We start from the raw sequence: 72,089 nt of genomic DNA on the forward strand, positions 1-72,089 counted from the left end.
TACTAAAACATTAAAAATCATATTTCAACATTCCTTTCTATCATGTGGTGTTGGTATCTTTCAACTTTTGTCACTTACCAATGTTGCATGCTTGCATCTCACTAATACAACACTGCTATTAATTAGTTGTTTTCATTATTTACAAATTATAATAATATTCAATCAATTCAATAACATTTGTTTACATGAGAATTAAAAAATAAGAATTCTTTTCAATTAAAAAAATAGATTTTAACAATTAGATATTAACAAAAGAAAAAAAAAACTAATAATATAATAACTAAAATTTGATGAAATATAATATTCCAGATAAACTTTATTTAAAAAGATAAAATTATTATTAATTTTATAATTTAAAAAATTACAAGATAAAAATTAATTATATAATAATTAAAATTTGATAAAATATATTATTGAGATAAGATTTCTAAAGAAAAGATTACTAGTTTTATAATCTAGAAGTAAGTTAAGAGATAAAAATTAATTGTATAATAATAATTTAATTATAATATTTAATTTTAAATTAGATTTTTTTACAGATGAAAGAATCTAGCTTAATTGGTTGATCATGTGAGGATTATTAATCCCTTAATATCATCTTTAATTCCTACGGATAAAAAAATCAACATTTTTATTAAATAAAAATTAATTTTTTTATAATAAATAAATAATAATCTATTATTTTTTTGAATTGGAAAAAAAAATCTTGGCCACCTCCGGATATAGTAAGTCAGTACCTGGAGTCAAGTTTTGAAAAACACACCAACTTTATTTTTTTTTATCTTTTTTTCTTTTTATCTAATTTCTAATTCAAATTTTAAATAATAATTAAAAATTCCCTTCGTGTTCTCTGCGTCGTACTAACACCAGCTAACCGTTACCTCTCCCCGCTCGTTAGCGCGCTATCTCAACGCAAACCCCTGATACACCCAATTTCCCGACACAACAACAAATTCGAAATACGCTGAGAAGCGCACTTTAACCCAAAATGACACCCACCCAGCGCACATTAGTATTCACCCGTGCTTCGCACACCGGCTGCGTCTATGATCTTTCTCTTCTCTCTCACCGCGACCTTTCTTATCCTTCGCACCCTTTCTTTAGGGCTAAGGCTTCTTCTCCTCTCTCCCTAACCTCTTCTTATTCTTCTTCGCTCTTTCGGAAAATTAGGGTTTCTTCGTTCGCTGTTATTTTCAAATTAGCGCATGGATCGCAAATCCAAACGCAACCACTCGTTCTCCTACTCCACTCTCTTCAACCTCGAGGTTCGTGGCGTTCGATTTCCCCAATTTTTGTTTTCGGCGATTGTCGTGGTTTCACCATTGTTGTGTGGATTGGAGATTCAACATGTCTTTTTATTTTTTTTATTGATCGGCTATTTGCATTTAAAAAAGAATGCATGTATTTTGATTTTCATTGAATTTAATATTCTGATTGCGTTTTTTTATTTTTTTGTAGCCTTTGAAGAACTTTAAACTTCCACGTGAAGATGATGATGATTTTGATTATTATGGGAATAATAGTCAGGAAGATGAGAGCAGAGATAGCCAAGGTAGGCATTAATTAATTAATTAACTTTTCTGTTTCTGGTGTTTCTGTTGCATGCATTTGGATTTTGATGCTTGTGAAATACTGAAATATGGTATTACTATTGTGAAGTTTACTGTTTGGATTTTGGATGGCGTTTTTATTTCGGCAGAATAAAGTGCTTTAACGTATCTTTGTGATGTTTCTGTAAGCAGGTGAAAGGGAAAATTACTGTAATGGAAATGTGCACGCAAGGGAGCAGAATTCGTCGAGTAAGAGGGTGTGGTCTGAGAACAGTGATACTGATGATGAGAATAAGGGAAGATATTATGGGACACACATGACACAGGAACGATATCAATCAATGCTTGGAGACCATGTTCAGAAATACAAAAGGAGGCGTAAGGATGCCATGTCTAACACTGATCAAAATCAGGTTGTTGTTCCTCTTGTCAAAAGTAACAATGGCTTAAAAATTCAAAAGTCAGGGAATGATTGTAGGGGAGCATCACATGCTGAAGAAAGGGCATCGGAATGGCTTCAGGATCAGAAACAAGGAAACTTCAGTCGTGCAGATTTCAAGCAGCAATATGGCACTGATAGGTTTGCCTTCCTTTTCTGTTGCATTGATAGTGTTGGAGGTTTCCAATGAAATGGTTAGTCATTTTTTAAGTTAGAAATGACCATAACTTTTGTGAACTTCTTGCAGGATTATGTATGAACCTGCTGTTTTGGACATTGGGAATGGTATCTCTTATGAGATTCCTCCAATTTACGATAAGTTGGCCCCGATGCTGAACCTTCCAAACTTCCTGGATATCCATGTCGATGAATTTTACTTAAAGAGTACCTTGGATTTGGGGTCCTTGGCTGCAATGAGGGCTGCTGATAAAAGGTTTGGGACTAGAAACCAAGCAGGAATGGGGGAACCCCTATCCCAATATGAATCACTTCAGGCAAGAATAAAGGCCATGCCAGCTTCTAATTCACCTCATAAATTCAGCTTGAAAGTGTCTGATGTTGGATTGAATTTATCCATTCCGGAGGGTGCTGCTGGAACCATAAAGCGATCTATTTTATCTGAGGGTGGTGTATTGCAGGTTTATTATGTTAAGGTTTTGGAAAAGGGTGACACATATGAGGTATGCATCAGTTTGGATATTATGATGACAGACTTCTGGTTTTTATCTTTCTTTTCCCCTTTTTCTTTTTATTCTGCTGTGACTTACGACGTTTCAGATAATTGAGCGAAGCCTACCGAAGAAGCAAAAGGTAAGGAAAGATTCTGCTTTGATAGAGAAGGAAGAAATGGATAGAATTGGGAAGATTTGGATAAACATTGTAAGAAGAGACATAGCAAAGCATCATAGGAATTTCACTAATTTTCATCGAAAGCAACTCATTGATGCCAAGAGGTTCTCAGACTACTGTCAAAGAGAGGCATGCGCTATCTCCCCTCCCACATTTTGCCTCTGTTTTATCTCATTACTTTTTGGTTTTTAGCTGTCTAGTCCAAGGTTTTTGATATTGCATTTTCTGTGTCAACTTTTATGAATCCATTTTTTTTCAGGTTAAAATGAAAGTTAGTAGATCACTCAAATGGATTAAGGGTGCTAACATTCGCACCCGGAAACTAGCTAGAGACATGTTGCTGCTCTGGAAACGAGTAGATAAAGAGATGGTACTTTTTAATTCCTTTATGAAGTTTCTTGATTTTGTTGATTTGATTATGTATGCATGTCTTGTTAATGCTGTGTATGTAATGGATCTTAATGATCATCTTAATATTGTAAACTCTTGTGTCAATGAGATAATTGAATTTTTTTTTTCCTTTTCTTTTTTGATAAGCCAAAGAATTTTGTAATGGATCCCAATTTAGTGCATTACAACAACAACAACAAAGCCTTATCCCACTAGATGAAGTCGGTTACATGGATTACATGATGCCATTTGGCATGGTTAAAAACCAAAGTTTCAGCGATATTATTGAGTCTAAGGTCTCCCTTGATGATTTCCTCCAATGTCCTCTTCGATCTCCCTCTTCTCCTTTTTTCCAACTAAAAATCATGTTATCCACTCTTCTTACTGACACCTCTTGTGGCCTTCTTTGTACATACCCAAACCACCTTAAGTGATTTTCTGCAATCTTTTCCTCAATGGGTGCTACACCAATCTTTTCTCGTATAATGTCATTCCGTATTCTATCTTTTCTTGTATGGCCACACATCCATCTTAACATTCTCATTTTTGCTACCCTCGACTTTTCTCTCATGTTGTCCCTTTAAAGCCCAACATTCACTACCATATAATATAGCTGGGCATATAGCTGTACAATAAAGCTTTCCTTTGAGCTTGGTAGGCACTTTACGATCACAAATAAACCCTGATGCTTTTCTCCATTTAAGCCATCCCAATTGTATCCTATGTGTCCCAATTTAGTGCATTATCATCATAAAATACCAACTCATTTTCAGTCCCATTATCATCATCATCCATCTCTCCCACTAACCAGCACATGTCAATATCCTTGAGAGAAATTGGATGAATTCCATCTCTAGCATTATCTCTTTGTTTGAGTTGTTGGTTGTATTTGACAAACACCAAATCATGCAAATTTTTATGCTCAGTCCTATATCTTTTTGAGAATGAATCTGCAACATAGCATAAATTTAAATTGCTCAAATACACTCCAATTTCTTTCACATCTTGATGTTCTACAGGTCAGGCTAAAAAATCTTTATATCCAGCCTCTGAAAATTTGGAGCTTTGACCTTGTACATTCGCTACCAATAAGCTACAAAACCAAGAGCATGACTTAGAATTGTAACATTAAAACTTTAAAAAACTTCAATTAGTAGAAGTTGTTGTGTTCTTAGTTTCTTACTAGGAGAAGCAATTTTAGTTTGTTTAATTGCAAAATCACAACTGAAGATACCAACACTAGTCTTGTAAAGATGCAACCTAGTTAGAATCTTCTGTAGCACATCAGGTTGTGAAACCAACCTCCTAATGCAATCATACAATCCATTGTTGACCTCAAAATCAAACTCCAAATCCATGTCGTCATAGAAGAATTTTGGGATTAAGAAGTGGCCAGCCACATGCAATGGCATATGAAGCTGACAATTTGTTAGGATAAGTAGGAATAAGTTAATTATCTTTTATTTATCCTAGGAAAAATAGAAATAAGTTAGCTATCTTTTTATTTATCTTTATCTAGAAAAATAGGAATAAGTTCGTTACCCTTTTATCTTTGTCTATCTTTATCTTTTTTATTATTTATCTTATCCTTAGGAAAAAAAGCTAAATTAGAGGGATCTTATGGGCCAGGCCCATCATATCTATACATAGGGGAATAGGAGGATACTAAGGTACAGGGGAGGCATTCAAATTAGTAAACCTTGTGGTGATAGAGATGTGACTCTTGTGGCCTTCTTAGAAAATGCCCAAACCACCGTAACCAGTTTTCTATCATCTTCTCCTGAATGGGTGCTACACCAATCTTTTCTTGTATATAGTCATTTTTGTATTCTATCCTTTCTTATATGACCACACATCCATCTTGACATTCTCATTTTTGCTACTCTCACTTTTCTCTCATGTTGTCCCATTAAAGCCCAACATTCACTACCATATAGTATAGTTGTACTATACGATAAAACTTGCCTTTAGTTTAGAAGGTACTTTGTGATCACAAATAACTCCCAATGCCTTTCTCCATAGCCATCCCGCTTGTATCCTATGTGTGACATCCTCATTAATTTCTCCCTTGTATGATTGATCTCAAATATTTGAACTTAGAAACCTGTTTAGACTGGAACCAAAAGACACAATTTGTCTAGACTAGGGTGACCTAACTGTTGATGCTCAAGAGTTTTGGAGGCAACAAAGACACATGTAACCGATGGTGAAAGTTGATATAATCCTTGAGACTCATGTCATGCTTCAATCGTCGACTAGTACATGATCCTGGACTAGAACAGAGTAATCAAGGGTGTAGGCGAGCTTGCTAAAGTACATAATATAAGTGAAGGTTAGGAAGAGTACGTCTTTGCCCAATTTAAGTGGTGCCGGTGGAGGGAGGGGACTTGTGCCACATTAACAGGATTGGACTATTGTCTAGCCTTGGTGCAGCATTCCGCCTGAAGATTCCCATAGTGGTTGCATTAAGTGTAGCATTTAGCAAGTACCACAACATTGATCATCACAATCCCCATTTTGTTCACCATGATAAGAAGAGCGGGAGACAAGAATGGAGGTAGGAGGGGCAGAAGCGTGGCCGAAAGCCTGTGGAGTGGAGAGATGCAACAGTTCACTTTCCATGTAATATGATGGAACATGAGAGCATGGTAAAATTTGATTATGAACGAAATCAAGTTCAGGCAGGAGACCGGCAAGTGCAAGAACCATAAAACTCTTGCGTTGTTGTTCAACATCAGTTGCTGCATCACTAGTAAACATGGGGTTTCAAAATCAGCAATTAAATGATCAAGCTTACCAAGATAGGTCTACACATCCAAGTTTTCCAACCTTAACCGAAATCAGGTAGAAAATCATATTGTAGAGATGACGAACATCAATTTACTATAGTTGCCTGTCACAGTTTCACACCAGTACAATGGTAAAGGTCACAGAAGCACCAAAATCTACGGATAATGCTTTGGAGGCCACGTGGAATCAACTAAAAAATGGTTGTAGAGGGTTGTTGGAGAGAGGAGAAGACGGCGGTGCAGATCGACTAGGCACGCCGGAGAAAGGAGTCATGGTGGTGGGGGAAATGAGATGCACAGTGGTTGCAGGTCATGGCACCAGTAAATGGGAACAACATGTAGCAGAGTGGAGTGGAAAAAAAAGAAACCTAAACTCTTGATACCATATATAGAAAGGATATATCAAATGTTGTGTGTTGTATGTCTATTCATGCTCTTTTGTAATTACGTATTAGGGTATAATAATATCAATCATGGTTACAAAGAATCCATCTAAATCCATAATTAGTAGTAATGGATATTTCCATATTTACATGTAATAAATGTGCTTTTCTAACACTAATTTTTACAAGCTTTTAAGTTTAGGTGGCTTTTGACACTCAAATGAGAAGAATTGGGCTGTTTATTAGATATATTTCACTCTGTTATATCTGGCAGAAAATGGGTGGTTTTATTTTTTTGGTAGACCTGCATGTTTGATAATCTGTAGTTCTGTACATAGAATTGTATTTTGAATGTGAAAATCTTCACAATATGTCAATTCACTTTTGCTTTTCATTAAAACTTCTTTCAGGCCGAAGTCAGGAAAAGAGAGGAGAAAGAAGCTGCTGAAGCTTTGAGGCGTGAACAAGAGCTTCGAGAAGCTAAGAGGCAGCAGCAAAGGCTTAATTTTCTCATACAACAAACTGAGCTGTACAGCCACTTTATGCAGAACAAGTCAAGTGTACACTCTTCAGATGCTTTACCCTCGGTAGATGAAAACACAAATGATCAAGATGTACTGTTTGACTCTTCAGACGCTGGGCATAATGAGGAGGAAGATCCGGAAGAGGCTGAATTAAAGAAGGAAGCTTTGAAGGCTGCTCAAGAAGCAGTCTCTAAACAGAGAATGTTGACTAATGCTTTTGACAGTGCATGCTTGAGGTTCCGCCAGGTGGATGAAGCCGATTCACTTACACGGCAATTAGCAGGAGGAAGTAACATTGATTTGCAAACCCCGTGAGCTTTCGCTCTCTTTATTGTTTTTATATATGGATGTATGCATGCACACTACATGGACATATATATAACTGTGTATTTGTATGTTTCCGTGTTTTTGTTGTTATATTGCACAGATCAACCATGCCAGTGGTATCCACAGTTCAGACACCAGAATTATTTAAAGGTTGTCTAAAAGAATATCAGCTGAAAGGTCTTCAGTGGCTAGTTAATTGTTATGAGCAGGTTGTTGAGCAATCCCAAATAACTTGCTCATGATATTTTTAGTTTTCTGTTTTATTTTTGTTTCTGTTTTGGGTTGTTGTTAATTTGAATGCTTTTGGTTGCTTTCAGGGTTTAAATGGCATACTTGCTGATGAGATGGGACTTGGAAAGACCATACAGGCTATGGCATTTTTAGCCCATTTGGCTGAGGTCTCTATTCAAACTAGTGTTTTTGTGCATGTTTGTGACTTTATTTTAACTGGCATGTCTCATGCAGGAGAAAAACATATGGGGACCTTTTCTGGTTGTTGCACCTGCTTCTGTATTGAATAATTGGAATGAGGAACTTGAACGCTTCTGCCCTGAGATTAAAAGACTTCCATATTGGGGAGGACTTTCAGAGCGAGCAGTGCTTAGGAAAAGTATTAACCCAAAGGATCTTTATCGTAGGTAATGCTAATTTCTGAAGCATTTTCTGGTCTTTAAAAGAATGGTAGCAGCAATGCTAATAGTTTTGTTCATAGGGTACAAAGCAATATGAAATTGTTCCTTAACAGAAGGGACTCATTTTGCCTGATTTGAAATAATGATCTATCCTCACTTTTCAATCATCATTAAGCAAAACTTTGGGATTTTAGGAAAGTAAAAAAAATGCTCAACAAAAGGCAGAATCCCCTTCCTAGATTAGTATAGATCTTTAGTGAGTATTAATGCATTATTCATCCTCAGAGTATCTTGATTAGAACCTTAGAAGTTCTGAGATAGTGAATCATGCATTATTTTGGTCTTTGTGTGTCATATGTTAATTTCATTTTCTATTTTCATCCTTCTGATTACTGTGGTTACTGCTTTCTTGTTTACCAGGGAGGCTAAATTCCACATTCTTATCACAAGCTATCAGCTATTAGTAACTGATGAGAAGTATTTTCGCCGTGTGAAATGGCAGTACATGGTTTTAGATGAAGCCCAGGCAATCAAAAGTTCAAACAGGTTTTGAAATAATCTCTGTTTTTGGAATGCACAAGTGAATGTCACAAGTTATTTATTGATCACTATTTTCAACCAATGTTTTTCATATAAGAAAACTGAATAATTATTTGTGTGGTGCATTTTTTCTTAGGCTTAAATTGTGTATACCTTTTAAATGTATGGTTATTTTAATGGTTTAATTCATATCATCATCAGTGTTATGATCAGTTTACCTTTTGAAATTCTTTTTATCTAACAGTATAAGGTGGAAGACACTTCTCAGCTTTAATTGTCGGAATCGCCTACTGCTGACTGGTACACCTGTTCAGAATAATATGGCAGAGTTGTGGGCTCTTCTGCACTTTATCATGCCAACTTTATTTGACAGCCATGAGCAGTTTAATGAGTGGTTCTCGAAAGGGTATTTATTGAATTGCATTCCTCACTGTGTATTGGATACTATAGCCATTTAACTAAAGTCTTACAGTCTTTTATGATTAATCTCATGCCAGAATTGAGAACCATGCAGAACATGGGGGTACGTTGAATGAGCACCAGCTTAATAGATTGGTAAGTTTGGCTTTCCTGTGTGGTATTCACAGAAACTAGTAATCATGTGGTTAAAATATATTACTATATTATGATGGGCAATGGGGTACGAAGAGCCTCCTCCCCCATACCTTCGCATAGCGAAGAGCCTCTGGGCAATGGGGTACGAAGTTAAGTTAAATTATGATGATTTTTTTTAAAAAAATATTATTATATTTGATTAACTAATCAGAAACTTCATAGTATATATAACTACACCTTTGCTAGCCTTTGTGAATGTGGAGGAATTGAATTGTGTCTTGCAATTGGGAAACTGTTATTGGTGGTATTTATGTTTGTGAAGAGTATTAAGCACATGCTGAATGTGCTTGGGTAGTATTGGTGTTTGCCTAGTTGTAATATACTGTACTGACATTGAAGTAGGTTTCCAAATCATTCCTCATTCTCATAATGTTGTTCTTGTCTTTGTTAATTCTTAACATTTGTTATTTCCATGATACATGTCCCGGGGATGTGATGATTAAAGCCATAACGTGTGTCAACCTGTGACCCTTATTTTATTAATGCCCATTTTAGCTTGTTTTTGAAGACTTATAATTTTTTTCCTTTTAGTACTTTTGACTTATCTTTTGTTTACTCTTCTAACAGCATTCAATACTAAAACCTTTCATGCTGCGACGTGTTAAAAAGGATGTAATTTCTGAGCTGACTAATAAAACTGAGGTTATGGTGCATTGCAAGTTGAGTTCTCGGCAGCAAGCTTTCTATCAAGCTATTAAGAACAAGATATCTCTTGCTGGGTTGTTTGATAGTAATCGTGGGCAGCTCAATGACAAGAAAGTTATGAGTTTAATGAATATCGTTATTCAACTAAGGAAGGTAGGTTGATAATAGTCCATTTTATCCATTACTATTCTTTTTTTAGCGGATTATTGATTTCAGTAGAAAGATGTCCCACACCCCACCCCCCCAAAAAAGTTTCCTATACTAAAATTGCTACTGAAATATGGTAGGTTTGCAACCATCCAGAGTTGTTTGAAAGGAACGAAGGGAGCACGTACTTTTACTTTGGAGAAATTCCAAATTCCCTTCCACCTCCTCCATTCGGGGAGTTAGAGAATATATACTATCCTGGTGGGCATAACCCGATATCATATGAGGTGCCTTCTCAAACCTTATCTACTATATCAAAAATCAAAACATTCAATTTCATAATTTTCTCTTCCTTCTTCCCTCTTTCTCATTCTTATTAACTAGTATTGTCATGATATCATTAATATGGAAGCAAAAGTAAAATATGTGTTTCCTAAGGCTTGGGTTTTACAAAATCACTCACGATGTTGCAAAGGATTGTGTAAACTCAATTCCAACTTATTTGCATCAATTCCTTTATAAGTAAGTCTTATCCAATCAAAAACACATGTAATCTAGGGACTGTTTGTATTATATAATTGTTGGAAAAAGCCACCTAAATTGTGGTCACCCCTAGATAGAGGGGGTGTGTTGAAAGTCCCACATGGTGGGTAGCCATGGGGACATGTTGAAGTGCAACATCGTCTAAAGATAGTGCCGAGATAAACTATATAAGTGGGGAGCAATCCTTACCTTACAAGCCAGTTTTGTAGGATTGAGTTAAGCCCAAACCCACTTTTTGACATGGTATCAAAGTCTATCCTTGATGGGTCCCTTTGTATGTCACACTCTAAGCAGGTAGCCTTGAGCGTGAGGGGGGATGTTAGAAAAAGCCACCTAAATTGTGGTCACCTCTAGATAGAGGGTGTGTTGAAAGTCCTACATGGCGGGTAGTTGTGGGCAAAAGGGGATGTGTCGAAGTCCCACATTGACTAAAGATAGTGTCAAGATAAATTATATAAGTGGGGAGTAATTCTCACCTTACAAGCCGATTTTTTAGGGTTAAGTTAGGCCCAAACCTACTTTTTGACAATAATATTTGGCTATTGTACTGTAGTTTATCTTTGAAGTCAAAGCAAATTCATTCCATCATCGATTTTTTTTTATTAAAGCAAAGTCAATTTCATTTAGTAGTCAGTACCTTGTTGCAATCTTGCTACATGCTGGTATATGTGGTTATTTGGTATCTAGTGTTTAAGGCTTGCATTATAGTTTTAGAATTATATTATATAGCATAAGCCTGAATTAGTTATTGATGGGAATTGAGTGTCGTGTCAGTTATGACAGTTATGTGTATAAACAGTTATTTTCTACACATAACTGTCATAACTGCCTCTAACTCTCAATTCCCATCAGTTATTTTATCATCATAGGCAAAAGGCAGCTGTCATGAAACTTGTGGAAGAATTTTCTGAAAAGTGAGTTGTACACAATGCAATTACATTTTGCAAGATATTAAGAGTCAATTGTACCTTGTTGCCACCTTCCATGTCTTTCCATATTTTTCCCTTTTCGTCCATTTTATGAGAAGGAAAAATATTTCAAGAGATTCAGATCAGGCGCTTAGTGGATAATAAAGAGGACACTCTGATGTTTAATTGGGGTATTATTCAGTAAAATGTACAGTGGTTGGGTTAAGATTATGAAGAATAAAGGACAGAGATCTGAGAGTCAATGAATATTCTGTCACACTAGATTCTAATAATCTTTATTTAGCAAAACAAAATTATTTTTTCCTTTGTTTTGTATATCCTACTCCGTTAGGTTAGTACTCCTTTTCTTTTCTGATTGTTTGTTACTCCTCTTCCCATTTTTTAATTTTTACAGATACCAAAACTTGTCTATAAAGAGATTATACAAAGTTCGGCTGTTGGTCATGGTATCTGCAGGGAATCTTTTCAGAAATATTTTAATATTTTTAGACCTGAAAATGTTCATCGATCTATCTTCTCAGAAGATATTATTGTTAAAAGTGGAAACTTTGGTTTTACCCATCTGATGGATTTGTCTCCCCAAGAGGTGGCATTTATGGCCACTGGTTCTTTTATGGAGCGACTGTTATTTTCAATGATGAGATGGGAACGGAAGTTCCTTGATGAAGTTTTAGACTTTCTTATAGAGACCACAATCGGTGATCCTGAATGTTACCTTGAGAAAGGTAAAGTGAGAGCTGTTTCACGAATGTTATTGTTGCCATCAAGATATGAGACCAAGTTTCTTCAGAAAAAGTTTGCAACTGGACCCACCAATGCTCCTTTTGAGGCCTTGATGGTCTCACATCAGGATAGGCTTTCATCAAATGCAAGGCTTCTTCACTCAGCATACACATATATCCCACCAACTAGAGCTCCCCCAGTATGTGATGCTACTTTGTTATCTAGTCTTGTGTTACATCCTCCAAAACATATGCCTTTATTTTTCCAAAATAATAATTAATTGTCTGCCACTTTTATTCGTATAGATTTGTGCTCACTGCTCAGACAGAAACTTCTCCTATAAAATGATTGAAGAATTACATGATCCTTGGGTTAAGAGGTTGTTTGTGGGATTTGCGCGTACATCTGAATGTAATGGGCCTAGAAAGCCTGATAATCCTTCTCATTTAATTGAAGAGATCGATTCTGAATTACCCATTTCACAGCCTGCACTTCAGTTCACGTATGGTATTTTTGGCTCTTCACCGCCTGTGCGGAATTTTGATCCAGCAAAGTTGCTCACTGTAAGTGTTTTTCCTCCTTTTGTCATGTCTTACTGTATTGAGTGCATTGACATAGAAGTTATTACAATGAACTGATTACTTTCTGTTTAATATAGGACTCTAAGAAGCTTCAAACACTGGATATATTATTGAAGCGCTTACGAGCAGAAAATCATCGTGTTCTCTTATTTGCTCAGATGACTAAGATGCTGAATATTTTGGAGGTATTGTTGAACTTATGACAATGTTGAGCCTTTTGATATTGGTTTTTATGAAAAATATATCTGGCTTTATATCCAAGTGTGTCTTAAGAGGTGAGATGTGAATAAATAAAGGTTTAAAACCATTGTTATTACGAGAGCCCCTTGCCATGTAAGTTCATTTCCCTTCAATGTAATGGTTACATATGATTGGCTTGGAACCTGGAAATTGCCATTTTTCTTTTTCTTTTCTTCTTCTTTTTTTTTTTTGCATTGAAGCAGCTAAAAAAGTTGAATGTATTTTTTATTATAGTTTATTTTTTAAAATTTGGGCAGAGGTTGCTTGGGTAATGCTAGTGATATCAAAGTGGAAATAGTCCTGCTATGCTTAAGTTCTATTTACACAAGTTGCATGGTTCTTGTTCTCATGTTATTGTGTAGCTTTCAACTTTGGTGGGTTTGTTTGTTTCACATTTGATACTTGGTTTAATCTTTCTTGCAGGACTATATGAACTATAGAAAATATAGATATTTTAGACTTGATGGGTCATCCACTATTCAGGATCGCAGAGACATGGTTAGAGACTTCCAGCACAGGTAATGTCTTTGTTGTCATGCTTTAATGTGTCTACTTTGGTGAGACTACTGAAGATGACTTGTTTCTTTATATCTTTGTTTCAGGAGTGATATTTTTGTGTTCTTACTGAGTACAAGAGCTGGTGGATTGGGTATCAACTTGACAGCTGCTGACACAGTCATATTTTACGAGAGTGATTGGAATCCAACATTGGATCTACAGGCGATGGATAGAGCTCATCGTTTGGGTCAGACAAAAGATGTTAGTTCATCTCTCTCTCGGGGGGGGGGGCGATTTTAACATATGATAAACAAAATTAATTTTATTAATATTTATCTAAAATTTAGTTTAACAAAAAGTAAAGATTATTTACTTGTTTTTTATTACAAGCTTGTTTTGAAATTTGTGGCATAAGAGTAGGATGAGATAGATCAAAATTTTGACTTCTTTTTTCTTAGAGAATGGCGAAAGAGTTTTTTGAGCTGTCATACTTTGATTGCTGTACAAAAATTAATTTATTATAATTAAAATTAATTTATGTACCAAATTTTAAATATTGTAAATCCTTAGTAACAATATAAAATTATTCACTAAAACAAACTAAAAGCAATTTAAATTAGAATAATTGCCTATCTCATTCATTATACAAAGATTATAAACATATTTAAGTATAAAATCTATAATCAGTGTAATGTATATTTTATTCTTAACAAAAATTTTGTAACAAAAAAAAATCTTAACATTGCCTAAAAGTCTTAACGTAAATAAAAGTATCTATAAAACTATTTAAAAGCAATCCAGAATTAAAACTCTCCTTTCTACTGAAACCTAAAAGACATAAAACTATGTATTAATAAAGCCTTTGGGGGTGAAGAAGATGAGAATTTAGGAGGGCCAAGAGAAAGAAGGGGTGGCAATAATATGATACTAATGCATATAATGAGCACATTCTGGGCTTTTGGGGGGGCAACTGCCCCCCTTGGAATCAACCTAGTTCCGTCTCTGAATGTCACTTCTCAAACAAATGGTTTATATAGAACTTCCTTCCTTGGATATAGCTCTGTGGTTCCTCCTTGCTTTTGGTTTACTTAAATCTCACACATTTTGCTTTCTTTGGATTTAGTTCTGAATTTCTAACTGCTTAGCTTATTGTTTTATTTCAAAACTAATTTTATATGTACTTTAAAACTTGTAGGTTACTGTTTACCGTCTTATATGTAAAGAGACAGTTGAAGAGAAGATTCTTCATAGAGCAAGTCAGAAAAGTACTGTACAGAACCTTGTCATGACTGGTGGTTCTGTTGGTGGTGATCTTTTAGCTCCCGAGGATGTTGTATCTTTGCTTCTTGATGATGTTCAATTGCAACAGAAGTTAAAGGAAATTCCTCTCCAGGTTAATTGTGAATCTGGTGTCCCAATATTCAAATTTCCAATATGTTGAATTTCCTTCTGGTCAACAGTGTGAAACATTCCAGAATCCACAAACAATGTGAGAATTTTTCCAATTATATTTGATCTGACTTTTCCTTTCAGGTAAAGAGTAAGCAAAAGAAAAAACCTAACAAGGCTATACGGATAAATGAGGAAGGTGATGCATCTTTGGAGGATCTAACAAACTGTCTAGACCAGGGAACTGCAAATCATGATACTTCCATGGATCCGGAGGGACCAAAGTCCAGTAATAAAAAGGTATCATTATACTTCTTATAAAGTATTGGAGCTGAGTGCTTAAATCTCATCTGAACTGATTAACTTGATAAGAAAGTTTTAAATTTTGTAGCAGAAGTTGTCTAGTTTCTTGTATATAATGGAGGATCTTTTGCATGAGGAATTGTCATCTGGCTGAAGATACATTTCTACATGTCGTTTAATTTTAAAGTTCATCTGCATCTTTGCTTGTAGAAAATAAGAAAAATATATTTGTAAAAGTGCAGTCAGCTACTACTCCATTAATTAATGAATTTAATGAATCAAAACAGATGCAGTTCAAAAAAAAAATGAATCAAAACAGATAAGTTAGATAAAGAAATAAAGAAAAGGTTTTGAAAAATTTAAGGGGAAGTTCTGGTTTTGTCAACTGTACAGAACATTGCAGATTTTGGATCTTATGATTGAGTCGAGTCTCAAATTTTCAAAAGAACAAGCAAGTGAAATTAAGTTTTGTGAAAAGACAATTCAATCTCTCTTTATTCCCAAAAGAATAAGGAAAAGAATAAAAATATCAATATTGCATAGAACATCCCATTTAAAAATAGGAAAATTTCTTAAACTTCGTTATTCTGAATCCCGGATATATTAAAAATTATTTTGGGTCTCTGTCGTCAGTTAAGTGATGCCATAGTACCATCCCAACAGCTAATATATGTTGGAAGAGCCATTGAGGATAGTGTCACATTATCACTTAACTGGCGGTAAAGACCCAGAACAAAACTTTTAATATATCAGACTCAGAACATTGGAAAAATTTATCAGGATTCAAAACAAAAATCGGACATATATCAGGGACCTCAAATATATTTATGTCTTTGAAGTTTTAGGTGTAACATTCTTCATGGAGGTTAATGTTTCTCAGTTTGGTTAACAGTAATATTTATTTGCAGACAAAAACAGCTTCTGACAAGCAAAAACCGAGCCCAAAGTGTTCTCAGAAGAAGATGAAAGGCAGTATGTCTAATAGATAACGAATAAGATGATGCCTGTCTAGATACTGATTAGTGATCCAGAAACGTAGACCAAAGAGGTCAAGAGAAGAATATAAATGAAAAGTTTGAAAACTCCACATTCCAGAGCGGACCCATTTTCCACCTCCACGTGATTTCAGTCTGGAGGTTCTAAAGCAGAAACCATTCAACACGCCTTAAGATGTGGTGGTGACTTCTCACAATAGAATAATTTACTAAATACTTGGCCGTAAGTATTCTATCAAACTTGTAAATTGACATTTATGGAGAGATTGCTAGGTTAGCTCTCTTATTGATCATCCAGCTTATAGTTTTTCTTGTCTTTTTGGATCCATTATTACTGAAATCAAGGGCAAAGCTAAGGTAAGAAACTGTATAGGCCCAGGTTGTATATGTTGGTTATGGGTCCATCCCTCTTCATTAGGGGGCTTTTGTTTAGATTGGGTTATCTTCGATAATGCTAATCGTTAAGGTTCTGTTACCAATATTTATAGTAATTGATGATATCTGGTGGCGCTACATGCTCATGCTCACTTTTCATGTTAGAACACGGTGGAGTTGTATAGGGTGCAAAGTAGGTGAACTTGATGTTCGCCATTGCCACTCTTGCTATGTTCATTGCATCATAATTAGCAACGCGTAAAACACTACCATGCAGTTAGATAACTTCAGATTTAGGTATAGATCTTGCTTATTTCACCTCAATTGACGGAAAATGAGCAATTCAAAAGTTGAATGTTGGCAGAATTAAAAGTGGCACGTTGACTGGCTAACAGGACATAACCTCTTTAATTTAAGGTTTTAAATCATTTTGCAATATAATTTTCACATAACAAAAACTAATGTTTAATTTACACCTCACTTTTTTTTCCCGTAGATCTTACGATAACTAGTCTCTATAGTATAATTTTTTTATTACAAAAATTTTCTTAATGTAAAAATTTGTACCTCAACTTTTCGCAGATCTTGCATAAACTAGTTTCCACAATATTAAAATTTATCTTAGGCTTATATTACGGAAATTAGTTTTCATAGGAGGCTTTTTCGTTGAAATGGTTTAAAAAATAAATTGTCAGGTGATGCGATGAGTAAAAATAAATCTTAGACTTATAGCAACTCCTATTTCTTTCTTTGGTGACAAGGAGGGGGCCTATGGCTCAAACAAACAGATACTTAGGTAAAGGGTGAGCTGTATGTAAAGGGATTTGAATCCTGCATCTCCCAACCAACCATCATGTACTTTCCATTTTGTGGACAAAAATGGTCCTGTCACCCGGAATTCTCAGAATGGCCATTTGTCCATTTTGAAAGGTAATTTTTATCTTAGCTATTCCAACAGTTTTGGAGGACTTATTTTTATTTTTACCTTCCAGAATAGTTTTGGAATATTTATTTCCGAATGATCATATTCTATTATGGGTTTAGTTTTATGATTATGAGTGAGATTCCCATTTTCTTTTAAACATGGAGCGTACGGTTTAGTTTTTTCTTGGAAACTCAAATGTTACAATCAAAATAGCACTTAAAATAGATAAGCTAGCGGTATTACGGTTCTGCATATATCACATACGCATGCTACAGCGTTATGATCAAGATATATGTGCTTTTCTTTATAAATTATATAGATTAGACAACAAGAATCTAATTATTTAATTGTTAAGGCAATCAAACGTTACTTTATAAGGAGAAACTTTTTCAACATATTTTTTTAATTTTACCCGAATTAGTATGGTTAAGAAATTCAATCAAATAATTTGTGGGCATAAGAGAAGCAAAAAGCAACAGGGTTAACAATAGTAATCAAAATGAAAAGTCTGCCCTAGTTAAGGATAATGAATTGATATTTTGAAGGGTTCTGATGCTAGTTATACATATACGAAAGCATAAATTAACAATTCACTCATCAATAGACAATTTCAAGGCTCCAAGTGGAAAAAAAAGGTAGTGTGCTCTTGGACATGTTACATGAGGTTTCACTTTCAATATTTAGTGATGTTTGTAGTTAACCCATATCCAAATGGAAATAGAGGATCATAATGTTTATCACCAACATTCATTGGGAGCTGGTCAACTGTCTTGAACCATGTTCTTGCCAGCTTGCCAGTGAACTCATAGTCGCCGTAGAGAACGTCGGCGACACCTTGACCTTCGGTGCCAGGAAGCCATGCAGCTACAAGTGCATCGATTTTGGGTAGATATGGCTTAATCACAACTGGGCGGCCAGTGACAAGAACAACTACGCATCGAATAGCCCCACACACATTGGTGATGGTACTTGGACCAGGATCAGCCATAGTCAGATTCAAACTGTCACCAAATGTTTCGGCATAAGTGTGTTCTCCCACAACAACAATGGCATAGTCAAATTTGTATGACTTGACAAAGTTCTTATCAGGATTTTCATTGAAGACAACTTCAGTGGCAGGATCAACGGTTTGTTTCACAGCATCAAGGATGGTTGTACCTGTTTGCAAAATGAAATTTCTATCACATGTTCTATAACTATCCCACATAAAGAAACTATGATTAAATATCCCAAGTGGCTACCTGGTATGAATGTTTTTCATGTCAGTCCATGTAGGATTAAGACTCCAAAGCAGAGATTTTAACAAGACTTAAATATTTTTTAATCCTTAATAAATATCAGATTTTTGTGTTTGCTTTCTAATAAAAACTTTTGTTTTGGGTTGAGTCCCTCATAAAACAATACTTATGTTTTTGGTCCATGATATTTTGTTTTAGTTTCTGATAAATTAACAAATTTTGTGTTTGTTCCCTAATAAATTAACGAATTTTATTTTAGTTCTGACTAATAACAAATGGAAAAAAATTTATCAGGGAGCGAAAAATTATTAAACAAATGAAAAAATCAGATATGTATTAGGGATTATAAACATATTTAAGCCTTTTAATAATAATTGCAAACTAAGATTTTTAATATGTAAATGACTTCATGAAATTACGAATTGATCAAAGACTTGGAAGTAACCGATGAAATTATAGGATTTTGAGTAGAGAGAATAAAGAAATGAAAGAATAATACTAGGCATGCAGAGGTTAAATAATTTGGAATTGATACTGATTTGATGTGATAGAAAATACAAATATATGTAATGTCACAACCACCCCAAGAGAGAATTAAACTACAGATTTTGGCTTTGCAGAGTATTTTTGCAGACACCAACAAAAACTTATTGACTTACCTGAAGTGAGATCATTGCCACCAAGCCCCTGCCAGGTAATTGTCCATCCTCCACATTGATAACCCAAATTGTTAGCATGACTTCCTGCTACCAGTATTTTTGTGGACTTTTTGGGAAGAGGAAGCAGTGGTTTCTTGTAAGATTTACCATTCTTTAGCAACACTAGGGATTTCCGTACAGCTTCCCTTGCTATTTCTCTATGTTCCTGTTTCATACATGAATGATATAATATTATCAAGAAACAAAGTCTTTCCATTCGAAAGAAATGCAGAAAATATCCACCATGTGTTCAAATGATATCCTCAAGAAAATGTACCTTGCTACCCAGTTGGTTTGCGAGGCTTGGATCAGCATATGGATTTTCAAATAGGCCCATGACAAATTTTACTCTTAAGATTCTTGCCACGGCATCATCAATCCTGCTGATTGGGATAATATTATTCTTTACTTGACGGGTTAGTTCATCAATGAACTCAGTGTAGTTGAAGGGAACCATAATCTGTTAAATAATGAAATAACAAAATTCTCAGGCTGAAAAAAAAACATTTTATATAACTTTCTTTTACTCCTTCAAAGTTAATGAAACTTACCATATCAATTCCAGCACTGACACCAGCTTGAACAGAGTATGAATAGTTAGCATGAGGAGGAGAGGTAATCCGGTCAATACCCTGCCAATCAGATATGACAAAACCCTGAAAGATAGGGAAAAAAGCACATCACATGAAGCATCTCCGCTCATCTTTATTTTCTATTTCGTTTTGACTTGTTAATATTTAAATTATAGAGTTGATTAGACAATTTTTTACCTTGAAATGCAATTTGTTCTTGAGGTAACCAGTGATAAGTTTTTTGTTTGCATGCATTTTCATCCCATTCCAGCTAGAGTACGAGATCATCACTGTTGAAACACCCTTGATGATAGAGTCATAGTATGCCGGCATGTGAATGCTAAGCAGTCCATTGTAACTGATCAGAGTGTTGTTCTCATTGATTCCCTTGTTTGTGCCACCATCTCCTAAGTAGTGCTTGGCACAAGCTGCAACCTTGTTCCTGGGTTAAAGTAATTAAAAAGAAAAGATTTTTTTTTAGTTCAGGTCTCTACAATTTATATAATAAAATAGTCTGAGGAATGCTAAGATTGTGTCCCCAGACTGATGGGAACAGAAAAGCATGAGTTTTAACATACAATATCTAAATTCATAGACAAAATGATTGATAACAACTAATAAAACTTAGATATACTACCTTTATATGCATTGAGAGTATTTATGAAAACGTATAAATTGAATATAATGCTGTCACCGAAAGCATAAAAAATAAAGTTCTGAACGAAATGCATTTTGTAATAATAAAATAGGCTGTAAGGCCCTTGATAGAAGAACATCAATAATCCGAATCATCCAACACAAGTGCTTTATGAAGGACAATCAATTTATATATTCATAGTATCCTCAATAAAAATTTATTAGTATTTAGTTACTGACAAAAATCTTACTTTCCAGCAACAAAGGGAACTCCCTTAATGGAATTGCCAGGGATATCTCCTTGCAAACCAGGTATAATTTCAGTCATAGTTTTAACAATCTTAGGGTCCTCGCTGTAGCTTTCATAGCAACGTCCCCATCTTGGATCTCTGCAGACCTGTGGATGAATCAATTAACAACATGTTAGCATACATGGTCAATGTTATATGTGACTTGAACAACAACCCAATATTTAAATATTGCTTACTTACCGCAATGCATGGAGCAAAGACATACGGAATTCCAGTAGCTCTAACTTCAAGGGCAGTTGCTTCTCCAATCTTCTTTATGAGCACAGGATCCCTATTAAACAGTAGATTTCATTACAACTAAAGATCAAAATAGCATTCATTTTAGAGATCACAATAGCACAAACTCTAAGGAAATGCTTTTCATTGTTGATCTGGGGTTTAGCAAAAATGCTTACATGTTCAAATCTAGCTTCCAACAGTTGGAAAAACCAAATCATTCCAATCAAAGTTATCAAATGAGATTTCATGACTACTCTTTCAATTCTAGCATATACATAAACTTGCCTGGTAACTCCTAGCCCAACATTGTGAGGAAAAACGGTAGCATTGTAGACATTGTTGTGTCCATGAACTGCATCTATCCCATAAATCATTGGAATCCCAAGGCGAGTAGACAATGCTGCCTTTTGCATCTGATTCACCATTTGCTGCCAGGTCGCAGCAGATGCCTTTGTTGCCGGAACACTCCCTCCCCCACTGAGCACACTCCCTGCCCATCAATGATAAGATGCACATCCACAATGTCACCTCATTACATTTACAATAAAATTAACAAAATAAATGAAAATTTATTAAGTAGTACTAACTAAGCACTTGATTTAGTCATTTTCAGTGCATACCAATGAAGTACTTGTTCATCACATCAGGAGTAGCAACACTCCTTTCAATCTGTGTCATCTGGCCTATCTTTTCTTCGAGAGACATTCGCTTCAACAAGTCACTGATTCTGACATTCAGTGGCGCCTTAGGGTCTTTATACTTCAAATATTCTGCCTCTGAAGATGAAACCAGACAGAACAGTAGCAGAACACCCATAAAGGGTATTGAATATCTCCCCATTTTGATGCTTCAGCACTAAAAACCTATATGCAATCTGCATAATGAAATAATGGATCAGAAAACTGAAAAATAACCAAACCCCATTTCAACTCCAGAATGCAGAATGAAACAGTAGCAGAATGATTTTAAAGAAAGAAACAGACACACATACACATAAGAACTTAAATCTTCTCAAATTAACAATACCATGTGAGCCACTTTACCATAACATGAATCAAGCAAGAGCAAAACAAACATGCCCTTTTGAAAATCAATGACAATGCAGTGTACAGCTGCCAAAGAAGCTTAATAAGCTCAAGAAAGAAAGAAAGAAAGTTGTTTACCTCAGAGAAAGGGCACAATGAAGAACAAGTTAAGGCACCAGACACTTAAAAATCTAAAATTGAGTGGACTGAGTACGCAACGTGGGAGCTGCTAAATATAAGTGAGAGAGAGAATAAAGAGGAACAATTTATCAAAACAGGGACAGAGAGAGAGAAAAAAGCAGCCACTGGTCCCACCCACCATTGTTTTTTTTTTTTTTTTTAGATGGCATCTTGTTGGGCGCAACTATTTTTTTTTAATTAGCATATTTAGTCGCTGAATTTTATATTTGCTCGACAATTTAGTGTTTATATTTTTTCAATGATGAATTTAATCCACAAATTAGAGGTGTTTATAGGTAGGGGTTATTTCCTAATCCCGATTGGCCCAAATCAACTCAAATAATTTGAGTTGAGTATTATGCGTATTTAGGTCGAATAGAAACTAATCCATTCAAATCAATTGACTTTTAGGTTAGGTCGTGAATTTTGTTTTATAGACTCGTTGACTCATTAAGCCAACTCATGAACGCATTGTTTAATATTAAGTTATTATTATTATTATTATTTATATAAAATACAATATATATATATATATATATATATATAAATTAAAAAATCGAGTTATTTAGTATTTTTGTGCAATGTAAAGTTTTAAAAAATGATGTTAAGTTAAAAGATATTTATGTCTTAAAACGAATCAAGATTTTTAATTATTTTGATTTGATGTACAAGTGTTAAAAGTTGTGTCTAATGTGTTATAAGATTATGTTGCGAGTCTATGTATGAAGAATCAAACGATAGCAAGCTTAAGTCATCATTTGATACAACACATTTAAGAATTGACATTTTTGTCTTCATTTAATATTTTGTGCTTGAGATTCACATTGCAAAGACATTCTCCTAGGATCTATGGAAATTCTATAAAGAATAAATGAAGATCAAGATGTGAAAGTATCAAGCTCCATCAAAAGGCACACTATGTAGTTTAAACCTATCCTGACTTTGGAGGAAGTGGCTTTCTACTGAAATGTTCAACACGAAAGCCAACCATACTAGTCTCTTTGCATAAAGAAAGGACATGCATTTAATGCAAACATTAAATGTTCAATCGACCATTATTACTTGATGAAGAATAAATGAAGAATTATGTGTTGTGAGATAATGGACACTTGATGAAAGCTATAAATACCAAAAGCTTTGAAGAACAACATGACAAACCTTGGGTGAAAATATACTCTTTATTCTTTCTAGAAAAAGCTTTTGGTATATTCTTGTAAAATTTAAAAGCTCTCATAACACTTTGAATATATTAAGAGAAAAGATCAAGTGTTGATTGTAAATTCATCTTTAAGACAATCACAAAATTAGTTCGTGTGCAAACTCAAACAATATTAGACACAAGTTTTTTTATTTGTATAGAGTCAACAATGACTTGATAAGACAAAGAATATTAGGTGTTACAAGCATGAGGTAGAACTTGATTTGATTTGTAAAACCAGAAGTGATTGTGACATGATATTTTTAACTTGTGAGAAGTTAGTGGAACTTGGTGGTTTGTCAAAAACTTGACATAATCTCAGTTGTACAGACAAATCAATATAATTCTCCGCGTTTGATTTTTACTTGATCTCTTTCTACTTTACCTGGTCTAGGGCTTTAATTTATTTTTAGTTGTTTGAAAATATGTTTTGCTTTTTTGAAATTGTTTTTCATCATCTGACTGATTGTGATTTCAAAAATCCGTTATCTATTTTGGGAAAATGTTTTCTACCAGAAATTTTTTTGCTAATTACTAAAAAGCTTTAAAAATTTATAAAATCACAATTTAACATCCCTTCTTGTGATATTTGCTTTTACAAATTAGGATAAGATGATTTAACAAAATATTGAAAGTTTAAAATGAATGTTGCAACTTGCAACTAAAATTAATGAAATTGAGGGAATGGCATACACATTTTGAGTAATATTATGGCATAGATTTGGGTAGGGATGCACTCTCCCATGTTTTACCATACTAGTTCTTTGTTGAAATCAATTGTATTTTAATAAAAATTTAACCCGTACGAATAATATCAAATTTAAAAAAAAAACAAATAAATTTAAATGTTGTGACCTATTGACTCATCCCAAACAAACTCATTTGTGATAGATTGGTTTGAGTTAGTAGTACAAAAAATTCTAAAAAAAATGACCTAACCCAACCAACACAAAAATATGTGAGATTTGGTCAAATTTGACTTCACTCATGAACACCCCATACTATAAATATACAAATATTATGATAAATTATTCTAATTATTAATCATATTGATAATTTGATCCTTAAAGTATGATACTCAGTATTAGAGTAATCCTAAAATTGTATTTCTTATTGACAATTTAGTCAATAACATACATAAATTATAATAAATAATTATACTATTTTTTTTACAATATTTATATATTTATGCACTAAATCAATCATTTAAAAATATAGAACTAAATTGTCACCAAATATATAGTTGATCGACTAAATAGGCTATTTATTTTTTTTTTATTTGTTATATTTACTTTCTTATATTTTTTTAAACGCTGCTTATTAATATTTATTTATTTTTATTTAATTCATTTGCTTACTTTACTAATGCGTGTTGGTTCAAGCAAGAGGGATTGCATGTGCTAGGGCTAAAATTTCTGAAATTTGTCTGTTTGTTAATTTAATTAAAAGCTTTATTTTATATTATTTACCCAAGGGAAAAAATAATTTCTACGTGCATCTTTGTTTCTTTTTCCCTCTCTCCTTCTGAAAATTATAAGGATTATTTTTCTTATCTAACGCATTATAATATGTTAATAAGGTAAATAACTTTTATCTTTTCAAGGAAGCTTTTGTTTTCATTTGTTTAACAAAAAAAGTGTAGTGCACAATATGTGATGGTTGGATTGATAACTCAGACGTTATTTTTCAAGTTTCCTTGTCAAATTCGTTTGCCAATTTTGACCAAAATAACTTAAAGTATTATTTTTATTTAACATTAAATTTGAATGTAATGTGATATCAATATCAATACGTCCCAGCGTCCAAGAAAAAGAATAATCAATACGTCCCCATCTCTGTACAAAAAAAAAAAAAAAAAACATGGCATATCTTCTTCTATCATTTTCATTCCATTAAATGCTCTCTTCACTGTAGCATTAGATACTATACTGTACAGATTAATCTTTCTATCAACATATTTGTATGCCTACGTTTTTTTTTTTTTCCATCCCATCAGGACAATGATACATTTTTTTTAATTATTCTCCTTTAAGACTTCCGTTAAAAGCAACTTTATCAAATTACACTGCATATTAATATTCCCAAACAACTTTCTTCTTTTTAAGTCATCTAATAACTTTAATAAAAGAGATAATTACGATGATGAGGTTATGACAAAAAACAAACTTTCAGTTCACTTCACCTTCTTTTTGGATTTTAATTTATATGCAATCGAAAGTAAAGACAAAAACGTTGAAAGTTTGAACTCCTCTACCACCGGCGCCATATATTCAAAGCTTGTTTTTTGGCCGAAGTCGAAAATCTAACAATCATAATTATTAAGGAACTACTGTATAATACAGATCAATTTTAAGAAATTTGGCCAAGCACATTCTTAACATATCTGAAACTTTATTTATTTAATTTTTTTAACATAATATTAATATCAACTAATTTCATTGAAAGTTATAACTAATTTTCTTTAGAGATTTTGAACCGACTTAATGCCTTTTGCATTGAAAAAACGCACCACAAATCTTCCAAAAGATTTTTTTTTTAGAAATTTCAAAGAATTTACTTGTACATATATATTAATTTCATTGAAAGTTATAATTAATTTTCTTTAGAAACTTTGAACCGGCAGATTATGAATATTTTTTTTAATATGGTTTATTTTATATTTAATACTCCAAGAATCAATTAAAATTCTGAATCAATTAAGTAATAAAAGCCCCATATCTAAAACTCTTGTTGCTTGAACCGACTCGCATCATCAATCAATTAAACAAATAAATTGAGGGCGTTGCGTTTGTCAACGTACACCTGTTAGATTTTTAGAAAAAGTAGTCAACAATTTATAGCTCCAATTATTTCCGGATATCCGGGGGATCGAAGACTCTAATTAAGAGGATTGCCTATCTATAAAAATAAAAATTAATAAGATTTAAATATGATTTTAGTACTTTTGAGAATTTTTTTTTTTGAGTTTCTCAAATATAAATTTGCATTATTTAGTTTTCAAATTCGTAAAATACATTTTTTTAGCTCTTATCTCATGAGATAAAAAATTAGCACAAATTATTCATTCAAACCCTAAAAAACAAGTTAGATGTGACTAAAAAATATTTCATAAAGAAGTGAAAAATAAGTTAGAAGGGACTTAAAAAAATATTTCATAAATTTGAGGGGAAAAAATAAAAATTTTAATTTGGGACTAAAAAATTAAGCTTTAAATTTGAGAAATTAAAAACATAATTAAGTCAATTAATAATTATTGTCATAAATGAAGTGAAAAATTAGATCCAATGATTCAAGTATACAAAATTAGAAAGATAACAAAATTCATTTTAATATATTTATATGTAGTTTTTAAAAGTAAAGAGATGCAACATTTGCACTCCCTGATTTAAGTATTGATCTACCATTGTTTGTAGGGATTTGTTGTTTGATAACATATTGAGCTATGAAAAATATTCAATAAGAAACATAACCAAATTTATCATTTGATTTACGTCAAACAATACATGGAGTAAGTTAAAAGTAAGATGTGTAGACAAATCAACTCATCATTCAACTATAGGATTCCCATGTTTAGAAGATCAAAGCTCAATACTTAAATCAGGCAGTGCAAATGTTGCATCTCTTTACTTTTAAAAACTACATATAAATATATTAAAATAAATTTTGTTATCTTTCTAATTTTGTGTACTTGAATCATTGAATCTAATTTTGTCATCTTATAAACATTCCGTTGAAATATGACTTTCAAATTATGTTTTAAATGAGAGGATGTTATCAAAGGTAATGGTACGTCATACACACAGAAAAAAAAATGTATCACATATTTATCAAAAGAGTACATTGATAAGTTATAACTATGATTATTTTAAAATATACTAATCAAGATATAACCAAATGATTATATTTTGACACCCAAAAATTTAAAACACTCATTTATGAATTTTTTTATTCTTTTTATCTTACTTCCTATCATATTATATCATCAATCAAATTAATCAATTATTTTTTCTCTTCTTTTCTCTTAATTAAGAGATACAAAATTCAAGAATATTTAACAAATATTTTTTAATATAACTTGTTAACATACTTCTTTAAAAAAAAAGTATACATCAACAAATCTCATAAATAAATAAATATTAATAAGCAACGTGAAAACAAATAAAGATAATACTACTAATAAAAAAAATTGTTCTGTTCTACAAGGTGCCATCATGGATAAAATATATCCGTTAATATATTTGCAGAGATCGCTTTCTGTTTGTTCCATGTTTCTTTCGGATCAGAATCTAATCGTTAAAGGTAACACGTAGGGCTGCTTTTCTGGAAAGAAAAAGGGTTTGTATATACCCGATTAACAATTGTATTCGTATTTTAATTTAATTTAAATAGTTACAAGCATGTGGCCAACGTGCCTTCAACCTTTTGGTTTGGAAATAGTCAAATTGTGGCGGCCGTTGGGCCTCGGGTTGGATGCATTCAATTTGAATTGACCAGACAGAATTATTGATTTAAAAAATAATTCCAAGAAAAGCTATTTGGTTTCAACAATACATCCACACGCGGTTAAGATACTGTTGGATTCACATATAAAAAATATTTATTTATTTCGTGTTTAAATGTTTCTTTTTACTAGCATATGTTACTAACAAAATTAATCTTTCACCCAATTAATTATAAAACACTAATTATTATCTCTAATTCAAGAAAAAAAATGCATTATTATGAAATTACATGTTAAGTTTTTATTTTTTTTAAGTTAATGTTGTTTTTTTACCTGTAATATTTCTAGATTTTGATTTTGGTATCTGATTTTTAATACAATGATTGATTTTAGTTCCTAGTAGTATATTTGTTCGTAGTAGCCAAACTTTAGTTATTGTATAAGGGGAAAAATGTTAGTTTTAAAGATTAAATTTTGATTATTTTTAACAAATACAATCACGAAAAACTGTTGATTTAAAACTCGAAGATTAAAAACAAAATTTAAATTTGTTTTAAAACTAATTTTTCATCAATGGAAACTAAAATTATAAAGAAGTATTTCTCTTTTCTTTTATCTCTGTTTGATGCCGTGAAAATGGAGTGGAAAGGAAATTTTTTTTTCCAAATATTAGTATGAATCTCAACTTTAACTATATTATCTTTTTTAGACAATATCCCGTATAATAACTAGTTTAAATATTTTTTAATTTTACTCTACCAAACATATCATTAGATTGATAGACTAACTAATAAAAGATAGGTTAATTAAATTTTTAATTCTTAAACTTTTTTAAAATTCAATTTTTAGTTTATAAATTTTTGTTTTACTGATTAAAAATTTTCAACTTTTTTCTATTAAAGTTTTTATTCTCAAAAATTTTGTTTGACTGGTTAAAGTCTTTAAATTTTTATAAATTTTAATTTTTAGTTTTTAAATAAAAATTTGAACCCATTATTTTTATTCATTTAATGAGATTTCAAAGATTAAAAATTGAATTTTTTTAAAATTTAGGAACAAAAACTAATGAAAAAAGTTAAAGAATATTAGCCAATTAAACAAATTTTAGAAATTAAAAATTTTAATGAAAAATTAAAAGACCTCGACAAATAAAAAAAATTTAAAACTATAAATTGAATTTCAAAAAAGTTTTATGAAATAAAAATTTAGTTAATTCATATAGTATCTAAACCACATGTTTTTTTTTTTGTAGAAGAACCACATGTTTCTTACTAAGTACTAACCGCGTAAAGATCACAGCCAGTATGGGGGTACCAAGCTTCTAGCTTTGTCGGGTGTGCCATGTGCAACCTCGTAAATCTGATAAAAGTACAGTGTCTTAAATATTGTTCATTTAAGTGAACAGATTAGAGTTGTTTGGCATATTTTTCTTTCTCCATATTCCAATACTAAATCTTATTTAAAGTATAGGAATTTTACTTAGATCAAACTAATATATAGGAGTTTTACTTAAATCAAACTAATATAGGAATTTTACAAATGGTTTAAAATTGTTACGTTGAATTTATAATTTTACTATAAAATGAAATGTTTTTATGGGATTAAAATTTCTTATAATATGTTTTAAATTACAGGAATCTCAATCGTCCACTTATTGTTTAATGTGAGCATTGACTAGATAGAGTGACAATTCATTTATAGGACGGTTGAGAATGGCACAATATAATCATATAAATTAACAATTTTAATATTATATATTGCAAAATTTTAACCTTGCGCCCTAAGAGAATAGTACGACGGACTCTAGGTCCAAAATTAAGTAGTCCAAAGATTATATTAGATGACATTAGTATATTAGGATATTATGATATTTATCATTTTAATGTTTATTTACTTTAATTTTTCTTAAACTAGGATGAATATATATGTAGAGTTGTAGTAGTTCATTAGATTTATTATTTAATGTATTGTTTGGAAGTCTTATTTTACGTATATTTTAGGAATATAAGTAGCAAATGATTTTTCTTCCTAAATAGAGTACTAGTTAAATAATAAAAATGATGTTTTTATTAGAAAATGTAATGATACACTCTTACGTAATTTTCAATACAAGTTTAACATTATTTTTTTATTTATTAATTTCTTAACCAATATTCTTAAAATATCAGTTAGCAAAAGATCCATCTTATTTCTCCCCTAGCAAAAGATCCATCTTATTTCTTCCTAGTAAATATAAATGCATTAATGATTAATTTAAGATACTCCAATATTAAGCTACCATAAAATAAATTTACGTAATTAAGTCTTTCAATACAACCGTACCTATGTATGTAATATTTAATTACGGGAACTGATAGAGAGACAATTATGGAAAGTGCAGCTCTTTCTAGCTGTTGTACTTAATTAACCATGAAAGAAAATATAAATAACTGCCCTATAACATCGGATAAATTTTACTTGAAGAGTAATACGATCGACAAGCAAGAGATATATAAGCTTGGAAGGGAGAAGGGAAAGGAAGAGATCTGTCGGTTTGAATTTTTTCTTTCATTAATATTTCTAATAAAACTAATAAACTAACAAGAAAAAAAATCAAACCTGTAACCAAAGAGGCTGTGTGAACAGATTGAAATACGGTAGGGTGTGAACATACTAATCATGTTCCAACAGTTTGATAAAAAATTAGAAACATGATGACATGTTAAGTTCAAACACTCTCACGACTTATCAACAAATTGCTCAAAAGAAGAACCACTTTACAAAAGAAAAGAACAATAGTAGTAATCTTAACACTTTCACCAACTTTCTTACTTTAATTAGACGGAGAGAAAAGTTTAGTACCCAGTTGGGAGTCCAACATTTTATTGGAGTACAAGTGAGACACATTAAGTAGTAGAAGTAAAAAAATTAAGTAATATATAAATATAAAAAAAGACACGTAAACCAAAGTAAAAGTAGTTTAATAGGAACAAAAAGGCATCCATCCTTTTATCTAGTTCAGTTATGAATGCCTTGTGCTTATTTATTTTCTTATATATATTATGGATTTTTAATTAACACTGACAATTCTCTATTTTTAAGGGCTTTCAATATATTACAATGGTACACTATTAAAAAAAAGATTTTCTACATCGCTTAATTAACATAGGTTATTGTCAAAATCGATGTTAACAAAAGCGCGGTGGTATTTTTGTAAATAAATGGAGTTACTTAACATCGGTTTTAAAAAAATCGATGTTAACTACTTCATGTTAACATCGGTTATTTATTTAAATAACCGATGTTAAGATGAATGTGTTAACATCGGTTTTGTCAAAACCGATGTTAACTTCATAGAGTTAACATCGGTTTTTTTCAAAACCGATGTTAAGGAGTTGATCTTAATATCGGTTTTTAAAAAAATCGATGTTACCTAGTTGATGTTAACATCGGTTTTCTAAAAACCGATGTTAACTATATTAAGTTAACATCGGGTATCCTTAAAAAACCGATGTTGTTATGTTTATAAGTTAAAACGTTGAAGAAATTTCACAACCTGCGCGCTCGAAAACCCTGCACTTGTTCTTCTCTTTCTCCTCTCGCCTGAAATCTGTTGGAAACCACTTGCTCGACACCCACATTGTCCCACATTGTTTTCAATACTGCCGGAAACCGCTCGCTCGAATCCACAAAACCCCCTATCGAAGAAAACCCTACACTGCTCTTGGAACAGTGGCTCCAAGAAAACCCTACATACACTCCTCCGCTAGGTACTAGGGTGCTGAAACAGTTGGTGTTAGTCACTTTTCCGCGAGGTACTAGGGTGCTGAAACACTCGTGGGTGCTCAAAGCTCAAAGCTTTCTCCGCGAGGTACTAGGGTACTAGCTAGCTGCCTATAATTTGGCTTTCTGTTGCAAATAGCTGTGTATGTATTGGCAAGGTTCAGTTCCCATTTCAACTTACCTAACTTGAAACTTTTTGTTTATATTGGCCTTATTTTGTGCTACAATTATAGGATACAACTACTGATAAATTAATTGGTACAAGGAAAACTTCAAGTGTGCGCGGATTCTAATAGTTCCCACTACCCCTCACTGTTTCGGTTCGAGGTAAGTTTGGTCATTTTGTGATTTTTAGTTTAGTATAGCATACATGTTAAATGTTGTCTCTGCTTTGTCAGTGTTTGGGTATGATATATAAGTGTCTTTGTTGTCTCTCTTAAGTTCCCTTTTATGAAATTGATGTTGTCAATACACCTTACTTGTATTGGGTAAGCTATGATAGTGAAATTTATATATAACAGAGTTAAAAAATTATATTTTGAAACTATGGAAACTATGGATATCCTAATTGGACTCCTTGTGGTTGCTATTGAATGATTTGCAATCTCTGGCAATATGAATATTTGTCATCTCCTATCTGCCACCTTAATTATTGACCCATTTGTCATCTCCTGCAATAACCAAACATTGTACTATCAGTATTTGTCAATCAGTTTCTCGAGTTGACAATATATCAAACGTGCTTAGGAAGAGTGAAGTAACATTGTCTTCTTAAAGGATTCTTTTCTTATGGTAACTGCTTCTCTCTATTGAGTAGAATGTATGAACTTCTTAAAGGCCAAAGTTTTGGAGACGTTATTTACTAGATTAAATTACACTCACACTCCTTGAGGTTTAGTCAAAATTCTGTGAATACCCCTCATTTTTCTACTCTTACACTATCCGTCTTAATTGTTTGAAAAAAAACATTACACTTAACCCCCCCTAATTGTATTAAAAACATTATGTTGCATACCCTTGTAAGAGATGTGGTTGTAAATATTAAAAAACATGAGTTGCTTGATGGGTGCAATATCAAGAAATCATAAGGAGTGTTGGAATAATTTACTTTTCTACTATAAAAAGAAGATACTAGGGGGAAAATCTAGATTGAATTAATTTATTAGGATGTTAAATGCTACAACTAAAATATGATGTTTAAGTTTTCATCAATAAAAAGATAAATAATAAAAAAAACCAGTATCTTAATGTACCTTGTAAGCTGAACCAGGATAGAAAAAGTCCTCAGCACCAAAGGACATGTCAAGATTTCTCCTGCCACCAATGATCTCTAAAAGAAGCATTCCATAGTTGTAAACGTCAGCTTTTACAATTATAGGGTGATTACTAACCCATTGTGGTGCCAAATAACCTTTAGCGCCTCTGACCATTGTCACCACATGAGAGTGCTCCCTTCTTATCAATTTGGCCAGCCCAAAATTAGATACTTTGGGACAAAAGTTTTCGTCTACCAATATATTTTGCAGTTTGATGTCACAATGTATTATCCGATCCCTACACTGCTCATGAAAGTATGCAATCCCTTGTGCAATAGCTATGGCTATATTTGAACGAGTTGTCCAATCTAACAATCTATCTCGACCTTGATATGAAGGGAAGATCCATTTATCCAAGGATCCATTTTTCATGAACTCATAAACGAGAAGCCTGCAAAACAATATTTGTCAAAGCCAATTAAAACCATTAAAAATTATGTATGTCTTATTAATCCTTAAACAGTCTTATGGGGAGCTAAAAGTAAATTGAAGCCTTCTTGATGACTAAATGATAGTTCCTAGTCAGCAAAACAATGAGAACTTTCCATCTCCCTTTTAAAAGTTCTTTTTTTGTGAACACTGCAAATACAGTAATAAACTCAGCAAAACAATGAGAACTACCATGATGAGAACAGTAGGAATAATCACAGGCTTCTCCTTTGCACTTCCCATTCCATCAGAGGAGCTATTAGACCCTTCTGCTTGGCCTTCTGAAGTCCATGACCCATTTGCTCTGACCTTTACAAACAAAGTTGAGCTAGTATCCTGAAAACCACCAAAACTAAAGCTCCTCAACACCCAACAAAATGACCTCTCCTCATTTAGCCCAAAAACAAAAGCCACACAATCACAATCTGACAAGCAAGCATCCCCACATTTTAACACATTAGAAATATCACTGTATTAGCTATTATTGAAAATTCAGAAAAATAGTAGTTGGTTTGCTGCACCGCTGAAATCCTAAACTATGGTGTCAGGTTTTCATGCTTGCCATTGCAATTTCCGACAAGAGATGAATTATCATAGCACTGGCCATACCTTGTACTTCCCTAGAAAACTATGCCGTTGCCCAGTTATCATCATGTCCACATCTCGGTCCAGCGTGATTTTCACTAGTCGATTTAAAAGATAAGATGGAACTGAAGCAGCAGCAGCAATAAAGGCTGATCTTGTCTCCTTCCCCCCAAATCCACCACCAACTCGTTTTGTTTTGCAAACTACCTTTGACATGGGAAGGCCAAGAACATAAGAAACATATTTCTGGTGCTTCTGAGGAGCCTGCAACAACACAATGTTATTTTCACAATATAGTTATTTCCTTCAAGCCATAAATTTAGGCCAATACAAGCCAAACACTAACACTCACACACATGGGTTGTTTGTTTCATTTTTTTTAAGATTCTAGTTTGGGGAGTGGTTGTTATAGCCGCTACTTTTTCATCTTGTTCAATACTTCTTTCAAGCTAAGCATGCCTTATGTTTAGCTTGTTCTCTAATAGTATTAAATTTAGCTTCTTCTTAAAAAAAAAACTAACTCACACACACACATAACTTCTGTTAGGATCCAATTACAAAGTATGGGACTTGAGTCCCACATTGGAAGTATAGGAATCTAATGTGGGGTTTATAAGGCCATACATAGGCTCTCCAACCACAACAACTAGCTTTTGTGGTCTGATTCTCCCAAGGTTCTCCTAAGGTTTATAAGGAATTATTTGTAGGATACCTTGAACCAAGATGAAGCCTCAGCTAAGCCTTCCTTCCGTGATAATGCGTTATAGGACATGTGGGGCTTTTTATTTGTAGGATACCTACCTACCAATAATAATCTGTATGGGGTTGGTGGCTTGTCATGAAAATTTTGTGTCTTGCAAATACTTGTATCATACAATTAGTAATCTAAGATCCTTCTAATCTTTTGTTTCCCAGGAACTCTATAGCTAGAAGATACATTTGATTGGGTTTTAGTGGTCAGCTGATCGAGGTACGAGGTTTATTTGCTACTCATCAGTCGCTTTGCTGGACTTGCTAGACGTAATCTTGCATATACTGAGGTGAAGTACGACTTGATCGAGGTACGAGGTGATGAAGATACATTTCCTTGATATTTTTGTATGCTTTGCTGTGCTGATGATTTTGTTGGTGAGAATTGCAATTGTGATGTCATGCTATCTTGAAACAAAAGCTGACAATTAAAAGGATATTGATTAGTATGAATAATAGGGAAGTTAGGCCTTAATTATCATGCTATTTTGATAAAGAGCTCATAAAATCTCCGAACCTTGTTCATATATTCGTCCGAATTGTGAGTGTTCTAGTGAAAATGAAGAAATCCCCTACTAAAGGATATCGATAAGCAATTCACAAAGTAAACAAGGCTGATAGTGTATGTTGTTTCTTAAATATGTAGTGTATATTTTATATTTTGTAGTTGCTTTTTGAAGGATAATTCATTGGTCACCTATGTAGTGTGTATCTGGATTCAATTCATGGTTACATGTCTTTCAATTTACTTGCATCCAAATATACTAATATTATAGGAGCCGTACACCCGAGTGGGTGTTGACCTTGGTCAATACTTTGCTACATGAGTTGGTTATGCCATTTTGGACTCAGGTGTTCTATACTACAAATTGAACCTTAACTCTAGTTTAGAACAGTTTCAATTTCAATAATGATGGAAAGGGGGGAAAAGATATTTGAGTTTGGGGTTTTATGCACCATACCTTTCATCCTCTTTCTTTTAGACAACTTTGTTTTTAGTTTTTACTAATAGGAAGAAAAGGAAAAAGATAATAAAAGCTAAAGCAACTAAATATTTAGTGGGATTATTCAAAAAAAATTATGAGATCGAATCTATCAAATAAATGATGAAATTTAATAGTATTTCAATGGCAAGACAATTGAGATATATAAGTCTAAGTTAGAAAATTAAATTAAAATAAATAAATTATCAAATTAAAACTTAAAATCATTAACTTTTCTCTTGGCAATTAAAATATGAAGTTCTTGGATGAACTCTTGTCGCGTTTTCTTGGCCAATTATCAAGCTCCTCACTACTACTAACTCTTCTTGAAAGCATCTTCTCTTTGGTGTAAACCTCCAGCTCTGGCTCTAATTTTGATTCTTTGAGTTCTCTTTGAGCTATTTTTCTTTCCATCAGTATTTCCTTCTCGCTAGCCTTGAGAGCTTCAATCCATGCCTCAGCTGCTGCTACTTTTTTATCAACAATTTCTTCTACTGAAGCTGCATGATTTGTTAGATACTCATACTCAAATTTTGAGATAGTGATCATGGAACTATGCTGTGCTGTTAAAGCTGTTTCTCTCATGGTACTCTCAGTAAGAGTTTTCAGCTTCTCTAGGACTAGAGCTTAAGATGCTTTGGCTACTTCTAGCTCTTGCATGACGCCTTGCAATCTTTCCTCGGTCATGTCTATATCAAACTCAACTTTTTGAATTTCTTCCTTGGTGGCTGCAACCTCCTGTCTTACATCCTCATTTTCCTTTTTTGCTTCTTCTGTTTCTGTCTTCAGCTTTTCAAGAGTATGAGACAGACTCATGACTATGGATCTGGCCTTTTTCTCAGCAGCAGACACAACTTCTAATTTAGACTTTGCTCTCAAAATCTTGAAATTGAGATTTTGAACTATTGAGTCTACTTTCCCTTCCTTCTTCTTCAACCTATCTGTCTCAGCAGTGACATGCTTCAACTCAGTTCTTATGACATCCAAAGAGGCCATAAACTGCAAACCTTCTTCTCTAACCAAAGCTAATTCTATCCTAGCTGCCTCCAATTCTTCAGTTATAGTTTGTAACACTATAGAGTCTTCTGATTCCTCCCCTTTTTTGAATCTTCCTTCCAATTGCTTTGCACTCCCATCTCCTTGAACCCTTTTATCCATTTCCTTAACTGACTTTAACTCATCCTGCAAGAAATCAACATATGATATTGTCATAGCCAATTTCATTTCAAGCTCCTTTGACTCATCAATCTCTTCAATGGCCTCCTTCAACTTTCTCCTCGTGCTTTCCAATTTGAATGAAAATTCATTTGCTTCCTGTTTTCTCTGGGTCTCAATATCTGTCAGTTCTTTCGAAGCCTCAATCCGGGTAATGGATGGTGCGTCCATCATAGTTGTTCATGTATGGGATACTGATGTGCCATTATTTTCTCCTATTTCTTAATCCTTTTTGCACCATTTTAAGTACTGATTAATCTTAATTGTCAAATTAATTAGGCAGTTTTATTATTTGGGCCCATTCAGCTAATTTGATGTTTTTAATCTAATTTCAAGAATTAATGAAGCATTGGGCTTGAATCTAGAATTGGGTTTGGACTTGAAGAGGGCAGACTATTTTATTCTACAAAATTTTATCTTATCTAGACTTTATCTTATCTAGATATTATTTAGATTTGATCTCATCTAGATATTATTTCATCTAGATCTTATCTTATGTTACCTTATCTAGATTTGATTTTATTTTATTTATGGTCTTGGATTTACAACAGATTTGTAAGCTTTGGGGCTGGAAAACTATATAACAGCACCAAGGTTCTAGTTTAGGTCTCTCTTCTCTTTCTCCTTTTTTCGTTTTTGGCAATTCCAGTTCTGAGTTTTAGTTTTATCAATAAAATTTCATTCTTCAATCTATAATTTCATTCTCTATTGATTAATGGAAGGCTAAGTCCCCAACATTGTTTTTTCTTGAGGATCAAGCACAGTTCTCTTTGAGGTTCTATTATTACTGTTAAATTCTGTTCAGTTTTTCCTCTTCACTAATTACTCTGAATTCGTTGCTATTAATTCATGCATGCTTAGTGCTTGATTAATTGTCTCTACGCTTAATTTACGTTCATGCTTAATGATTGTTTATGAGTAATTGGTGTATGTGTTGCTTAGTCACATAATGAATGCCTTATGTTAAATTTCGCTTAGTAATTTAATTTAGGGTTGGATTAAGTGGTTAAACTGATAAAGGATAAATTCTCGCAACCTAGGATAAGAGACTTGCTTGTGAATCAAGGGAAAACAACGTATTTTAATTCTGATATTTTTTAATTCAATTTTACTCGCTGTTTAATTTACAAAAGCGAACAACCCCCCCCTAATTCGTTACTATTTTCCTACTATCTGTCATGAACATTTGGTGTATCATTGCTCGTTGGGAAACGACCTAGGATCACTTCCTAATTACTACATTTTAATGTTTATTTGATTCGGGTACGATCTCGATCAGATACCTTTCTGGCCAAACTGCACTAACCTAACCTTGCAGAGCTTGAACTGCCATTTACACAACATACAAAGAATATATGCTAAACCATAGCCATTAAGTAGGAAAAATTGTAACTCCAAAATGAAATAAAATAAAAAACTATAAAAGTCCTGAAATTGACATTTTAAAGGTTCATTAGCATCAACACATTTGCTAGCCTTTATATAAGATAACTAAACACATCAAAGGTACACATTTTACCAGAGTTCAGACAGGAACTGTTTCTACAACTAATTTGGTTAGGTCAATTCAAGCTCACATTTTACCATAGTCTATTCACAAGCCAGTGGAGAATGTTAGAAATAAGGGTTAACATTTACAGTGTTTGTAATTCTGAGGACAAGACTACATATATCAGATTCAGAATTGGTCAAGCTCAATAAACAATAAGAACTTTAGCATATTATTTCCCCCTGATAATGTAACATATTTTGGTTGCATAACATGAAACAGACTGTTATTCTAAAAATTGAGAAGCTGCAAACATACCCATGAAACTAGAAGGGTAATTCTTGTCAGTCCTAACTTTGCCATCGACAAGAACATGTCGCTGCATCAGAATAGCAATGAGTTGACGGTATGTCAGAGCATACTTCAGCCGGTTTCGCAGAATTTAAAATCCCAAAACTGTATCTCCCTCTAATCTGAATCTCCGTCTTGTAAAACTGAACTGTGCATTCTTCCTTCACTGGTAAAATATGCTTTTTTATCCTCCTACACCACCTGTATAAGCAGCTCCTATTTAGTGCTTCACTACGAAAATCCACCTCCAAAGTTGTCTATGTGTGTGTGTGTCTCTTAAATTAACACTACTGCCACACACAAACTGCAACCATTCTAATTTTGTGACCAATATACCCAATTAATGACCAATACACACACAGAAACACACACACACACACACAGAGAAACACACACACGGACAAAGACACACACACACATAGACATAGACACACACACACACACACACACACACACACACACTCTCTCTCTCTCTCTCTAGCAATTATGTTGCTAGTCCTACTTCTGTTGATCCCACAACAGATTCAAATTCCAACTCTAGTTCTCCTATCAATGCTGATTCTAGTCCTACTATTGAGCCTGCAACTCCTATCTTTGAAGCTGGATGTACTTCTGTGCAAGCTAATTCTCCTCAGTCATTAGATTAGTCTCCTTCTGAAATTTTTCCTCAGTTAATTGTCACCGTATGCACATCAAATTAAAGTGTGGAATCCATTTACCTATGCTTAATCTAACTCTGTTACTTGCTCACTGTACAATGATGCCTTCTTAAATGGTTTTCTGCTACATGAGGTTTCTAGCAACGAGGAATAACCAAAGATGCTGCAGCAACGACTTCACCGAAGTCCCTATATTCTTCTTCACAAAGGCATCCAAATTGGCTTTCATAAGACAAACAATTGGCAGCTTCCATTTATGAATTTGGACATTATCATTTGATACCACTTCAATTGAAGGCATAACTAAATTCTGATATTTTTCTAACAGTAGTCACATGGGGACTTTCCTTTGTTGAAAACAGCCATTGGTTTCTTGTAAACCAGATGGTTCACAGAAATTGACAGATACGAGCCACTTCAATCTGTAAACACCTATCAAACTAGACCGAAAAGTCCATATCTTTCAGAGTTTAGATTAAAGGAAAAACTGGATAACAGATTCTAAAGAAATGGACATTACCTCTTCCTGAAGTAGGGGAGGGAGATCTTCTGTTGCTAGAAGGCTCAAAGCTTCAACACACAGCTTTTCTTCTAATGTAGGACTAGTGTCATACCCTGTTGGATCCTAACATTGGATCTTGGTTAGCATGTTGCTTTTGCTTGTATTATTATAACTTTATAACGATATTTACATCTTGGTTAGCATCTTGCTTTTGCTTGTATTTTTATGACTAGTCTCACAACTGTTGATGTCGATATTTGTATGTTGTTGTACGTCATCAATGTAATTTGCTATATGATATGAACCCTCATGGCACAAGGGCTGACTTAGGATCGTCTAGGATTAAACCTTGATGGAAAATGCGGAAATTGATTAAGGAAATGATGGAAAATAAGGTGGTTAATTTCGTGGGTCTTAATAAGGTGGTTATTGGCATAAAATGGATGAATGGGATGGTAAAATGTAGGTTAAGTGGTGGCTGGACAGAAATATAGAAATGGCAATAACTGAAGCTACATGGCTCCAAATGAGGTGATTCCAAAACGAGGTGAAAGGTCTCGTTTTGAAATTCAATTTAGGCTCAAGAATCACTTAATTTGAGTGCGTAAAATGGGAGTTATGGCCACGAGATAATTCTGGGCAGAGGTGAATTTTCTGGAATTGTGGTTTGAAAGAACAAGGGTGAAGATGAAAGGAAGGAAAGAATCACTCTTTCCAGCGAGGGCAACACACAAAGGTTGTGAAAGTCCTTTGATACAGCCAGGGTGTTCTTGAATCACTCAAGAATTTAGGAGAATCACTCTCACTAAGATAAAAGAGATAAGCTCTAATTTTCTGAATAAAACTCAACTTGTGTTTATTGATAAAATGGTTCAGCTTATATAGAAGCTTTACAACAGATTTTAGTAATGACCCACTAACTTAGAATTAAAATAACTTAATGCCATTAATCTAGGGAATTAAAAAAACTTAATGGCTGAGTGTAACTGAAATTGTGGCAACCAAAAGTCACCCCCAACAGCCAACAAGTCAGCCACCATTTGGTCTCCCAAAAGGCTGATGCCTAGGTTGCCAATTGGGCCCTTATTACAACTTGAACTAAACCTACTAAAGCCCTTTTAGTTGATTAACCCAAAACATACTTTTGGTCAGTCAACTTTACAAGGATTGGGCCATTATTTAGACAAACTAAACACTCTAAAATTGAGACAAAGTGGTGCCATTTAGTCCTCATCCATTTGGGCCATGATACAACTCACAACCTTGGACTTTTCTCCTTGAAACTTGGGCTTGTATTCAAATAGTATGGACAGCACTTGTTGAAGAGCTTCCTTGGCTTTCCTTGCTCTAGCCCTTGTCATAGGCCCTCCAAGTCCTTCAAGTGGATCCTTGCCCTTGCTCTTGGTCATGTCCTCATCATTCTCTCCCTCTTGAGAAGGATTTGTCCTCAAATCGGATTCTCCATCTGCATCAAAAAGAGATAAATCAGAGACATTGAAGGTGGAACTAACATTATACTCACCGGGCAGCTCAACTTTGTAAGCATTGTCATTGATTCTTTCAAGCACTTGAAATGGTCCATCTCCCCTTGGTTGAAGTTTTGATTTCCTTTGTTTCGGAAACCTTTCTTTTCTCATGTGCACCCAAACCCAATCTCCGGGTTCAAAGACAACCTTCTTTCTCCCTTTGTTGGCTTGTTTAGCATAGCTTTTATTTTTCCTCTCAATTTGATCTTTGACTCTCTCATGAAGCTTCTTCACATAGTCCGCCTTTGCTTGACCTTCTTTATGCTTAAAAACAGAAACATTAGGCATAGGCAAAAGATCAAGAGGAGTTAGTGGGTTAAAACCATAAACAACTTCAAAATCATCAAAAGTGTTAGTGGTCAAAATCTGATTTTTGCAAAACAAGATATATAGTGACTGTTTAGCACGATACAACCTCTTGACCTCACTTTTTGTGGCTAAATAGCTCTCCCTCACTTCAAGTGTTTCACTCTTCTTTTGTTCACTTTTTTTCCTCTCAAGTGTTTCCCTCTTTTTCTCACTCTCAAGTGTTTTGCTCACTTTTTCTTTTTCTTTTTTTCTCTTGAAGAAGTTTTTCTCTCATTTTCTTTTGATCCTCACACACTTCTTGTGGACTCAATGGCTTGAGCACAATCTTTTTGTCTTGGTGCATGAAAGAGATCTTGTTGGTGTAACCGTCATGATTGGCTCTTTTATCAAATTGCCATGGTCTCCCCAAAAGTAAGTGACTGGCCTCCATAGGAACAACATCACAAAGTACCTTATCATTGTATTTCCCAATGGAAACGTCCACTTCCACTTGCTGCCTCACTTGCACCTCCCCATCCTTACTAAGCCATTGAAGTTTGTATGGCCTAGGATGTGGTTTAGTAGCTAAATTTAGCTTTGACACTAATCTAGCACTAGCCACATTGGTGCAACTACCTCCATCAATGATCACCATGCACACCTTGCCATTGATTAAACATCTAGTGTGAAAGATGTTTTCTCTTTGGCTCTCCTCCTCATGCTTCAATTGACCACCAAGTAACCGCCTAATCATCAACAAATCTCCCTCCAGAGTCTCCTCTTCCTCTACGTACTCACTCTTCTCTTCCTCTTCAACATCAGATTCACTTATATATTCTCCATCTCTAAGAACCATGGACCTTTTGTTAGGGCACTCATAAGCATAGTGTCCTAGGCCTTGGCACTTGAAACACTTCACATCTCTACTCCTTTTAGAGGGTTCCTCTTGGTACTTTGAGCGAGTTTTTGATGGGATAGGTGTGGAACTACTAGAAGTAGCAGCCCCATCTTTCTTACCTTTGTCTTTCCAACTAGAAGAACCAAAGTTGGTAAAACTCCTCTTAGCCACTCCCTTCCTTTTTAATTGTTGCTCCACTTGGATTGCTTTGTGAAGCAAATCATCCATTTCAAAAAACTCCTGCAGCTCAACAATATCACGGATATCATTAGTCAAACCATTAAGAAATCGATCCATAGTTACCTCCTCATCTTCTTCAATATTTGCTTGAATCATGAGCACATCCATTTCCTTGAAATACTCCTCAACCCCCTTGTTGCCTTGGGTTAGTTTTTGGAGCTTGAATTTCAAGTCCCTTGAGTAACTAGCCGGCACATACCGCTTCCTCATGATCTTTTTCATCTCCGTCCATGTATCAACCATTGGCTCTTCATTTCTTGCTCTCTCCTTTTGTAGCTTGTTCCACCACACAAGAGCATAGTCGGAAAACTCCGTGGCGGCAAGCTTCACCTTCTGGTCCTCCTCATAGTTGTTGCATGAGAAAACATGGTCTATTTTCATCTCCCACTCCAAGTAGGCCTCCGGATCATTCTTTCCTTTAAATGGAGGAATGTTGAGTTTAATACCATCAATTCGGTTTTGTCTAGGAACACCATCATTCCCTCTTCTCCTCCTTTCTTCTTCATTATGATCTCTATTCTCCATTTGATCCAACCTCTCATGGAGCGCATCATCTCGTTGTTTCATTAACCTCTCCAAATGTTGCATCAAAGCTTGCATTTGGAATTGCGAAAGCCCCACTCCATCATTAGGATTAGTACCTGACATCTCAAACAAACAAATCAAACGTAACAAGACAATTATAGTTGCTGTTTGAATACCTCACCCACTCAAGTGTATCACACAATTATGGCTTTTCTCTAATGAAACACTCTTGCCTTTTACCACTCTAATTCCCCTTGAGTTCTTAGGCAATTCAAGAGATTATGGCCACAACAAAGAACAATTCACCAATATGTGTAAGGTAAGGCTAGAGAGACAAGGAAAAGGTTAACCAAGAAAAAGGCTAACAATGTTTTTAGGCACAAATGAAGGAAATAAAATTCAGAATTTAGGAATTCTAGTAACAATCCTTCATGCAACCAATATATTACCTTAAAGAGATTTTTTTTTTAAAGTTCTTCAAGCATGAACCATTCAGCCCAATTTTTTTTTTTTTAATTTTGCTTATACGAAATTCTGCTTTTTTTTTTTTTTTTATAACAAAGAGATCAAAAGGCTTAACTTTTGCAATGGTTCAGCCTAAAAAAAAATATATGAATAAGAAGGTAATATAAATGGCAAAGAGAATAAAGAAGGATGTTACCCAATATTTCCAGCAAAGGAAGTGTTGATCCTAGAACCGGAGCTCTGATTACCAAATGATATGAACCCTCATGGCACAAGGGCTGACTTAGGATCGTCTAAGATTAAACCTTGATGGAAAATGCGGAAATTGATTAAGGAAAGGATAGAAAATAAGGTGGTTAATTTCGTGGGTCTTAATAAGGTGGTTATTGGCATAAAATGGATGAATGGGATGGTAAAATGTAGGTTAAGTGGTGGCTGGACAGAAATATAGAAATGGAAATAACTGAAGCTACAGGGCTCCAAATGAGGTGATTCCAAAACGAGGTGAAAGGTCTCGTTTTGAAATTCAATTTAGGCTCAAGAATCACTTAATTTGAGTGCGTAAAATGGGAGTTATGGCCACGAGATAATTCTGGGCAGAGGTGAATTTTCTGGAATTGTGGTTTGAAAGAACAAGGGTGAAGATGAAAGGAAGGAAAGAATCACTCTTTCTAGCGAGGGCAACACACAAAGGTTGTGAAAGTCCTTTGATACAGCCAGGGTGTTCTTGAATCACTCAAGAATTTAGGAGAATCACTCTCACTAAGATAAAAGAGATAAGCTCTAATTTTCTGAATAAAACTCAACTTGTGTTTATTGATAAAATGGTTCAGCTTATATAGAAGCTTTACAGCAGATTTTAGTAATGACCCACTAACTTAGAATTAAAATAACTTAATGCCATTAATCTAGGGAATTAAAAAAACTTAATGGCTGAGTGTAACTGAAATTGTGGCAACCAAAAGTCACCCCCAACAGCCAACAAGTCAGCCACCATTTGGTCTCCCAAAAGGCTGATGCCTAGGTTGCCAATTGGGCCCTTATTACAACTTGAACTAAACCTACTAAAGCCCTTTTAGTTGATTAACCCAAAACATATTTTTGGTCAGTCAACTTTACAAGGATTGGGCCATTATTTAGACAAACTAAACACTCTAAAATTGAGACAAAGTGGTGCCATTTAGTCCTCATCCATTTGGGCCATGATACAACTCATAACCTTGGACTTTTCTCCTTGAAACTTGGGCTTGTATTCAAATAGTATGGACAACACTTGTTGAAGAGCTTCCTTGGCTTTCCTTGCTCTAGCCCTTGTCATAGGCCCTCCAAGTCCTTCAAGTGGATCCTTGCCCTTGCTCTTGGTCATGTCCTCATCACTATATAAACAACTGTTGTTCATGCTGAGTGAACCTTAGATTCCCATTTGAGATTGCATGCAATGATTCTTGCGGACAGTTTGCATTAGTCATTGTATTTAGTCTTGAATTGTCCATTTGGACAGTTTGAGGAGACTAGTATTTTTATGTTAGATTCATTCGTTAAGGTTATTATTATTTTGATTAATTTGATCAAATTTTGGTACAATTCATTTCACGTTGTTCTCTGAGTGCATACTTGATTATCGGGAAATTAATTTCACCGATGTCATTGTTGGATCAAATGGCCTCAGAATAATTAAGAAGGGGGGGGGTTGAATTAATTATTCCTAAACCTTTACTAATTAAAAATTTACTCTTCTAAGGCTTTTACTATGTTGTTAAGTAAATGAAGAATAGAAAAGAAACTTAACCAAAAGTAAAAGCGGAAATTAAAGTGCACAGCGGAAATTAAAAGAGTAGGGAAGAAGGAGGCAAACACACAAGAGTTTTTATACTGGTTCAGCAACAACCCGTGCCTACATCCAGTCTCAAGCGACCTGCGGTCCTTGAGATTTCTTTTCAACCTTGTAAAAATCCTTTTACAAGCAAAGATCGACAAGAGATGTACCCTCCCTTGTTCTCTTTGAACAACCTAGTGGATGTACCCTCCACTAGAACTGATCCACAAGAGATGTACCCTCTCTTGTTCTCAGTCAACAACCCAAGTAGATGTACCCTCTACTTGTACCACAAAGGATGTACCTCCAATGTGTTAAGATAAAGTTCTCAGGCGGTTAGTCCTTTGAAACTTTGTGAAGGGGGAAACAAAAGAATTCTCAGGCGGTTAGTCCTTTGAAATCTTTTGTTTATGGGAAAGGGAAGAATCAAAAGAATTCTCAGACTATGTCGTTTTGAATTCTTTGACAAGGGAGAAGGGAGACACAAAAGAATTCAGGCGATTAGTCCTTTGTTCTTTTGGAAAAGGGAGAAGAGAGACACAAAAAGAATTCAGGCGGTTAGTCCTTGGCGAATTCTTTTTGGCAAAGGGAGAAGGGAATGAAAAAGATGAATAGCACAAGTTTTCAAGGTTTGGAAAACCAGAAAACTTTTGAAGGCTTTTGATAAAAGAAGAAGAATAAGGAGTTCAAAGAGATTCAGAAATCAATTGGGAAAAGTTTGTTGTCTAAAGAATGAATTGAAAAGATATATTGAAATGCAAATCAAAGCCTTGCTTTTATAGACTCTTCATGTCTGGTCAAGAGAACCATTAGAAAAGTTATAACCTTTAAAAAAAACTTAAAAAACCATTTGAAAAAGTTGAAAACTATTGGAAGAGTTACATCTTTTGATTTTGTTCAGAAACTATCACTGGTAATCGATTACCAAATCAGTGTAATCGATTACACAATGCTTTTTTGTGAAAGGATGTGACTCTTCACAATTAAATTTGAATTCCAACGTTGAAAACACACTGGTAATTGATTACCAAATCATTGTAATCGATTACAACATTTTGAAATCAATTGGAACGTTGTAAATTCAGTTGAAGGCTTTTTAAAAACCATTTTGCTACTGGTAATTGATTACAACAATCTGGTAATCGATTACCAGAGAGTAAAAACTCTTTGGTAAAAGGTTTTTGAGAAAAATTCATGTGCTACTCAGTTTTTGAAAAAACTTTTTAATACTTATCTTGATTGAGTCTCCTCTTGATTCTAGAATCTTTAGTCTTGAATCTTGAATCTTGAAACTTGATTCTTGATTCTTGGAACTTGAAACTTGAACCTTGAAGTGTTCTTGATTCAATCTTGAAATCATTCTTTGATTCTTGAGATCATCATCTTTGTTATCATGAAGTGTTCTTGACTTTTTAGCTTTTTGTCATCATCTTTGTTATCATCAAAACTCTTTGAATCAATCTTGATTCATGTCGTATTCTTGAACTCATTCTTTGATTCTTGAGATCATCATCTTGTTATCATGTCGTGTACTTGGATGCCAATGCGAAATACTGCCGAAATTTAGTCAAAATTTTCAAAATAATGCTAACCCTGACGTTTGAAACTAACATAAAAGACAGTCTTCCTGAATGGGATAGGGCCACACCTATAAATAAAAAAGTGAGATTTTCATGCATGGAATTGCTTAGATGGATCAAAGTTGGATGAATGAAAGTCGCATGAGCCCAGAATATGAGGATGGCGTCGAGCAGTTCTTGCAATTTGCTTCAGAAAGAGGTCGACCGAATGAAGAAGGAAAATATTATTGTCCTTGCATCAACTGTTTGAATGGAAGATGACAACTACTGGATGACATACGGGACCATCTATTGTGTGATGGGATTAAGAAGAATTACATGACGTGGATATGGCATGGTGAATTGACAGACATGCAGAGTGGGTCCCAATTTGAACCGTTTGATGTAGAAATGGAAGATCGCTTGGAGGACATGATTCGTGACCTTGGACAAGAGTCTTTCCAGCAAGCACACGCCCCTGTGTATGAAGGATTGCAGAGTGATTCAAAGAAGCCTTTGTATACGGGGTGCAAGAATTCCTTAACCCTGTTGTCTACGGTGTTAAGTCTGGTTAATGTGAAAGCCAGGTATGGGTGGAGTGACAAAAGTTTCACCTCACTGCTTGAGGTAGTGCACAATCTGCTTCCAGAGGACAACACGTTGCCTAAAAGTTACTATAAGGCGAAAAAGATATTGTGTTCGATGGGTATGGAGTATCAGAAGATTCATGCTTGCCCCAATGATTGCATACTGTACAGGCCTGAATTCCAAGAAATGTCAAAATGCCCTATCTGTGGGACTTCACGATACAAAGTAAAGGATGAAGAGGAAAGCAGTTCTGATGAAAACTCCAATAAGGGCCCCCAACGAAGGTTTTGTGGTATCTTCCAATCATTCCAAGGTTTAAGCGTCTGTTTTCTAATGAGGACGACGCAAAAGACCTTACATGACATGCAAATGGAAGGATTTTTGATGGAATGGTTCGTCATCCGGCTGATTGCTCGCAGTGGAAGAAGATTGATGGTTTGTATCCAGATTTCAGGAAAGAGCCAAGAAATCTTAGACTTGGACTAGCCAGTGATGGAATGAATCCATATGACACCTTAAGCACTCAACACAGTTCATGGCCAGTTCTGCTAGTAATTCACAATTTGCCTCCTTGGTTGTGCATGAAGCGAAAATACATGATGTTGTCTATGATGATATCGGGCCCAAGACAGCCAGGAAATGACATTGATGTTTATCTAAGTCCGTTGGTTGTGTAACACCCTGATATATATATATCTATATATTATTAGTAATTATGTTTGATGTTTGATTATTTGTTGCGTTATTTTCATCCGTAATTATTTTTAAGGAAGTTAATTTAGTTAATAGAGGGGTGTGGATAGATAAGGATCTAGCTTCTCAAAGAAGCCTCTTGAGAAAGCTTCTCAAAGAAGCCACGAGGAAGCTTATGGAGGAAGCCTCTTAATGAAGCTTCTAGAGAAAGCTACATGAAGCTGCCTCGGTAAAAACGCTGCCCAGCCTTCGTTAACCATTGGATCTTCTCGAAATTTGGTTTGTAACTTCCCAAGACAATGTTCCATGATCTGACCGTTGGGATCTTGGAGAATATGTCTGGAGTGTGCTAGACGCTTCCATTCCCGAGAGCATTTCTTATTTAAGCATTTCAGCCTTTGCTTTCGTGTAGCTTAGGAAAAACGTCATTTCTTCTTCTTTCTTTCTTCCAAAGCCGTTTCTAAAGTTCCAAGAACTTTCTGCATCACCCACAACCACCATTAGCCACCACAAACCATCATTGTTCTCCATTGAAAACCCACACCGAGAGGAACCCTTCAACCGAAGCGGAATCTTCCAACTTGGCTTGCGGTTCCGGTAGAGAACGAAAACCCTAATCTGACCTTTCGTTTTCTTTCGAGGTAACCATGGTTCTATGCTTGTTTCTTGTTAGTTTCATCTTGTCTTTGCATCTTTTCTGACTTTGGAACCGCCATTGCATGTCTTATGCTTCCTTTGAAAAACCTTAGAGAAAGAGACTTCGTAAACGTTATCCTTTCATGAAATGCATGCTATTTTCGTAACCTACACTGAACCCCGGTCACATTGGCGTGGTCGAAATTTCCAAATGACGTTCCTTTGTAAAACCCGAAATGCTCTCAGCTCTTTCATGTAGTGATGTGGGTGTTTGACCCAGAGCACTGTTACTAGCTTTGTTTTCTGAAATCCATACTAAGTCTCCTTCGTTTTGGCATGGTAGAGGCTTGTGGGGAATCGACGAGCAAGGACGAAAAGGAATTTTCAAGTGACGCGACAAGGAATCCGCGGGGTAGCTCACGATAGGTAAGGGGAGTTTATTATAAAATTTACCGTTTTAACACCATAGTTAGGGTCAGGGAACCTAGCTATGAGGATATCTGCCTGTCCCTGTTGCATGCTAATTTTTCTTCAAAGAAAATTACGTTTTAACTAATGGGATGCGATATATATATATATATATATATATATATATATATATATATATATATATATATATATATATATATATATATATATATATATATGTATGTATGTATGTATTGTGATGAATGATATTGTTTTGGTTGTTTGAAATGTGTTGTTTGAAGACCGTGCGTGTGGAAATGATATTGTTGTGTTTGTTTGAATTGTTGTTGATGTTGCTATTGAGGATTTTAATTAATATGTGATGATAATGATAATTATGATATTGATTTGAGATGACGTTGTTAATAAAGACCATGTCAACATGAATTGTTATTATTGATGAATATGTGAATATGAAATGAGGTTGTTGTTGTTGTTGATAACGTCATTGAGATGAGATGATATTAATGTTGTGAATGACATGGAAATGGAATGTTGATTGATGTTGGAAATGCATTGGCATGTGCATGTTGTGTATGTTCGTGGGGGGCACTGTGCACTGACCTTCCAGGGTCTTTGGCACTAGCTTTTGGCCACGATCATACATCGTATGGAGTGTATGTCATGGGGGGTAGAGTGCACTGACCTTGTCGGATGGCCCAGGCGTGGGTAACTAGCGTGGTTAGAGAATCTAAGCATTTCTGAGGGGATGCTTAGGCACTTTAATTGGTCCATGGTCTTTGGAACTTACTTTTGGCTGTGATCATAACTCATACGGCACAGGAAATAGAGTAACTGTGGCCAAGTGTACTTTGTACTAGGGGGCTTGTCACCTGGTAGGGAACACCTTTGGGCTCCTAGGCTGATCACCTATGGGAGGGGGGCTGTTACATGCACAACCGGGTGGTCTCGACAAACTCAGCACAATTTCCTAAGTGAGAGTGTCGTGTGGACACGCTTAGGCTATTTCCTGAGGTTTGGTTGTTGTTGGTACGTACCACATTGCATCTGAGTGTTGAGCCAGGTGCATGCATCATTCTGTGCAGTCTTGATTGGGTCCATGGATGGATGATGAGTAATTGTTGGATGTGAATGATGAATATTTGTTGGATATGAGTGTTGAATAATGATTGTTGTGTATGCTTATCATGTTTGCCTATGTTCCTTGCTAATTGTGGTAATTTGGAATTGGTATTGTTTCTTTTATAATAAACTCACCCTTGCAATTTTGTATCGTGTGGTTGATACCTGTGATGATTACGAACCTTGTTCGTGGGAGCAGAATGACAGTGGCAGGGTGTAGGGAGTAAGATTCTGGTGAGGAGCCACCGAGCCGACGTGATGACGTTGGCGTTATTTTGGGAGAGAGTTGTGTTTTGTAATCAACTCCTCCGTAGTTGGTTTTTAAGTTTTATTTTGTTGAGTTAAAGATGTAAAACTGGAATTTTAATTATATATATATGAACATATTTAATTTTCGTTATGTGTATGACATGTACTGAATTATTGTTTCTATGTAATTATGCATATTCACTTAAGTAATGGCGTGTTGTTGGATGAATTTATGTTGTGACAAAATCACTTCTATTTTCATAATAAAAAATTAAGGGAGTTCTTTTTATAAAATTGAAATTATCGAATATTAGAGTGTGGATATCGTAGCGATGAGGCGGGTCGTTACATTTAGTGGTATCAGAGCAGGTCGAACCTTTCGGCCAGTGAGTTGTGAGTCTGCTATGTTTTTCTGTGCATTCTCTGGTTGTTTTGTTGAATGCGTGGTGTTGGTTTTTTGCTGATGTTTGATGTTCTTTGTTTGCTATTAGCACTTACTCACTAGTTGTGTTTTAATGAGCTATAGAGATTTGATTGTTGTAGTCATATTGAATTTGTTTTTCTGATGTCTGCTATACCATGAATTTCAATGTCGGGTCACAGATTATCAGACTGGCCACCTGTATAATTTGTGAAAGGCAATGGAATGATATGGCAAGCGATCAGAAAATGCAAATGATGGAAAGTGGGTGTTAATGTCTTGAGTTATCAACTCTCAAGAGTAATTGAGTAGGAATTTGTGATGGTTGTGATTGTTGTGTGGTTGTTTGTTTGTGTGTAGAAAAACTTAAGCTTTCTGTGTCTTCTTTAAATAAAGATCTAGTAGTAGAGACCCCTACTAGTGGTTCTGTGTTAACTTCTGATGTGTGTTTGAATTGTTCTGTGGAGATTTCTGGTAGGATATTCTTGATTGATTTGATTTGTTTGCCTTTGAGCCAGATTGATGTTATTCTTGGTATGGACTGGTTATCTTCCAACCATGTCTTGTTGAACTGTTTTGATAAAAGTGTGGTGTTTGATGATTCTGGAGTGAGTAAGGATATGATGTTTATCTATGCCAACCAAGTTGTGACATCTTTAAAGGAAGATGCTCATGTATACATGATCTTGTCTAGCCTAGAAGTAGAGACAAAGGTTTCTACGTGTGACCTCCCTGTTGTTAGAGAATTTTCGGAAGTGTTTCCTGAGGATATATCCGGTCTTCCACCTGAGAGAGATATAGAGTTTTCCATAGACTTAGTACCTGGTGCTGGACCCATATCCATAGCTCCTTATAGGATGTCTCCTATAGAGTTAGCTGAGCTTAAGAAACAGTTAGAGGAGTTGTTGGATAAGCAGTTTATTAGGCCTAGTGTATCTCCGTGGGGAGCCCCAGTGTTGCTAGTGAAGAAGAAAGATGGAACCATGAGGTTGTGTGTGGATTACCGCCAGTTGAATAAGGTAACGATTAATAATAAGTACCATTTGCCTAGAATAGATGACCTTATGGACCAGTTGGTAGGAGCTTGTGTGTTTAGTAAGATAGACCTTAGGTCGGGTTATCATTAGATCCGAGTGAAGTCTGAGGATATACCAAAGATTGCTTTTAGGACCCGTTACGGTCACTATGAGTATCTAGTCATGCCCTTTGGTGTGACTAATGCTCCAGGAGTGTTTATGGACTACATGAATAGAGTTTTTTACCCTTACCTTGATAATTTTGTGGTAGTATTTATAGATGATATTTTGGTATACTCCAAGACTAGAGAGGAGCATGAAGAACATTTGAGGATTGTGTTGCATACCCTTAAGGACCGACAACTCTATGCTAAGTTGTCCAAGTGTGAGTTCTGGTTAGAGAAAGTTAGTTTCCTAGGGCATGTGATATCTCAAGGGGGTATAGCTGTGGATCCCTCTAAGATAGAAGCTGTTCTTAAGTGGGAGAGTCCTAAGTCTGTTTTTGAGATTAAGAGTTTTGTAGGTTTAGCAGGATATTACCGGAGATTCATAGAAGGTTTCTCCAAGTTGGCTTTACCTTTAACTAAACTGACTCGTAAGAGTCAAGCTTTTGTGTGGGATACCCAATGTGAGCATAGTTTCCAGACCCTTAAGGAAAGATTGACGACCGCTCCAGTGCTAGTTTTGCCTAACCCGAGAGAACCCTTTGAGGTGTATTGTGATGCATCAAAGATGGGTTTAGGCAGAGTGTTGATGCAAAATGGCCAAGTGGTGGCCTATGCTTCTAGACAACTTAAGACTCATGAGAGGAATTATCCCACCCATGATCTAGAGTTGGCTGCTGTAGTTTTTGCCCTTAAGATTTGGTGACATTAGCTGTTTGACTCTAAGTTCGAGGTGTTTAGTGATCATAAGAGCCTTAAATACTTGTTTAGTCAGAAGGAGCTGAACATGAGACAAAGGAGATGGTTAGAGTTTCTTAAGGATTATGATTTTGAGCTTAGCTACCATCCCGGTAAGCCAATGTAGTGGCTGATGCCTTGAGTAGGAAATCTCTACATATGTCTTCCTTAATGGTTAGAGAGATGGATCTCCTGGAACAGTTTAGAGACCTTAGTCTTGCATGTGAGGTTACTCCTAATAGTGTAAGATTAGGAACTTTGAGGATCACTAGTGAGTTACTAAGAGATATCAGGGAAGGTCAGAAGATTGATCCTTTTCTAAGGACTCAGTTAGAGGCTATAGAGTCAGGAAGGGACAATAGTTTCAATGTTGGATCAGATGGAGTTTTGAAACTTCGAGATAGGATTTGTGTTCCGAATGTGCCTGAACTTAGGAAGATGATCTTAGAGGAAGGACATAGGAGTAATTTGAGCATCCATCCTGGTGCTACCAAGATGTATCATGATTTAAAGACGATGTTTTGGTGGCCCAACATGAAGAGAGAGGTTAGTGAGTTTGTGTATGCATGCCTAGTCTGTTAGAAGGCTAAGATAGAACATCAGAGACCTTCAGGGAAGTTACAACCCTTAGAGATACCCCAGTGGAAGTGGGACAGTATTTCCATGGATTTTGTGGTAGGACTACTTAGAACCCCTAGAGGTTTAGATTCTATCTGGGTTATTGTTGACAGATTGACTAAGTTTGCTCACTTCATTCCTATTAATATCAGATTTTCCTTGGAAAAGTTGACTACCTTGTATATAAGTGAGGTTGCCAGGTTACATGGTGTGCCATCTAGCATAGTATCTGATAGAGATCCTAGATTTACCTCTAGGTTTTGGGAGAGCTTGAACAGAGTGTTGGGACCCAAGCTTAGACTGAGTTCAGCCTACCATCGTCAGACTGATGGCCAAACTGAACGGACCATTCAGTCGTTGGAGGACCTTTTAAGAGCATGTGTCTTAGAGCAAAAGGGAAGCTGGGAGGGTTTTCTTCCATTGATAGAGTTCACTTATAACAACATTTTTCATTCTACCATTGGCATGACTCCCTATGAAGCTAAGTTAATTCAGGAAAGGATGAGAACTGCTCAGAGTAGGCAGAAAAGTTATCATGATAAGAGGAGGAAAGATCTGGAATTCGAGGTTGGTGATCATGTATTCTTGAGAGTCACTCCATGGACTGGGGTTGGTCGAGCATTGAAATCCCAAAAACTCACACCTCACTTTATTGGTCCTTTCCAAATTCTTAAGAAAGTTGGCCCTGTGGCATACCAAATTGCACTACCCCCGTCTCTTTCTAATCTTCACAATGTCTTTCATGTGTCTCAACTCCGTAAGTATATCCGTGATCCACCCCATGTGATTGAATTGGATGATGTACAAGTGAAGGAGAATTCGACATATGAAACATTGCCTTTGAGGATCGAGGATAGGCGAACAAAACACCTAAGAGGGAAATAGATTCTGTTGGTCAAGGTGATCTGGGGAGGTGCATCAGGAGAAGATGCCACGTGGGAATTAGAAAGTCAGATGCAAGAAGCTCACCCATCCTTGTTTGAGTAAGGTAAATTTCGAGGACGAAATTTCTAAAATGGTGGGAGAGTTCTAACACCCTGATATATATATATATATATATATATATTAGTAATTATGTTTGATGTTTGATTATTTGTTGCGTTATTTTCATCCATAATTATTTTTAAGGAAGTTAATTTAGTTAATAAAGGGGTGTGGATAGATAAGGATCTAGCTTCTCAAAGAAGCCACGAGGAAGCTTCTGGAGGAAGCCTCTTAATGAAGCTTCTAGAGAAAGCTACATGAAGCTGCCTCGGTAAAAACGCTGTCCAGCCTTTGTTAACCATTGAGATGAGATGATATTTATGTTTTGAATGACATGGAAATGGAATGTTGATTGATGTTGGAAATGCATTGGCATGTGCATGTTGTGTATGTTCGTGGGGGGCACTGTGCACTGACCTTCAAGGGTCTTTGGCACTAGCTTTTGGCCACGATCATACGTCGTATGGAGTGTATGTCATGGGGGGTAGAGTGCACTGACCTTGTCGGATGGCCCAGACGTGGGTAACTAGCGTGGTTAGAGAATCTAAGCATTTCTGAGGGGATGCTTAGGCGCTTTAATTGGTCCATGGTCTTTGGCACTTACTTTTGGCCGTGATCATAGCTCATACGACACAGGAAATAGAGTAACTGTGGCCAAGTGTACTTTGTACTAGGGGGCTTGTCACCTGGTAGGGAACACCTTTGGGCTCCCAGGCTGATCACCTATCGGAGGGGGGCTGTTACATGCACAACCGGGTGGTCTCGACAAACTCAGCACAATTTCCTAAGTGAGAGTGTCGTGTGGACACGCTTAGGCTATTTCCTGAGGTTTGGTTGTTGTTGGTACGTACCACATTGCATCTGAGTGTTGAGCCAGGTGCATGCATCATTCTGTGCAGTCTTGATTGGGTCCATGGATGGATGATGAGTAATTGTTGGATGTGAATGATGAATATTTGTTGGATATGAGTGTTGAATAATGATTGTTGTGTATGCTTATCATGTTTGCCTATGTTCCTTGCTAATTGTGGTAATTTGGAATATGTATTGGTTCTTTTATAATAAACTCACCCTTGCAATTTTGTATCGTGTGGTTGATACCTGTGATGATTACGAACCTTGTTCGTGGGAGCAGAATGAAAGTGGCAGGGTGTAGGGAGTAAGATTCTGGTGAGGAGCCGCCGAGCCGACGTGATGACGTTGGCGTTATTTTAGGAGAGAGTTGTGTTTTGTAATCAACTCCTCCGTAGTTGGTTTTTAAGTTTTATTTTGTTGAGTTAAAGATGTAAAACTGGAATTTTAATTATATATATATGAACATATTTAATTTTCGTTATGTGTATGACATGTACTGAATTATTGTTTCTATGTAATTATGCATATTCACTTAAGTAATGGCGTGTTGTTGGATGAATTTATGTTGTGACAAAATCACTTCTATTTTCATAATCAAAAATTAAGGGAGTTCTTTTTATAAAATTGAAATTATCGAATATTAGAGTGTGGATACCGTAGCGACGAGGCGGGTCGTTACAGGTTGAAGATCTGAGAAATTTGTGGGACGAGGGGGTTGTAGTGTTTGATGCGTTTCGCAAGGAGACGTTCGAAATGCGTGCAATGCTTTTTTGTACCATTAATGACTTTTCAGCATATGGGAATCTCAGCAGTTACAGTGTTAAGGGTCATCATGCATGCCCTATCTGTGAAGAAAACACTAGCTACATACAACTAAAACATGGGAGAAAAACAATCTACAGTAGGCATCATCGCTTTCTAACACCCAATCATCCTTACAGACGACTGAAAAAAGCTTTTAATGGAAGTCAAGAGCATGATATTGCGCCGGTTATACACTAAGGCCTTGGGACTTTGTAATTTGGTCATGGCCCTCCTCATGAAATTGAGTGATGGCCCTTTTGTATCTAACCACGACCGTGATCAATGTACCACAATCATTATAAAGTGAAAATAACATTAGATCTTCATGAAAATGTGCATTTTCTAACTTTTTCATTTGATTGAGTGGTTGTACTTCTACAAGGTAAAAGCTAATGTCCCAACATGAGTTTTGCCAAAAAAATACATGAAATAGCATGAAAAATCACATAAAATATCACTCAAATTGTGGTTTATCAGTTATGGTCACAATGCTTAAAGTTAGTGTCTTTGTTAAGTTTTTGAGGGATCTTATCTTAAGGGAGGTATCTAAGGCTCTTTCTACCTAAGGAATTAGGATTAAGAAAAGTTTTATTGATTGATGTTAACATTAGAGCATGAATGAGGTATATATGTCACTTTAAAGCATGAAGAGAGTGAAGTATAAGTGGAATCTACCCATGCAACAACTTCTACCATCTGTGTAACATCCTTATAGCTATATTTTTTTTAAACTACATAAAAGCATCTACTTTCTTGTTTTATCACTTGATCTATGTGTTACATCATAAAACCACCTTACACTTCATATTTTTAGTGTTTTCATGTATTGTTTTTAAGCCTAAGTTAATAGTTTGTTGATAACTACTAATTATAAGTATATTTTGGGGTTAAATTATATAGGAATTTGTAATTTTTCTCTCCTAATTTTTTCTTTTTGAGAAAATAATTGTTAAATTAACATCATTTAATTTTTTGTGCAGAGAATATTAAAAGTGATGATTTTATGATGCTTAGTGAGTAAAATAAAGCTAATTAAGGAAAGTGGGCTAATTAAGGAAAGCAGAACTAACTAAGGAAAGTAAGCTAATTGAGAAAAACAAGGCTAATTAAGGAAAGAAAGCTAATTGAGGAAAGTAAGGCTAATTATGGAAAGAAAGCTAATTGAGGAAAACATGGCTAATTAAGGAAAGAAGACTAATTGAAGAAAACAAGACTAATTAAGAAAAGAAGAATAATTAAGAAAAGCATAATAATTAAGGAAAACATGACTAATTAAGAAAAGTAAAGGCAATGCTTAGTGCATGAAGCCTGTTAATCTGCACTTATAAAAGAAGAAGAGAGAAGAAGGAAAAGACACACAAAATTTTTAAGAGAATGCAATTCCTTATAGAAGGCAAAGCCTAGAAGAAGGAGAAGCAAGCATTGGGAGTTATTCCTTTCCTTCATTCCCTTTCTTATCTTTCCCCCATTTACTAAATATTCCCCTCTTGCAATTGTAAAGCCTCCATAATAATGAGAGGCTAAACCCCCTTTGTTGGGAACTTGGTAGTCAACTACTCTTGATGTAATCTATCTTCCTATGTACTTATGAATATTACATTTGTATTATCTTTTCCTATACTTAATATTATTGCTTGTGGCTTGATCACCCATTTGCATGGTAAGTTTTAGGGGTAGCGTTGGGAAACATTATTCTCTAATAGAACTGAGAAAGAGTATCTAAATAAAGTCATCTCTAGGGATAGGTTGATATTTGTTTAACCTATTATACATCTCTATTCTTAATGTAATTTACTATTTTAGCTCTGCAAAGGGATTTGGGAGAGAAAATAGATAAATTAGACTCTTTCATGTGAGGGACCAAAGTTAGAGTATACTAGTAGATGCATGTGTAAATTGGAATAATTATAAATAGAGAAAAATCATTAATATTACATCAAAGAGTAGCTCTTATAGGCTAAGTTCCCAACATTCTCGTCTTCTGAATTTCTTTCTACAATAATATTGAATTTTCTCATCTTTTCTGTCCTTAATTAATTCATGTTTAATTCTTTTTCTTGTTTGATTTAATTTTCGGCAATTTAATTTACTATTTTCTACTACCTTTTCCAAATCCTTTTTCTTAATTAAATATTCAGTTACCTAAGTATAAACAAAGTCCCTGTGGATATGATACTCGGACTTTCATTTTAACTTTACTACTTAGGACGTATTGGTGCACTTGCCAATCCATCAACAAGTTTTTGGTGTCGTTGCCAAGGACTTTGTTCTTTGTAGTTGGTATTTTGGATATTCTATTTTTAATTTTTATTTTTCCTTAATTTTTCAAATTTAAATGATAAAAAAAGAAGTATCTTTTTCTTGTGAGTCTATGCTTGCAGGGTGGAACCTTAGAAGAACTTGATCCGTGAAAGATATTTTAAAGAGGTGGTCTGAGCATGTTGAAAGAATACAATTAGGGGTCATTCACCCACCACTGATAAATTGTGATTTTTATGGAGGAGAGAACTTCAATAATAATTGTCATCTATACTCCATGAAAAATTCTTGGTGGGAGCAAGAGTTACAACCTTACGATTAATATGAAGAAGAAAGAATTTCTAATCATGAGAATGTGTTGATGCAATTCATGGAAACATCTGAAGCTAATCAACACACAATTCAAAATCTGGAAATTCAAGTTGGTAAGCTAGCAAAAGAAGTGGCTAAATTACCCTTTTTGACCACAAGGGAAGAAAACTTTGTAAAGGTTGAAGCTCATGAGGAAAGTCTTGTAGAAGAGCATGATTCAAGAGAAAAAGATGTAGAAAAAAGTGAGGAGAGAACACAACAACAACGGGAGAAGTGCTCACAAGTAGAAATTCAACAAGAAAGTATTCTCCAAGTCAATACTCCTTCTCATCAACTGATTGGCAAGGAAGAAAGGCATGGAGAACATGATATATCTTTAAGTGTCATTCTCTCCTTGATCACCAGCACTTCTCTTGCAATGATATGGAAGGCATTTTCGAGATACATAAGTTTCATGGAGTTTCTAACTAAGAGGCAAAAGTGCAAGGAAGATATGTTCTATGTGACCTTCATGCCACCTTGAAGGCATCTGGCCCGTCAAGCTAATGACGTTTAAAAAACGCTTACTGGGAGGCAACCCAGGATTTCTTACTCTATCTCTTTTTTAATTAATTGCATTGTGTTTTTTTATGTTATTTCTTAGGATAGTTGTGTTCAATTTATTTCAAAGATAATGTGTGTTTGCCTTAGCTCTAGAAGGCTAAGAAAACTGTAGGAATGTCTTGCATGAGTGAAGTGATAAGAAGCGACCAAATGCTTGTACAAGTTGCCTGACCAGGAGTCTAGTTTCCTTTTGTATTGGGGTGATACCTTTGGTACTGGTAATGATGATGCCGCAGAGACTAGAGCTGATGATGATTACATTGTGGACACCACTATTGCTCAGGAAGCTTGGGATGTAGGGCCCATACAAGATTGAGGCCCATTTTGATAAGGATTTTTCTTTAATTTTCTTTAATTGTCTTTATTTATTTTGTTTTGTTTTCATTTGTTTTATTTTTTTCATTTTAATTTCTTGCATTTAGGACAGTTTAATTTCAACAATTTAAATTCAGCCATTTAATAACTTTAGTTTAGTTCGAGGCATGATAGAGAAATAAGTACTTATTGATTGGTTACGCCATATTTTGAGTGAATCGATTGCACGAGTGAGACTAATTGTGTACTAATGGATACTTTTGTGAATTGATGATTGTCGTGCAAAGCAGGAATCAGTGTAAGTGATGGAGTGTGAACTAACAGTACAAGAGTAAAAATGTTAGTATTTATAACAAAAAAGCATGGAATGAGAACCTTCATACTTCAATGAAAACCGGTAAGTTGTGTGAACTTTCAACTGTGAGAGAACAACTGGTTTTAATTTCCTGATTTTGCATGATTCTTGGATTGCTTGAAATGTATGTATGATGTGGAGATTATCAAGGCCTTGTTTGTTATTATTCAACTACTTAGCCAAAAAGTCATCCTGTGAATGAATGCATCCCTTGAACCCTTTTTGAGCCTAATGTAAAAAAAAATTGTCATTGAAACCCAAGCCCAAAAAGTGATATTTACTAACTACCCTTTCTTAGGTTGTAGGAGAGTACTCATGGATCCAGACAAATTTGTCCCAAATTTGGGAGAATGTTTTTGGGTGATTTTCTATTGCAGTAAAATAAATATACAACACAAGTTAAATTGAGTTACAAAATATGGAATTACCCTAGCCCAATATGAATGTTTTTACATTTGCAAAAAAAAAAAGAGAAAGAGAAGAGAAGAGTTAAAGAATAAAAGCTGGGAGAAACCATCATCAAAGAAAATAAAGGTGTTGAAAAGAGTAGCAAAGCAATAAGGTTGGTGTTGTGAAAAATTCTAAGTTGTGGTTTGTAAATAATTTGGGGAATGAATGCTCTCCTAGATCCTAAGCATTGATTCCTAGAAAAACCATGATTTATTTGTTAGCCCAACCACATTACAAGCCTAATAAAGTCCTTAGTGATCCACATTGTGCATGTATGATAGCATTGACTAAGATGATGTGCAAAGTTTGGAATTTTACTATTCAATTGTTATAATTCAAACACTTTTATCGAGACACTTGTGGGATTGAGAGAAACACTAGCCTTGTGAGGATTGAAGTTGGTGATTATTCCTTGTGATCTGTCATTCTTGCTAACCATTTCATTTGAAGTACATCATGTTTTGCTCATTTCACAAACTTATGACAACTGTGAACTTGAGAATTGACAATGAATCTTTTTGGAATGTATGCAGTTATCTTAGGAATTGTGATTGGTAAACTTTGAAAATTTTCCTTTTACTTGAGGACAAGCAAAGATTTAAATTTGGGGGAGTTTGATAACTGCTAATTATGAGTATATTTTGGGATTAAATTATACCTATTTGTAATTTTTCTCTCCTAATTTTTCCTTTTTTAGCAAATAATTGTTAAATTAATATATTTAAGTTTTTGTGCAAAGAATATTAAAAGTGATGAATTTATGATGCTTAGTGAGTAAAATAAAGCTAATTAAGGAAATCAAGCTAATTAAGGAAAGTAGAGTGATCGAGGCCGTACCCAAATCAAATAAACATTAAAATACAGTAACTAGGAAGTGATCCTAGGTCGTTTCCCAACGAACAATGACTAACCAAATGTTCATAGTATGCTTCATTATAACAATAATAGTAACGATTGGGGGGGGGGGTTGTTTTGTGAATTTAAGAACAAGCAGATTGGAATACGAAATTAATAGTATTAAAAACGTGTTGTTTCCTCTGATTCAGAAGCTATTCTCTTATCCTAGGTTGTGAGGATTTCACCCCTAGCAGTTAACCACTTAATCCAACCCTAATTTAATTTACTAAGCGAAAATCAATTTAGGGTTATCAATATGTGATTAAGCAACACATACACCAATTAACCCCTTGTTCATTAAGCACGAACGTAATTTAAGCACAGAGGCAATTAATCGAACACGAAGTGTGCACAGATTAACAGAACGCATGTGGGTTAATTGGTGAAGGGAAAACCGATAAGAGAGCAACATTAAAAATAGAACCTCAAAGAGAATTACGCTTCATCCTCAGAGGGAAACAACACTAGAATTTTAGCGTTCCATAAGTTCAAGAAAAGCAGCAAACATAAATGAAACTAGAAGCAGAAATGTAAATGAAGCTAAAGGCAGAAAACGTAAATGAAGTTAAAGGCAGAAGAAGGAATAATAACAAAATTGAAATTAGAAGCAGAGAATGGAAAATTGAATTCACATGAACAGTAATATCAAGCTCAAAACGTAAAACCCTAAAACTCCTGAATCATAGAATAAAAGAATAGCCCCCTTACACGAATCCCAAGGCTACTATTTATAAGGGTCACTCAGAGTCACTAGGCCTGATTACATTATTTTGGCCTAAAATGAAATAAAAATACTAAATAAAAACTAAACGCAATAAAATGAAATTAGACAAAATCTAATAAAATTGTCTTCTCTCTTCAAGTCCAATCTGGTTCAGTCCAATTGCTTATAATTATCCTGAAATTGAATTAAAAACACCAAATTAGTCAAGTGGACCCAATTGATAAAACTGAATAATAAATTTGACAATTAGAGTTAATCACTAATTAAATTGGTGACAAAAAGAGTTAAGAAATAGGAGAAAATAATGACACATCATAGAGCTAATTAAGGAAAACATGCTAATTGAGGAAAAAAGAGCTAATTAAGGAAAGAAAGTTAATTGAGGAAAGTAAGACTAATTAAGGAAAGAAAGCTAATTGAGGAAAACATGGCTAATCAAGGAAATAAGACTAATTGAAGAAAGCAAGACTATTTAAGGAAAACACGACTAATTAAGGAAAGTAAAGGCAGACTTAGTACAAGAAGCCCGCTAATTTGCACCTATAAAAGAAGAAGAGAGAAGAAGGAAAAGACACACAAAAATTCCAAGAGAATGCAATTTCTTATAGAAGACAAAGGCTAGAAGAAGGAGAAGCAAACATTGAGAATCATTCCTTCCCTCCATTCCCTTTCTTATCTTTTCATCCTTTACAAAATATTCCCTCTTGGAATTGTAAAACCTCCATGAGAATGAGATACTAAACCCCCTTTGTTGGGAACTTGACAACCAACTACTCTTGATGTAATTTCTCTTCCTATTTACATATGAATATTACATTTGAATTATCTTTTTCTGTGCTTAATATTATTTCTTGTGACTTGATCACCCACTTGCATGGTAAGTTTCAGGGGTAGCATTGGGAAATATTATTTTCTAATAGATCTGGGAAAGGGTATCTAAATAAAGTCATCGCTAAGGATAAGTTGATATTTGTTTAGCCTGTTATATATCTCTATTTTTAATGCAATTTACTATTTTAGCTCTACAAAGGGATTTGGGAGAGAAAATTGATAAATTAGGTTCTTTCACACGGGGGACCAAAGTTAGAGTATACTAGTAAATGCAAGTGTAAATGGAATAATTATAAATAGAGAAAATCGTTAACATTACATCAAAGAGTAGCTCTAATAGGCTAAGTTCCCAACATTCTCATCTTCTGAATTTCCTTCTACAATAATATTAAATTTTCTTATCTTTTATGTCCTTAATTAATTCATGTTTGATTTAATTTTCAACAATTTAATTTACTATTTTTTGCTACCTTTTCCAAATTTTTTTCTTAATTAAATATTCAACTATGTAAGTACAAACAAATTTCCTGTGGATATGATACTCGAACTTCCATTTTAACTTTACTACTTGGGACGCATTGGTGCTCTTGCTAATCCATCAACATTTGTTGCCTTACTTATGTTGTATGAGTCTCTTGGGAAGGGATATCTGGACTTATCCATTGTATTGCTTGTTTGATTGGTCCACTTGCCAAAATATCCCTAACAAGTTTACTAGTGCCATTGCAGGGGACTCGTGTCCTAATATAAGGCAACGTAGTGTTCATGTTATCAAAGACTTATTGTTGTTTTCTGTTGAGTTGTATTTTTATTCTAGTATCTTTTTCTTTCTTGTGCTAACTTGTTCGATCTTGAGATTGAAAGGACTGCAAAATTGAATAAGAGATGGACAAGGAGAAGTGAAGCCACTAACATATTTGTTAGCCAATAGACACTACCATCTGTTTCTCTGGATCTTCCATTACCACTTATTTTGGAAGAAGAAGAATTGAACATGGATGAAGAAGTACCTAGCCATCCACTGATAAGTGCCAAATTTCAGTTGTTTTTGGGATTAAATTGTTAGTACTTATCCTTTAATTGTAATAGTTTTCTTCCAAATTACCCTTAAATCTAGTTTTATATATATATATATATTGTATATTTACTAATATTGTTGCTTAAATATGAAAGATTCATCCATGATTCTGTAGGTTTTTTATGGTTGTTTGATGGATCCAGAAACAAAGCTTTAAGGAAGGGTAAAATGGTCATTTCATGAAGGTTTCTAACCATAAATTTGCCCAGACTAGCATTTGGCTCGCTTGAGCTAAAAAGAAAACTTCAGCCATAAGCAAACCACTCGCCTGGGCAAGCTGATTCCTTCAGACCTAAGTAAACAAGCTCGCCTGGGTGAGTTCCCCCTGCACTAGATGGCTTTTTCTATAAATAGCCATGTAGGAGAAGAGAAAAAATATATACCAGCAACATGAAAGTATAGAAAAACATAGAAGAAGAAGAAGAAGAAGAAGAAGAAGAGGAAAAATAGAGTCGAGGCGCTGCAGAGATGTGACTGTGGATCACTTTCTTCGTTATTTCTCCTGGTAGTCTTGTGTTATGCACAATGGTCGATTATTTTTTCTAAAGGATAGGATGTAATCTTTGTACCCTTACGTATCTCTTTTGATATTATATATGTATTAATCTTTTCTACTCATTATTGGTAATTTCTTTCTACTCATAATGCTTGATTCTATTTGATCACTAGTGTCATGAAATTGGATTTTTAGTGAGGCTGGAAAGTAATCTTAGAATTTGAACCAAACAATTTTACTCTCTAAGTTACGTTGCTACGAATAGAGCATAACGTTTTGATTACAAAAAGAACGAGAATATAATTGTAATTGATGCAATCCTACCCCCCAAGGGCATTTGATAGAAGACTCTAAAAAGATTGGGCCAAAGATACAAGAGAAGGCCCTAGGGTTCTCATAAGCCTTAGGGTAGATTTTGGGCCCATGGGCTAAGTATGAGCCCACTTATCTTTGTATATATTAGATTAAGATAATAGTTGGTTGTAATAAGTAGTTAATCTTAACAATTAGGTTTCAAAAAAATCAATGATTAGGATGAAGAATAACTCTTGTAATCATTGACGTTACTCTTTTAATTAATTAATTAATTATATATATATATATATATATATATATATATATATATAATCCTTATATTTTCCTTTTTATTAACAGAAAAATGTAATCATTATATATTTTTGATCATTTGAGATAAACTATAGCGTGATTAAATTAATTATGCATTCAATTAAATCATACTTTGGTAATATTGCTAATACAATTTTTGGTGCAAATGTTGCAATAATTTTTTTTTGGATTCAAAGAGAACACAAGAAATTAGAAAACAAAACAAAAAAAAAAAAGGATTTAAATCCTGGTAAATTTCCCTCCTCCCTTATCATCTAAGTGAAAAAATGACACATGGCCGTGTTTCAACATCCCAAACACTAATTTATCCCTTGCTACCCCCTCCGAGCCAAAGCATATTTGTTTTCTAAAAATAACACAAAAAAAACAACAAAAACAAAATAGGAACCCTGAGTAGGAACCACTGCTAAACCGGCGGGAAGAGCAATGCAAACAACACATGCATGAAGTTGGGCAACAATGAAAGGAAAAAGAAAAATAAAAATCCGCCAAAGGCGAGTGAAAAAAAAGAGAGACAAAAGATCTCCAGATTTTACAAGGAAGGCACAAAAAGTGCAATAAGGATTAATGTATAAGACAAAAGGAGTAGAGCCTGATCCAAGAGTTGAAAGGAACAAAAGTACAAGCAAGACTCTCAAGGTTCTTACTCAATGTAACCCTTAAACACTCTTTGAGCCTCTCTAATCCTTTGTATCATAGCCGTCTTACCCCTGACCACGTTACAAGTCCAATAAAGCCCATGTGGATCAAGGAATGACTAATTTTGCTTTTAAGTTGGGATTCTGGAATGAAACCCACACACGCTTGTGATTGTTGAATATATATATATATATATAAAAGAGAATCCTTGAAGTTTCGCACTTGCACATTTGAGAAGAAAACTCATTCAACCAGGATCTCGTGGAAAATGCCCAAAGACAATTGTGATAGTAGGGTACATTTGATGTTAGTCGCTCATGCAGACTCCTTAGGATTCCTTCTGAATCCAAGGGCGGCCTTTGTTGTATAAATTCTTTCGGGATCAACCCATGTCATCATGTTTCAACGGGATTGACATACCCTTGGCATCACTCTACGATCTTAAATCGGGAAAGTTTCACTTCGTCACATACCAAAGTGTGACAATCCATTGCCATCCTTCAATGGGATGCACGATCGATCCCAAAGCCTTATGTTTTCTTGTTGTGCAGAATAATCGGTTTTTTAAAAAAGAAAGGGAAAAACCCTAGGATCAATATTTCGGTTGATTGATTAAATGTCAAATGGCTCCATTGCCGTCACTCCAAAATTGTCAAGTGATTGAATCAAAACATACACTCTAAGGGAGTCCCCAAAGAGATTTGCAGAAAGATAGGATGAGGTCTCATGAGTTATCATGTCTTTTAGATAGGGACAGTCAATCTGTGTTTTCCACAACAAAAAAAAGGAAAAAAGGATGCAAAAAAAAAAAATCAAATCAAAATCAAAATCACAAAAATAGGAAAACATGTCATGAGCATTACACAATTTGCGTGATTCAAAACCTGTTGCATTACTAGATACAAAGCCTACATTTACTACATTTCAAGATGAAGATTGCATGCATCTGCATCCCAAAAATCATGTTCATATTAGGCTATAAGTGCGTAGATTTCTCTTTCCCAAATCTAATGTCTTATCTTTTAAGTTTAGGATGAGAGGCCCTCTCAAAGAGTCAACCTCTTGCTTTCTTATAAGGTTGAGCCCTTTGGTACTAGTGCCTATTGGCTTGTTTCATAGGACTCAAAGTCCTTGCTTTTATCTTTCATAGGACTCAAAGTCCTCGCTTTTATCTTTCATAGGACTCAAAGTCCTCCCATTTATCTTTCATAGGGCTCAAAGTCCTCGCCTTTATCTTTCATAGGACTCAAAGTCATCTGTCTTTATCTTTCATAAGAATCAAAGTCCTCTGTCTTTATGCTTTCATAGGACTCAAAGTCCTCTATTCATTTACATTTCAAAGACTTCAATGTCTTCAATCATTTACGCTTTCAAAGACTAGAATGTCTTCATTTACATTTCAAAGACTTCAATGTCTTAAGTGATTTACGCTTTCAAAAGACTACAATGTCTTCATTTACATTTCAAAGACTTTAATGTCTTCAGTCATTTATGCTTCCAAAAGACTACAATGTCTTCATTTACATTTCAAAGGCTTCAATGTCTTCAGTCATTTACATTTTCAAAAGACTATAATGTCTTCATTTACATTTCAAAGACTTCAATGTCTTCAGTCATTTACGCTTTCAAAAGACTACAACATCTTCATTTACATTTACAAGACTTCAATGTCTTCTATCTTTTACATTTTACAAGACTTTTATGTCTTCTGTCTTTTACACTTTATAAGACTTCAACTTCTTCTGTCTTTTATAGGACTCAATGTCCTTGTCTTTGCACTTCTTAGGACTCAACGTCCTCTGTTCCTATGCTTTGAAAAAAAATAAGAAAACTTCAAATTTCTTTTTCTTTATAGGACTTCCATGTCCTCCCTTTTTACATTTTATAGGACTTCAATGTCCTTTTGTTTACAAGTTTTTCTACCTTGGTTTTTGTCAGTTGCCCAGTCGAATAGCAAGGTCACTTGAACGAAATTAGTGTCCTTATCTTTACTTCCCTTTTATTTCCAATAAAAGATAAGTAAAGAGGGGCAACTGTCATACCCTAATTTCGTCCGGGGATCATTCAATGTTTAGATCAAGAATGTAAAAAATACCAAAAAAAGGGGGCAAAATGGTCTTTTCCTTGGTTTTGTTGGACCCTAGCTCGCCCAATCTAGCCTCTAGCTCTCCTGAGCCACCAAATAACTTCATGGTGAAGAAACCAACTCGCCTGGGCGAGCTCTAACTCCCCTAGGCGAGCTGCCTTTGCCCCAAGTGCCCATTTTCCTATAAATAGGTGTGCTAGGGAGGTTGAGGAAGAATTCCAAGGTTCATAAAGTGAGGGAATTAAGAGAAGAGATTAACAAGAAGAAGAGAGAAGAGGAAATGAAGCTAAGGCGCTACCGAATCACGACCGCGATCATTCCTTATGTCAATTTCTAGTTCTGTATTCTTCGTGCGACTGTCAGTTAGTTTTTATTTTTGAGGATTGAATGTGATATATGAACCCTTAGGGGTCTGTTAGTCATCTTATATGACTAACTTTTGTATAGAAAACTTTTACAAAATGTATATACTTTCCCCAATTTAGGGTTCTTTTTGTAGGATTGTAAATAAATTTTGCTTTGTTTTTATCTGTGCTCAGTAGAAGCCTTGTGTATGTAATTAATGTCAATTTCTCTTCAATTTCAGGCAAAAAGGAGTTATTTTGAAGAAGTGCTAAAGTTGATGTCTCGCTAAGTGAGCTCAATGCGCTTAGCGAGTGTCATCCACTAAGCGAGGCATCAACGCGCTTAGCAGATAGGAGGAATCTAGAAGGGAATTTTTCACGCAGGAACGCGCTTAACGCGTCATCAGCTCACTTAGCGAGTTGTTTGTCACCGTCCAGGCTTAGAACGAGTTTGGCGCTGAGTGAAAGTTCACTTACTCGTGCTAAGCACGAAAATGGCGCTAAGCACGACGTCAAGGTCAGTGAGCCCTTTTTTCAAGCCTGACTTGCAGACAATGAAAGAGGTCTAGAGAGAGCGTTGAATAGCCGTAAGAGCTTGAAGAGTGAAATACACAGAGGCAAAGAACAGAGCAAAGAAGCCAAGTTATGATCTTTTAGGAAGATTTGTGAGTTTTTGAGTGATTATGAGGTTCCTAGAGGTGGAGGAGACATCCTCACTCCTTTGTAAGTAAGCAATTTCTCTTAATTCCTCTTCTTCATTGTAAAAGGAGCTTCCTTGCTATGGAAGGCTAAATCCTCAGTTGGGGATTCTTGCTGAGTAAATGATGTAAACTCTTTCCCTATCTAATTAAGGTTGTTTGATGTGTTCATTGTTTCTATCAGTACTTTATTATTGCATGCTTGTGGCTTGATCACCCATATGTGTGTACTGTTAGGGGCTTTAGCATTGAAAGATGTATTGTCTCCTTAGAACTTGATAGAGCAATATTAGGTTACCATATGTTTGGACACGGAGTGCGGTAATTTAGTTTTTATTATGCTGTGATCATAAAGCTGTTCAATTAAGCTAAGTTCAACAAGAGACATCTGCGAATGAAGTTTAATTAGAATTAGGCTAAACTCACGAGACATCGGTGTTTAGTACTTGAGCCTTCAACATAGAACACAGAAACATCTTTAATTAGAGAAACATCCTTAACTGCATCAATTTGCTCAATAAGAGGACCCAACACCTTTAGATATCTGTTTTCACACTTACTTGCTCACATTTATTGCTTTGTAATTAGAATAGAACATACTTTTACTTTCAGTAATAATCATGATTTCTGTTTGCAAATGCCTGCTTATTGAACAAACCTTTACCAAATGAACAAGTTCCCTGAGTTCGATACTCGGTTCACACCGTTCTAATTATTTACTTGACGACCTGGTGCACTTGCCGGTAGATTTCGCATCCACACAAACAAGCAGTATCCCGGAGGGCGAAATAGGGTCCCCCTTGTTTTTTGCATATTCATTTCCTCTATCTATCATCGATGATCTCGTTTTTCTTTGTAAAGTTCAATCTTAACCGACCACTAGTGTTGTAAAGTTATCTTTAAAAAGATTGAAAGTTAACAAACAAAACCAAGATAAAACCAACTCATAACTAATTTATTTTTATCAAATATCAGTTGAGATTGTTTCAAGGTCCAACGCCTTAATGATTCTCTTCGCTTTTCAAATTTTAAAAGATCATTTCAAGGTCCAACGCTTTATCGATTCTCTCCGCTTTTCAAAGTTTAAAACATCATTTCAAGGTCCAACGCCTTAAATGAATTTTTGTTTGCAATTAAAATGAATCTTTCAAAAACATAAAAAAAACCAATTTAACACATAAATATTCAGCCTTAAAAGAACTTCGTAGGTCTGAATTTCTCATTGCACCTAAGGATACATAGGAGCATGGGCAACACCCTTGTTGACCCCAAAAAATAAAGAAATATAAAAAGGGGAAATACATAATTTTGAAGTCATGTTTTGCACACTTGATTAAAGGTTGTTGTCCCTTGTGACAGACACATGGGGTGCTAATACCTTCCCCATGCGTAAACAACTCTCAAACCCTTATTTTCAAAATTCGCAGGCCTCTTTTTTGTTTTTCTAACGTTTTCCTCGAATAAACGTTGGTGCCGACTCTACGTCTTTTCTTCATGAGAAGACACACATTATCTTTTCGCCTCGCCCTTCCGTCGAAGGGTAGGTTGCGACAAAGTCACTAGAAACACTGTCATCAACGTTCGAGGCCACTTCCCCCTTGTTTGGATTCTCCTAAGCTACATTTCTCACCCCTCCATTTACTCCCCGCTCCTTACAAAAGCTTCCTTTAATCGGATCCAATGCACTTGGATATAAGCATAGGTCTTTGTTGTTGTAACCTCCTTACCATCAAAGATTTGGGCATTTTGCGCATGCCATATCATCCACAAAATAATGGATACTATCATAACTCTCTTTTTTACTTGACTACTTACCCAAGACGGAACTTGCTCCTCACTCACTAGGAGGTTGTTTCTTGATATACCACACTTATTCCAGCCACTTTGAGTGTGCCTACACATAAACAATGCAACCAAGTTTTTGGACCTTAATTGCATCACAGGCAATCGTCCCTCTTCACAATCTTCCTATGCTTCAACATGCTTCTTACTGGGAAAACCTTCTGAACGACCCACCAAATGAAAAACTGAATTGAAGTTGAGACCTTTAATTTCTAGATCCAACTCCATGTTCCTCCTTGACTCTATACCTCCTCAACCACTTGAAGAAGGTGCACTTGCCGGTAGATTTCGCATCCACACAAACTAGTATCCCGGAGGGCGAAACAAGTATTTTACTGTCGTTGCCGGGGAACTTTTTCCATTTGGAAAGTTTAGTTCAGTTTGAAGGCATTAATTCATTATTCTTTGATTTATTAATTTTTGTTTTTGTTAATATTTGTTTTGTTCAGAATTTATTTTCTTCTTGAATTGGTTAACTGTTGTTCCTGTTAGTGTTTGCATGCGTATATCTTCTGCAGGTGAATTGGTTCCATTAGATTTAGAAATTGAAGCAACTTTTAGAAGAAACAACGCAGAGAGAAAAAGAAAGCTTTTACACGATAGAACAGTAGCATTAATCCTTGAAGAGGCTCACTTTTCTAAGTCATCATCTTCTAATTCACCTACATCCAGGGAATCTCAAGCAGCAGAATTTGAAGCCAAAGTCATGGCTGAAGAGCAACCTCGACGAGTGACCCTAGAAGATTACTCAAGTACATCTGTGCCGCAGTTCTTTACTAGCATTTTGCGGTTGGAGGTTCAAGCATAGAATATAACCTATCCACATTCATTAATTCAGTTGATTCAGAACAATTTGTTTCATGGTCTGCCTAATGAAGACTCGTATGCACATCTAGCCACTTATATTGAGATTTGCAACATTGTTAGACTGGCTGGTGTGCCTGAGGATGCTATTAGATTGAGCTTGTTTTCATTTTCTTTGTCTGGAGAGGAAAAAAGATGGCTCCAT

General features: G+C 34.9%; 3 protein-coding genes and 1 pseudogene across 3 annotated transcripts; 1 reads left to right on the plus strand and 3 right to left on the minus strand.

The window, feature by feature from the left end:
* The first annotated feature begins 869 nt into the window (after positions 1-869).
* Positions 870-16,544, plus strand: LOC114369324 (chromatin-remodeling ATPase INO80-like). The gene is made up of 23 exons (XM_028326534.1): positions 870-1,265; positions 1,459-1,552; positions 1,743-2,130; positions 2,237-2,669; positions 2,767-2,967; positions 3,098-3,208; positions 6,811-7,235; positions 7,352-7,460; positions 7,569-7,649; positions 7,717-7,889; positions 8,304-8,429; positions 8,668-8,829; positions 8,921-8,978; positions 9,606-9,836; positions 9,971-10,117; positions 11,697-12,224; positions 12,331-12,588; positions 12,684-12,791; positions 13,270-13,364; positions 13,449-13,605; positions 14,540-14,737; positions 14,878-15,033; positions 15,945-16,544. The coding sequence occupies exons 1-23, from the start codon at positions 1,206-1,208 to the stop codon at positions 16,023-16,025; spliced, it is 4,380 nt and encodes a 1,459-aa protein (XP_028182335.1). The 5' UTR covers positions 870-1,205; the 3' UTR covers positions 16,026-16,544.
* Positions 16,545-17,812: 1,268 nt separating this feature from the next.
* On the minus strand, positions 17,813-22,299 carry LOC114371933 (beta-glucosidase BoGH3B-like). The gene is made up of 10 exons (XM_028329261.1): positions 22,169-22,299; positions 21,626-21,879; positions 21,291-21,495; positions 20,967-21,057; positions 20,727-20,872; positions 20,038-20,281; positions 19,819-19,923; positions 19,545-19,727; positions 19,229-19,433; positions 17,813-18,489 (listed from the first exon to the last, which is right to left on the minus strand). Exons 2-10 carry the CDS (start codon positions 21,843-21,845, stop codon positions 18,005-18,007), a joined length of 1,884 nt encoding a protein of 627 aa, XP_028185062.1. The 5' UTR covers positions 21,846-21,879; positions 22,169-22,299; the 3' UTR covers positions 17,813-18,004.
* A 9,938-nt stretch (positions 22,300-32,237) lies between these two features.
* LOC114371555 (G-type lectin S-receptor-like serine/threonine-protein kinase At5g24080) lies at positions 32,238-34,713 on the minus strand. The gene is made up of 5 exons (XM_028328959.1): positions 34,654-34,713; positions 33,966-34,205; positions 33,517-33,692; positions 32,865-33,318; positions 32,238-32,282 (listed from the first exon to the last, which is right to left on the minus strand). Exons 1-5 carry the CDS (start codon positions 34,711-34,713, stop codon positions 32,238-32,240), a joined length of 975 nt encoding a protein of 324 aa, XP_028184760.1.
* A 1,207-nt stretch (positions 34,714-35,920) lies between these two features.
* On the minus strand, positions 35,921-37,060 carry LOC114371556 (annotated as a pseudogene).
* Positions 37,061-72,089: the final 35,029 nt, after the last annotated feature.

The sequence above is a fragment of the Glycine soja genome, chromosome 10 (assembly GCF_004193775.1).
Source record: "Glycine soja cultivar W05 chromosome 10, ASM419377v2, whole genome shotgun sequence".
NCBI lineage: Eukaryota > Viridiplantae > Streptophyta > Magnoliopsida > Fabales > Fabaceae > Glycine > Glycine soja.

Bases quoted from the DNA above. Each gene is read 5' to 3' on its own strand.
- LOC114369324 (XM_028326534.1), top strand. From the start codon at position 1,206: ATGGATCGCAAATCCAAACGCAACCACTCGTTCTCCTACTCCACTCTC. The intron at 9,837-9,970 runs GTAGGTTGATAA...GAAATATGGTAG, and splicing joins TCGTTATTCAACTAAGGAAG to GTTTGCAACCATCCAGAGTT. The intron at 13,606-14,539 runs GTTAGTTCATCT...TAAAACTTGTAG, and splicing joins GTTTGGGTCAGACAAAAGAT to GTTACTGTTTACCGTCTTAT.
- LOC114371933 (XM_028329261.1), bottom strand. From the start codon at position 21,845: ATGGGGAGATATTCAATACCCTTTATGGGTGTTCTGCTACTGTTCTGT. The intron at 20,873-20,966 runs GTAAGTAAGCAA...ATTCATCCACAG, and splicing joins TCTTTGCTCCATGCATTGCG to GTCTGCAGAGATCCAAGATG. The intron at 19,728-19,818 runs GTAAGTTTCATT...ATTATTTAACAG, and splicing joins TCAGTGCTGGAATTGATATG to ATTATGGTTCCCTTCAACTA.
- LOC114371555 (XM_028328959.1), bottom strand. From the start codon at position 34,713: ATGTCCTATAACGCATTATCACGGAAGGAAGGCTTAGCTGAGGCTTCA. The intron at 34,206-34,653 runs GTATCCTACAAA...GTGTTGTTGCAG, and splicing joins AGGCTTCATCTTGGTTCAAG to GCTCCTCAGAAGCACCAGAA. The intron at 33,319-33,516 runs GTATTTGCAGTG...ATTGTTTTGCAG, and splicing joins GTTTTGCTGAGTTTATTACT to GCTTCTCGTTTATGAGTTCA.